The sequence below is a fragment of the Amphiura filiformis genome, unplaced genomic scaffold, assembly GCF_039555335.1.
Source record: "Amphiura filiformis unplaced genomic scaffold, Afil_fr2py scaffold_38, whole genome shotgun sequence".
Classification (NCBI taxonomy): Eukaryota; Metazoa; Echinodermata; class Ophiuroidea; order Amphilepidida; family Amphiuridae; genus Amphiura; species Amphiura filiformis.
This window is the reverse complement of record NW_027305502.1, coordinates 5,962-78,050: the sequence shown is the minus strand read 5'-3', so window position 1 is coordinate 78,050 and position 72,089 is coordinate 5,962. Positions and strand designations below refer to the sequence as shown.

Genomic DNA, 72,089 nt, shown 5'->3' with positions numbered 1-72,089 from the left:
TTATATTGCACTTACAGATAAAATATACATAATATTATAAACATACAAATTTTTACATATTCCATAACATCGTAAATTTCATTGTATGCATTGTTAAGATAACGTTATACATTATACAGGGAGGTCCAAAAACAACTTACTCAATTTCAAAGGTTAATTTCTCAAAATTGAAAAGTCTGTTGCAAGTTGTTGTTGCATATTCTGAAAGACCAACTTTCTAATAGTATTTGGTGAAAGTAAATAGGAATAAATGAATTTAAATAAAAATAAATGGTCGATATTAAGTTTGTCCACGCCCATGCATGTGCGTATTAGTGGATTCTATAATGGCCGGGGGGGCACTCGAGTTAAGAAGTGACGGGGATGTGCGGGCAGCAATTCGAAACTAGGGGTCTTTCAGTGAGAGCCTAGACACCGAAGGAAGGGGGGGTATTTCAGTGCGTCTGGGGTAATACGTTCAACCGCTATAATAGAGGTTATGCACTTCACTCATGTATGACTTCTAACAAAAGGCGCTGGTTCCCGTAGTATTCCTCAATCAAACCAATTCAATGCACGACCTTGGAGTTACATGCATGCCTTTGGTGGGCTATTTTGAAACAGTGATGGTTGCACATGCAGGGACTTCTTTTGAAAGTCCTAAACAAGGTATAGCAGTCGTTGATAGGATATGCAGCTTATAGAACACGGATAACCTCTATATAAGTAAGAAATTTCATGCTCATAATTTTAAAATATTAGACTTACAAAAATGGACGTATCCCCGGGTAAAGTGGCAGGTCAGTTCAATTTGTTTTACTAAAATGAGCAAATTGTGCTGGGACAATTATACATGGAGCCGTTTGGCGCAGCGTTTTACGGCGTCAGTTAAAAAATCTGGAAGGGTATAAGGTTATCTACCTCTCCCCCTTTTCGTTAGACAAGGGTTAATGCCGGAATAAAACATGGCCGATATATAATACCTTTTGAATCTGAAAATTTACCATTTTGTTTATAGACAACATCAACTATTTAGTTCTATTATAGGTTTGGACATCAAAATTCCTGACGGTACAGTTCTTTTAGGGACACCCTGTATTTATGTACTAGTACTTATAACAGCGATTTTTGGTAAACGTTGACTGAGCCATATCTCAAATACGAGTTATACGATCCAGAGTCAAATTAACACACAATGTATATCCAGAAGCATTTTCCCCGGGCATTTTCTTTGAACTTAATGAATATTTCCTCCTTTTTATCATATAATTTTTTTTATCTTAAGATAAATCACAGGCAGGCATGGTTAGACCCAAACGATATAGGTGGACAGATGCTTCATCGTCAAACAGGATGTTTTTGTGTTTTTAAAATATTATAATTATAACGTGGACATGTGGCACGTGTTCAAATTCAAATCGCTATTCACATTGACAGTGAAAAACAGATTTGTTATCTTGATTGAATATTCAATTCAGGTGGTATGTATAAAAGCTATGGTTGGGGTGAATGTCTTCCATTCCTGTCATCTATCAAGGGGAAGCTATACGGACAGATTCATTTGATGGAGCAGCAAAGGGTTTAGTTGGACGCTTTAAAAGGTAAGCGAGTTGTTGTTGTACTTTGTTATTAAAATAATGCTTTGCGCATGATGAGCGCTGGCCATTATGCGCTGGCCATATGTTTCAACATCAAAGTCAAATCTTGAGATAGGGGAAAGCGGTGAGTGTTCGCCCTGGGGGCAGGTACGCCCACCACTTTTGGTGATGGCTAAATTAGGTGACGTAACATAGGTCATCATAAACTTCTCATATTAGCTACGCGACTTATAGGATTATTGTTCATCGAACTACAGCCAAAACAAAATGTCATCATAAACTTCTCATATTAGCTACGCGACTTATCATGTTTATATGAATATGTTCATCGAACTGCACCAAAATAAAAAAAAATATTAGACCAAAACGTCATTTTATTCTTGCATTGATAATGTTGTATTATCATCAATATAGATAAATACAGTTGGTTTTAATGGAAATCTGTATTGGGAACGTACGAGATTTGTCAAAGATATTAAGCTCGGCATTCGATTTGTATTTTGCATACCCTGAGGAAAATACAAGATGTGCACAAGGGGCACATGCGCCCCTATGAGGATGGGGCACATGTTCGCCCCATGTTTTCCCCGGATGGACTTACTTCAAACTGGAGGGCGGACCTGCCCCCAGCGTATTATGCAAAAAAGTGATAATATAATATCATTAAAAAAGTAAGTCATGTGGTATTTTGCTATACAAATTGCAATCATTGATATTTTTTTAGTATATGAAATACGTTAATAAATGCGTATTCTTGCTCGAGAAATTGTACACAATAATGCACTTATATTGAGATGTTGATGCGTCTAATGCACCACGTCACTTTCGGGGCGCGTGCATTAGACGCATCAACATCTCAGTTCACTTGCATTATTTTGTACAATTTCACTTCTAACAAGTGATACACGTTACCTATAACTGGGTGGGGGAGGGGGGGGGTTAAACTGTTCATTTCTGTGGAAGGTTAATACTCATTAACCCTAACACCCATCATACCACAAAATATCACGATGATAGCCATGGCGCATGCATGAATCCCACGCAATCACCCTAAAGTCTGTTCATACTACGCCGCAATTGCGTTGCGATGCGGTGCGATGCCGCACTGCGTCGTACTGAATAAGGTCCGTTCTGTTCATACTACGCCGCAATTGCTTTGCGGTGTGGTGCGTTGCCGCACTGCATCCGAGTGCATCGTACTGCGAACTACTGCATTGCGATATCACAATAAAGTTAAAAGGGCATTTCGTGACCCATAGCCTCATCCCCCCACTTTTCTCCACAAACGTTGAGATTTTTATACCACTGGATACCTCTGGCTACATAATGTTTATGTACCAAAAATTTCTTGCAGATTAATTCGTTTAGCAAACATATCGCCGAATCTGAATTTCGTTCTCAGGCGGCGGATGACATGATCGAGCCGGCAACTTGTGAAACCGCCCGGCCGTCCCGCCGGCCGTATGGCATTTTCCAATATAGTCGGTTAGTTTTGTGGGGTTCATTATCGAACCCCAACGGTTTTAGCTTGTATTTATATTATTTATCAACATAAGTTGCGGTGAGTTACATCGATATATCGGCAACGCAATTGCAATTGCATACCGGTATATCGATTACTTTTTGCCGCAACTTAGCGCAACTCGTCGCATTTCCAAGTTAAAATGTATATTTTATTTAACTTGATTGTGAAACTGCGATGTAGTAGTTTGCCGTATGATGTATAGTGCGGCAACACACCGCATCGCAAAGCAATTGCGGGCTTTTTATCACAGCCACATATACGCTTTAAGTACATATCAGATTTATAAAGTTTACTTCGATATCTGTTATATGTCAAAATATCACAAAAAATTGTCATAAAATTTGTATTATATTGTGAACTATAAAAAAAAATCAAAATTAACATTTGATAGAAAGGGATTCTCCGTAGTCAGAATGCAAATTGGCGTGTCTAATGTGCTCACATGTACAAAAATACTGGGCAAACGTCGCAATCCGAGCCCTTAACATAACAAATATGCCAAAAAAAAAAAAAATCATGTTTGAAAAAAATTGACCAAACTGATTTTAAAAGATCGTACATTATGGCTTTAAACCATTTTTGTGTGTATAGGTGTATTTTATAATCTTCGCACCAATTGTATTGATTAAGAAATTATTTTATACAATATATAAATCATCAATGCAGGAGTCCGATTTTTCTTAGTGTTTAAAAATGCGAGAAGATCCTTAGTCAGGAAAATGCACGTTAGTATCAACTATGTTTTGTTTTTCGAAGCATCTACGGGCTGTAGTAATCTTTCATTTCCGCCAAAAATTAATTGAAAATATTATTCCCCGACGTAGATATGGAAATATGGATTTGGACGAACCGCACCAAACGGCGATTAATGCATTTAGCAAAGAGACGAATTAATTATACTTGGCTATACACAATACGTAGATCTACATAATCAATTTGTAAGCGCTCTTTAGCAAAATTATACGACGTAGATAATTGAATTTACAACCGTATGACATTTGAAAAATATTGTAAGGAACACTTGAGGTTTTGACTTTTAAAACCTACGGTACATTTCGGTCAAAAAATGTGCTTGGATAGGTACTTTTCTGCTTTTTTCTGTGTTTTCTGCTTAAAAGTCAATTATGTCTTGCGGTTCTTTGGTTAAGGCCAATAATATAAAAACGAAAGTTTTGGGCGTTCCCCTTCCCGAGAAAAACCATGCACATGGGGAAAATATGACACCATTATATTAGACGAATCCAATTTCACGCATTCTTACACCTCAATGTGAGCCATAGCTGGGTCCCCCCTTAGGTATATCCCACCTAAAATATGAAATGATGTGGCCTTGGCGGGGATATTAAACTGCATTCCATCACCCGTGTTACACGTAGACAAAAGAATGATGAACGTTTACATCACAATACAACATAACATCGATTTTAAGCGGCTTTAATCCACCCAATTGGGCAGTCACAACACCAGTTGGTGCGCCGGGGACCCAGTTATGGCCGACTAAATTCTGACAATCACTTGGCTCGCTGGATTCGTCTATAGACGAATCCCATTTCACGCATTCCTACACCTCAATGGCAGCCATAGCTGGGTCCCCGAAGTGTACATCCCACCTAAAATATGAAATGATGCGTCCTTGGCGGGGATTTTAAACTGCATTTCATCACCCGTGTTACACGTAGACAATAGAATAATGAACGTTTACAACACAATACAACATAACATCGATTTTTAAGCGACTTTAATCCACCCAATTGGGCAGTCACAACACCAGTTGGTGCGCCGGGGACCCAGTCATGGCCGACTAAATTCTGACAATCACTTGGCTCGCTGGATTCGTCTATACGAATCCCATTCCACGCATTCCTACACCTCAATGGCAGCCATAGCTGGGTCCCCGTAGTGTATATCCCACCTAAAGACAATAGAATAATGAACGTTTACAACACAATACAACATAACATCGATTTTAAGCGGCTTTAATCCACCCAATTGGGCAGTCACAATACCAGTTGGTGCGCCGGGGACCCAGTCATGGCCGACTAAATTCTGACCATTCACTTGGCAGAATTCGTCTATATCAAACCTTTACTTATCCTTTATAACGCACATACAATTCCTTTTTGTCTGCTTTATCTGTATCAATATTTGAGTATTTGAAATGCTATATGCTCACCTCAAACCCACCTTAGAATAATTATAATTATAAAGTCATTCATATAATCGTATGGCGACTGATAATGATAATATTGGTCTTGCATAGGATTTAGTCGTGTTTTCCTGGAGCTCAATGGCCCTATGAAAATAAGTAATCCTACACGAATTTTAGTGAATTTATTCTAAGCTATACGGTGTGTTTCTGAAAGATCGGTATTGAAGTTATAGTTTTCAGCAGAGAACTTCAGCGGTCTGCAAATTTGGCGCAGTTTATAGCGTATACGGAAGTTGGGTTCTGATTGGCTAATAGAGGTTATCCGTGCTCTATAAGCTGCATATCCTATCAGCGACTGCTATACCTTGTCTAGGATTTTCAAAAGAAGTATCTGCATGTGCAAACATGACTGTTTCAAATTAGCAGGTAACTCCGAGGTCGTGCATTGAATTGGTTTGAATGAGGAATACTACGGGAACCAGCGCCTTTTGTTAAAAGTCACACATGAGTAATGTGGATAACCTCTATTGAATCACGTCATCATCACATCGGCACTTCATTCGCTGGTCAAGCTGCGTTGCATCACGTGACCTAATTGTTTTTACGCGATAATGAGATAAAGCAGACGGACACCGCTTAAGGGGGTACTACACAGGTCTGAGGTGCTCTCATGTGCCACAAAAAATACTATCGAAACGCAATAAACGCTCATTTTAGATCCCTTAAGGGGGTACTACACCCCTGGCCAATTTTGTGCCTATTTTTGAATTTTTCTCAAAAATTATAGCGCATTAGTGACAAGTAAGATATGTATATTATAGGGGCAAGGACTACAACTACTGCACTGAAAATTTAGCAATTCAAGGCAAGTAATTATTGATTTATTGATCAAATATTGGTTTTCCTCATTTTTGACTGTAACTCCACAACTGTTGTCTGTGCTGAAATAAAATTTCCAGTGCAGTAGTTGTAGTCCTTGCCCCTATAATATACATATCTTACTTGTCACCAATGCGCTATAATTTTTGAGAAAAATGCAAAAATAGGCACAAAATTGGCCAGGGTGTAGTACCCTTAAGTTCTTTGCTGAATACAATGTAAATCCAATGTTTAGGGTTTCTGTAACACTTTTTAAGTTGGTCAAAGATATTGGACAATTCCAGTGAAAAATGATGTTGACTACTCACATTTTGAACAATTCCAGTGAAAAATGATGTTGACTACTCACATTTTTAGTGACGTTTCACCAATACACTAGTTGTTTCATCAGCTGTTGGTGATAGACCCCTTCGTCCTTGTTCAGAGACACTCGCAGAGGATAATATAAGCTGAACAAGGACGAGGGGGGGGGGTATTCACTCAACAACATCTTAGACCAACTCATCGGGCTAGACTCAACGGTTCCTGTTGCCTATAAAAGGAAGCAGTCAGATGTGACGAGTTGCCTAGTGTAGTGGTGAAACGTCACTAAAATGTGAGTAGTCGACATCATTTTTCACTGGAATTGTTCAAAATAAATGTTTACAAGCTTATTATCTAATCCGTGCAAAAATTAATATCATGAATTTTGGTTAAATGACTGACTATATTTTCTAAGTTACAACATAGTAAATTCAATTATTTAAAAGGATATAATTGGTAGAACCGCCATATACTTCGTGTTTCCGGGTTTTGGATATTGATCCGTATTACAAGTATAAAGCAAAGGAACTAAATACAAATCTTTCAGAAGCACACTGTAGGCTGTATATTTAGTGACATCATACTGAACGATTCTTTTACATACACTCATAGAAATGACTAGTTCGCCTTGTTGGCGCAATTCAAAAGGGGGAAGTTTGGACAACTCAAAAATAGTGTAAAAGTTGCCAAAACAAAATTCATTTTAGTTATCCAAACTTATAAAATGCTGAAAAAGCTCAAAATGTTCCGTCAACTAATCAACTTTGTTGGCATTACTTAAAAAGTTGATGTAAGTCGTTGCGTCAACTTTTTAAGTAATGCCAACTTCTGAATTCAAAATGAACAAGGTTCAAAGAACCAATTAGTTGAGTTATTGTAACTCAACATGTAAGTTGATGTAATTCGTTCATATTAAGTTACTGGTACTTGTTTTGAGTTATTCCAATTTGGTACTTTGTTACTTAATTCACGTAATTGGATCATTTTCTGCACAATTAGCAGTATTCAAATATTTATTTTTGTAATCAGTGCAAAATTTTGTATACTATAGCACACCTCTAGAAAATTATGCTAACCTAGTTTCATTTTCTGAGTTGTAACAACTCAATAAAGTGCAAATGAGTGCGACCAACATAATGATATCGGTAAGCGTTACTCAAAATTGTACGCGTTGATTACTCGGTAAGTTGACGCAACGACTTACATCAACCATGGAAGTAGCTACTACTTCCATGCATCAACTTACTGAGTAATGCCAACGAACAATTTCTATGAGTGTAGCAACTGTAAATGAATAGCAAGCGAAGTATTGAACAGTGTCAGATTACATATTATACATAATTGAAGTTTGCAAAAACAAAATTAATGCAGATAAACATTTTAAATTTTTGAAGTTTGAAAGCCACTTAGTCAAGGTTTTGTAAAACGATATGGTTCTCGACAACAAGCAGTTTGCAACTTGGAATTTATTCAGTTATCACTTTTGATCATTTTAAAATTCGTTTTTAAGTTTCACAGGGGCTATGAATATATATTATTGAAATTGATATCCCAAGAAAATAAAAAACAAGTACTGTCTTTAAAAAAGACAATACGCCGCGAATGGAGATCAAGCTTCATATTTTGCAATTATGAGTGCCTGGAATGCTGGTAATAGTCAAGAACGTTAATTTTGGAGCCGAATTTACTTTAAAATGTGTTCTAAATACATTTAATTCAGAATTGTAAAAAAAAGCTCAAATGGAAGTCACATCTATCTACTTAGTTACACAACAAGTTGAAATGACGTTGAACATTTTTGCGATCACATCCACCAAGTTTCAAGACAACAGTTGACCTTAGATGACCTGACCTTGAACATTTTTGGCGTTTAATTGTGAGATTACATCCACCAAGTTTCATAATGATCCAATAAATATTCTAACTTGACCTCATAATGACCTTGACATGTGATCACATCCAGCAAGTTTCATGACAATCTGATAATCTATACTCACTTGACCTCGTTAAAATTGCCAATGCTTAAAAATTGGCAATTATTTAATCTGGGAGCAAACACGTTATAAAATTTTCGGGCGCTTCGCGCGCACTTGTCCAATTTTCTGGGCTTCCCACAGAAACTTAATCTGGGAGCAAAAGACGCTACTTCAATGTTCGTTATTGATAATTTTGGCTTCAAGGATTTTACACCAACCTCCATCCCCCTAATGTCAAAAAAGAAATTTCCTGTTAACATGCCCACCCCCTTACATGAAGTCCAGCACGTCACCGCTGAGCAGGGTGGGGTGCGTTCCGTTTACCCCGTGCCCGTGATGGCTCTCGGCTGCACTGCTTAGAGCACAAACATTTAAGCCAAGCTTGTCAACTTTAAGCCAGAGTATACACATTTTTGAATTTGTGGAAGTAATATAAAACGCTGATAAAATACTAGTATCAGAAGTACTGTTTACACATGGTGTACGAGGTAGACTCACCGAAGCCAAGCTTGTCAATTAACTCAACTTCATCTGCAATGAATATGCAAATAAAGCAAGTTCCCATGACAACTTGCCAAGGATAACAGTGTGAGCCCAAAATAAAGATATTATAAAACATAAATTCCGCCAACGTTGGGTGTAATCAATAAAGTGATTCGAAGATAATAAACAAAGAAGATACCTAGTTAAAACTTACGAGACACCCACAGAGCACCAAGTGCGCTCAAGTGGCTTATAAATATAAATAAAGAACAATGTCGGTGATTTAACGTGCGCTTCATCTAAGCATGACCTAGTTATCAGCACACTTCAACAACTATAATTCCGCTGCCATTAGGATATTATCAGAATCATTTCCGCTTCACCAAGTCCGCAACTGATGCGTCGGGCTGATGCGCAGGTACTCGCAGCGACTTAGTTGATTATCCCCAGTAGCTCCCCATTTTACACCTGGATGGAGTGAAGCAATTGGCAATTAAGCTATCTTGCCTAAGGACGCAACACATTGGCCGTGGTGGGGCTCGAACCCGCAACCTTTCGATTATGAAGCTCGCGCCCTAACTATTAGAGCCTATCAGGCCACCGTGCTTTTCCCACATAGCAGTATAACACGGAATTTTACACTTAAATTGGGTGCACTGTATCTTGGTTTTAATCTTTGGCATGGAGAATTTGCCCATATCGGTATAGCTTTAACAACGGGTAAAATCCGATGAAAATTAAAGTTTTAGGGTCTAGCTATGACATTTTTTTCCAGTTTTAGCCATTTAACTAAACTGAACATTGGTAAATGGTAAAAGGCAGAAAAGGCAAAAGACAGAACAAATTTGGAGTTATGAATGATGGATGTAAGCGTAAAAATGTTGAAAGTCAGGTCAAGGTCAAGAAGAATTGAGTATGCATTGTCAGATTGTCATGAAACTTGGTGGACTTTTTAAACTCATCTGAGGGCGACTGAGTACATATTGTTGGATTGTCAAAATGTTAAAGTCGTGTCAAGGTCAGTTGAGGTCAACTGAGTATTGATTGTCGGATTGTCAAAAAACGTGGATCATGTAATCACAATTAAGCGTCAAAACCGTCAAGGTCATAGCAAGGTTGACAGTTACTAATAATAGATTGTTGGATTGTCATGAAACTTGGTGGAAATGATCACTCTTGAGCAGCAAAAACTATTAAAATTTTGGGGTCCTTTTCGTATCTCAAAATGCCGAGGAGGCATGGCCCTCAAGGTAGTGTCAAATGAAAGAAAAACATTTTTATTGAGGGTCAACGTTCCACTTTTCAGGTGAGCATGTACTAATGCAATGGAGCAGTAGCGTAACCTAGGGATAATATGGGCGAAGCTGCCCCCAGTGAGAAGTCCACTTTTGACCATTTTCGTCAAATTTTTCTGAAAATTGCCTTGATCAGATCATACCTAACTAACTTTTATTTCGGAATGATACATTTTTATTGTAAAAGCACTCGTTCATGTTAACGAAATACGTCATTATCATGTATCTTTTAAACATGTTTCATTTCGCTGACATTGTTTCAATGAACTTAGCGCAATGGCTGAAATGAAAACACCTCTGTATGTAATGTTATAGTTTCAATTGCACAAACACGACGAAGATGACCGATGTTTAACTTGATGCTTGCTGAAAGCTGCCAACCATAAACCATTAAACGTTTTATACTTATGGCGATCTAAAAAAAGGGGATGGGGATGGGAAAGAGAAATAATCGGTCTCTTTTAACATCACCATTATTTGTTGTATGTAAGGAAATGTCACAATTTCATACTTTTTCACCCACTGAGCTGCTATTATTCTGAATTTATAGATTACTAGATTTCGCGGTTCTCGGGTTGGGCGGTTCTCGTGATAGGCCTATCTCTAATTACCTAACACCGTTACCCATAATACTTGTCCTGACCTTTCAAACTACTACGATATACGTCTCTCACAACTTAATCAACTCTGTTTTGTAGCTGTGGCGCTTTACTTCGGTACCCATAATCTGAAAACACATCGTTCGCCTCTTTCAAGTCCTGTCCTGCTACCACATTGGATGGAGGACCCAAAAACACCCAGAGATTCTAGTAGTATCTGGATGTAGGCCGTCAATTCAGTCGGGAGAAATGTGAACGCAAACGGGTTATATAGGCCTTACCATAACTGATGATTTTATGTTAATCATGTCTTGAAAAAGGCCTAGATTGTTCTGATGAGATGCACCTAAGATATTTTATGTTAATCATGTCTTGAAAAAGGCCTAGATTGGTCTGATGAGATGCACCTGTCACACTGTTATGCTTTCCGATGCGCGATGCGGTACTCTGCGCACACCCCCGTTGATACTCCGCGATAGCACACCGCGAGCACGCGATTTCGCACCGCGCGTACGCGATAACGCACCGCGCGAATAACGCACCGCGCGAACGCGATAGCGCGCGGACAGAGGACGGACGGACGGACGGACACGCCATAATTAGTATTAAGATTTGTGAAATTCTCAACATTTTATGATTAGGATCAGACTATGCATAGAAACCAACAGAACAGTGTACAACAGCTACTTAATTATTCAAGCATCATTTAAAATGCATGGTTTTAACAATCAGTATCGTCTTGCCAAGAAATTGCACAGCGAGCAGCAGTCAGCATTCATTCTATCAGATTAAACCATGCATAGTCTGTTTCGCGGCCAGAGTGATCGCTGATCTCCCCGGCTTCTCTTATACGGCTAGCTGGATCTTCCCAGGCCTGTTTTATACTAGAAGCTAGAACCAACTAATCTCCCAATACATTGACGAAATTGACTTCAGCAAGGCTTTTGATAGAGGAACTCTCTTTTCACTATACCTCTATACCTCCTATACTATAACTTAACTTTGGCTCGGACTTGATCAAAAGGGTGAAGACTATTATTTATAGCAATCCGTTGTATTGGTCAAAATTAAGTCGTATCATGTCTTTCCTCTTTGGAGAAAGGGGTACGTCAAGGATGTCCACTATATGCTCTATTGTTTATATTAACTATTGAAGTTTTGGCTTGCAAAATAAGGCATGATAAGATCAGAAATGTATAAACTTCCCCTTCAAAATAATTGTAAATGTATGAGGATGACATTATTGATTGCTTTCTGCGCCTTGTGGCGGCCATCCTCTTATTTTGCTCTCCACCGTTGCTTGATTTGAATACTGTTTCCTCTGCCTTTATGTTATATGCTACTCAGCGATCAACCCTATCTACATAACTCTTTAAGACATTTGTTTGATTTTTCATAGTTTACGCAAATCATATTTTGCTGTTTTCATCTGGCTGAAATTTCATTTCATTTCACAAGTTTCTACTAATGGGATGCACAAGCACATGGCGGATTTTGAATTGGGAACCAAATTGGGAACCAATTTTGTCACTTTGTTGACCCATCTTGGATTGATCATGGCTCTAATCATTGCCTACCCAAGATTACCGTTACTGGAGTTAATGCCTGCTAAATGTGAACTACTGCTACATACCAAACATTGATAGAGCTACACGTTTGCGGAGTTCAACCTACCTTCAATCCCGGGCCTTCAATATTAAAGAGACTATTACAGGAAAATATTTTACAAGTAATTTCACTTAAGTTAGTAGAATGCCAATGACATATCTCATCCCGGTCTGTGCCACTCCCTCCCCTGTATCACTGAACATCTGGTATGGAAATAGTTTCAAAAAAAACAAAAAACAATCGCAGTTTTTATGTTACAGTTTTTTAGACACCGCGTATATTCACTGTGGTTACGTCATATATACATCACATATAAATATACAGACCAATCACGGACCAGGGATTTGGACGAGTTAGCTGGAGGAATGGCGGCTATATGCAAATTTATATTCGTAACGTAATTTTTTGTCAAAATTGTTTGTGCCGAAAAAAATTTCTTTCCATTACTGTCATATTGTGAAGAACCATATAGCTTTATATTTTAGGAAAATATTTTTCCTGATGACCCCATATTGACATTGGCTAAATATAAAGCTGCATTTTCTCTCGCAAGGGTGACAGTTTTTGTCACAATTTCGCCATTTCATTTTCCCAGACGACTTGACCTTTTGAGGTCAGTTAGTAGACTTTTTACCAGTCGTTTTTGTTATTCCAACAATAGTTCGCCATTTAAAATGTAAACTTCGACGTAGGTGGTGTGAAAATTCTTACCGCCAGCTGCGGTTTGTTGGAGTAGAGAAGAGTTCTCATTTTTTCCCCTAATTGTGTGGTTCGGCGATATCTGAAATTCTGTAGTTAACTGTTATGTTACGTCCCCATTGCAACGACCCCTGCTTATAAATGTTATAATTGCGCAATATTTTGATACCATCAGGTCAATCCAGGCAGATTGCCAGTTCTTTATACGTGTACTCTAAAAACAAATGTTAAATGCAGATTTGGCTCTGACAGATGTTTTGATGGCAATCTGTGGATATATATATTTATGCCTGTCAGTGAGCGATTGTTACATCAATTTGCAATGACAGTTTGTCTTGTGAAATGAAACGCATATTTACATGGATTGGTGTACCAATAGCCTACATAAAATGTTAGGCACATTTAAAACATAGTTATCTTTGCTCTTGTTTAAGGATATAGAATTTACGCGGAACAATAAATGTAATTGATTTATAAAAGGCCTTTGATACCGTTGAACACATGATCTTTCATACACAACTTTGGCGTATTAGAGATATTGAGCACCGCTATCATAAATACCAATATAAATTATTATTTCCTCACCTTAAAGCCATATCATAACATTTGCTGAGGAGAACGCCCTCAATTTTTTTTCAAAATTCTGTTTTTACACGATTGTTATGTACTTTGGTGTAAACTAACATACCCTGCAAAAATCAAGACTGGCGGTGCTGTAATTTTGTCAAAGTCCGAGATTTTGAATAAACAGCAGGAACAGTCGGTTTATTAATAGCATACAATGGAAATATTAGTCGAACGCGTACAAGATGTGCATAACACAGGCATACGTGGCGTGCGGGCAGTCGTGGCATATCAGTAGAACCGACATGACTCACGTTCGAATGAGTGGCTCGCATTGGCGACATATGCGCTGGTATTAAATAGCGATTTTCTTTGTATTGCTTCGTCTGTTTGGGCCCAAATTAAAAGAGGACATATCTGACAGTGAAAACTAACATTTTTATACCAAACAAGAAATGTCTTTAAAAAGACAACGCCATGGATGAAGATCATGTTTCATAATAACTGCATTGCAAGCACTTGGAAAGCTAGTAAATTTGAATGTTTGGCACAACTAACCGGGTGCGAAATATTGGCATTTATTGGTAAATATCACCAATGGTACTAGGAAATCGGGTAGGAAATACTCAAAATTTTCATGTCGAAAGCTGAATTGGAAAATGTGTGCTAAATAGGTCCACATTTAATTCATACTTGTAACAAACGGCTCAATTGAAATCACATCCTCTGAGTTTTACAACAATCCAACAATCTATATTCAGATAACCTTAAGAATGTTTGCTGCTTAATTAAGGGATTTCATATCAACCAAATTGCATGACAATCCAACTATCTATTATCAGTAACTGTTAACCTTGATATGACCTTGATGGTTTTGACCCTTAGGGCCTAATTGTGATTACATGCACCACGTTTTATGAAAATCAGACTATCGATGCTCAATTGACATCAAATGCGCTTGACACCACTTTGAACATTCTGACAATCCAACACAATATTATGCTTAGTTGACCTCAAATGACCTTTAACAATTTTGGGCAGAATTGTTATCCACAATCTGACAATCTATACTCAATTCACCTCGGATGACCTTGACCTGACCTTCAACATTTTCCGCTTACTAACCCACCATGTCAAAACACAATTCTATTTCTTATGGAAATGTTATAATATGACTTTAACATCTCTATTTCATTCTACACAACGCACGACAACATTGTTGTTTCACTTTATAAACCATGGAAATGATATATTCTCTTCGCTACGAGTTTAGAAGAGAAATGTTATCTCAATTTAAGGGTGAGATCATTCGTGATAAGGCGGTTGCGTGTCAAAAAGGATTGAGAAGTGTTGTGTCATATTATTGGTGTCAGTATTACCGTGTGTCTCCCGGGGTGTGTCTACTCCATTCAATGTGTAAAGCAGTTCTGTAATAAAATCGTTCACACTTTGCTTTCGATTGATAAATCTGGCTCAAGCAATGGAACACGGTTGTTTTAAACAGCAAAATACGGTATTATGCTAATGTGTACAGATACTTTTGAATCATTTTCAACTTTAATTTCCCCATATTTACAACATTATTCACTTTCAAAGCTTTTTCGGATATAAAATGTATATATTTATGACAAGATTCAAATAATTCCTATTATTTTTTGATGAAATATGTTTATAAAATTTCTTTGTTGCTTCTTTCACCTATTCGATCTGTTTTAATGGCAGTATTGATTACCTATCCTTTGTAAATTACGAAATATGATTTAGTAAGATTTAGGATAAATAGCGCCACCTATAGTTTGCATTTACTTAATAATTTACTTAACAACCGTGGAAAGTGACACATTCGTAATACAATTATTGTACACACTTGCTGTCTTTCTACGCACCTACACTCTGACTTACATGTAATTTATCTTTAGATGTACGATCTTTTCAAATGAATTTGGTATTAAAATGATGTATATTCATTTGGTATTTAAGTAATTTGGTATTATATTTGTTTGTACATGACCTAACTACTTAAAGCCATATTGAAACATTTGCTGAGGAGGACGCCCTCAATATTGTTCAAAATTATGTTTTTACACGATTGTAGTTCACTTTAGTTAGCTAATATGCCTTGCAAAAATCAAGGCATTTGTCAAAATCCGAGATTTGATAAGCCGTCTAAACAAAACGGTTTATGGAAATATTAGTCGAAGATGTACACAATGTTCATAACACAGTACGTACATGGCGTGCTGGACGGTCATACACACATCAAAGGACCGTACTGTAGCGAGTGACACGCATTAGCGTCGTCGGCGCTGGTAATAAATTCCTTAACTTTGCTTTACCTCAGTTGTTCGGCTCAATATTAAAAGGTAGGGGGAGATATCTGATAGTAAAAGCTAACATTCTACGGAAAAGAATTACTAATCTATTTTTTTATGGAAATGTATTTGGAACAGCTTAATTTGTTATGTTTATAGAGCAATAGACAATTTTGAAATGTTTTAACTAAAACATTAAATCCGCATAGAACACCACAGTTAATCGGCCAGGATAATAAGCGGGGTTATTTCATAATTGTGACAAATAACAAAAATAAACAAAAAACAAAATCGTATAATTATTATGGCTTTGAGTTGAAATTTTAGAATGAGATATTTTACATAAATCGAGCTTTAAGGGATATAAATGGCTTTAGATCCGTGCTTTAGATCTATATACAAGGAACGTATAATCACTCGGGATTACAAATCTTGTTTTCCCACTGCATATTCAGTTGGTACAAATTTATGCCAAATAATTGCATTTTCGTCCTTACGACATATTGAGTCAACATATCGCAAGGACGAAAATGCAATATTTGGCATAAATTTGAACCAAATGCAAAATTGCTGGTGAATTTAAGTTACGAATCGGATAGCAACGTTTGCACAGTATTTTTTGTGGGACCTGAGAGCACATCAGACATATCTAATTGTATTCTACGAGGAATGTCCTTCTGATATCAAATAATTTTGATTTTTGAAATTTGCGATATAATACACATTTTATGGAAAATTATTAAAACCTAATATTTTTGATATTTTTTTTTTATTTAACAGTCCTCGAAGTAAACTTCATAAATCTAATGATATGTACTTTAAGTGTATGTATAGGTATAGCTGGGATGAAAACCCGACCAACAATTGGTGTTAAATTTCAAAAATATCATTTTTAATCATTTCCCATAAAATGTAGATTACATCGCGAATTTCACAAAATCAAAATTATTTGATATCAGAGGAACATTTCTCATATTCAAAATGCAATTCGATATGTCTGATTTGCTCTCAGGTCCCATAAAAATACGTGAAAACGTCACTATCCGAGCCCTGGATATAAATGACTTAAGATCTATATGCAAGGAAAGTTTCGGAACGTATAATCAATCGGGATTCTTTTCCACTGCATATTCAGCACCCCTTCAACATATCGCAAGGATCATAAATGCAATATTTGGCATATATTTGTACCAAATGCAAAATTGCCGGTGCATTTAACATGTTTAACGCCCGGGGGATGGGGGGCACTCCAACTTTGGAGGTGACGCGTATGTAGGGCTGTTAAGACCCCTTTTCAGCATCGCTGTCACCCAAAGACCGCATATTTTTTTACGAACACATGCTCTGTCACCCAAAGACCCCTTATTTTTCAATTTGATCTGTCACCCAAAGACCCTTGCAAGTTCAATTTGAACAGCAACTTTCATTTATCACCGATTTTGTTACTTATTATGAAACAACAACAAAATTGGAAGCCATTTAGAACTAGAAGTTCGATTTTCGAGGTTTCTGTGGCGCTATTTCGGTTCTCACACAAAGATTTCATTTAAAAAAGGTCATGTTCTCACCCAATGACCCCATGTTTTTTACATTTTGCTCTCACCGAATGCCCCTGAGTGTGAAAGTGCCAGCCATACACATATATCCATTTCAAATTGAAGTGCCCCCCCCCCCCGGGGGGTTTAACGACTTAAATAGTAATCTTGTGGGAGAATTTTAAGATTTTGCTGTCTTTCATACATACGTCTGATTCTTACTTAATTCTTACTTAAATAACTTTCACCTTCACATTTTGATATTTTATCGGCTTATCACAAGGATGAAAATGCAATATTTGGCATAAATTTGTACCATATGCAAAATTGCTGGTGAATTTTGCGACTTAAATATGAAAAGCGAAAACATGAAAGATTGTAATCTAAGATATAGTTGTTTACCATGTTTACGATACAGACGTCATATCTACATGTCTTTTCAAATGAAGCATCCTTTTAGTGGAAATTTTAATTCTTACTTAAAATAACCTTCACATTTTGATATTTTATCAGGCTTATCGCACGAATGCAAATTGACGCAATATTTGGCAATAATTTGTGCTTAGTGCAACATTAATGGTGAATTTAACGTATCTAAAACATATTTTTTTTGCTACCGTCACCAATTTTATCTTTCTTTCTTTTTTTTCCTTTTATAATGGATATAGGCCTATATCTTAGAAAGCAGCTGCACGTAAAGAAGTTCTATACCTATAGCTTGAGTGAGACTACCGTGACCAAGTAGTTCTTAAAAAAACAACGCAATGGCGGAGGAAGCATTCACAACAGCTGCAGCAATGGCCAACGATGGCTTGAAGGATGCACCAATGGATCTAACCACTCCTTGGCATCTTCAACCAGCTCCAGGACATGATCATTTGCCTCCTATGCCAGAGCTTCTTAGGTTTGGACTCGCTGTATTTCTCATTACAGTCTTCTTCGTCGGAGCTGCAGGAAATCTTACTGTTATCTATATCTTCTTCAAGTAAGTACTTTAAGGGAACAAACCAAAAGATCGATGACGTCTTATAAACGAAACTAGTTGCGTTTAGAGGGGAGGGGTAAAAATCGTACTCGATTACGTTTATACAAAAATATCGGTTTGAAGAATGTGTCATTATTATTATTATGTCAAAATTTTCAACATTTCATTATTACGTTTCTGGCAGGGAGGAAGGGAGGGGTCGGCTGAAAAACGAAACTAGTTACGTTTATAGGACGTCATCGATCTTTTGGTTTGTTCCCTAAGTTCATTCTACAAATCATATACTTTGAAAACTTGCTTGATTTATTGTTGTGAATGAGTTATGTACGTTTTACAAAAGTGTTGTTGTTTCAGCCCTCTTTACAACATACCTCAAGAACCACAAGACCTACAAAAGTAGGCTATATCTGTGATATTTGAATTTTTCTGCACATTAGCTATGAAATGATTAATGCAATTTTTGCCAAAGCTCACTACCATTCGCAAGATGCTGTGAACTACCTAATCGCAACAGTTTAAAATAGTTGCTGACCTTACCCTTCACTTATCCAACCTGTTGCTTATAGTGCAGGGTTATATTATGATTCAAAATAATAACATCCTACAGGATGTTTACCTACCGTTTATCACCATAGTTTATATATCTAACTATATATATATAGTATCTACTTTTACTAACTGAATAATAATTTACCCGTGTATTTATAGATTTTGCAGAGTGACGAATACGCATAAATCGTTGTCCAGAGTAAACGGCGTTCGAAAATGTTGGTGCCATTCTATCGGCCCTTCTGAAAATTGAGAACATTACAATGATTAATCATTTGAAATATATTATTATAGAAGTAAATATGTAGTATTTATTTACAATACTTTTATGTTCCAAATAAAACGGGTATTTACAGCTATTCGGCTTTATGACGAATCCAAAAAGTCCCAACCGCTGCCCATAAAGTTGTATGCAGTGTCGAATACGCATTCAAATATGTATAAACCATAGGCTATAGCACTCATCAATGATTTAGGGTTTTTATGCAGAAATTGCTGATTTTCCTGAGGGTATACTGTAAACTTGGCATATAAGTAAATAGTCATTTCCTGTTATATTTAGGAAACAAATCCGGTGGAAATCGTACATTTATAAGATTCTAAAGCAGAATACACACTTTTGAATATTTATAGGATTTCCAGTTTCGCGAATGCATACTCACATAAATATGTATAGCGAATCACTGTATAGAAGATATAGTGCATCCAATGTGAGTAGTAGAACATGCAAAATTGCATGGGACACTGTTTAGCATATCATGCTTAGAATCGTGCAAAAGTACCCTCTCTTTCTCTGGAAGACAGCATCCGATGTATATTAACGCCTTCTGTTGCTCATCATTACATTGATGTTACGCATGTTTTTGCTTTATTGCCCTGCGTGGCATTTATATATTGGAACTCCATTAGTTACAATTCCAAACTATGGGAGTTCCGGCCTAAACCCTACCGGGATTGCGGCATTTATGTTTTTCTTGATACGGGGATCTAGCCCTCAAGCCTCGGGCCTCAAATTTGGTAGGGCTCTATCATTTCCTTCATTCTATCGGGGCTAATTTATAGTTTAAGGTTGATCGCTATTGTTTTTTGAGCAACTGTGTTTCTTTGTAGCCCTGCGGGGAAACCTTGAATAATATTGTACCTTTCAGGGCTACTATTGTCCTAACACCTAAATGTTACGTGTCCGCTTTCTTTCATTAACAGGACGCGCTCCCTTCGTACACCACCGAATATGCTGATTATCAATCTCGCATGCAGTGATTTACTCATGGTCTTCTTCGAGTTTCCGATGATGTTTCTCTCTACGGTACATGGAAGGTGGTTATTCGGTGAAGTCGGTAAGATATTTGTTTCACTAGAGCGCCGTTGTTTGGACTGTAGTCATTTTAAAGAAAAGGTGAACAATTATGGCGCTATTTATCTTAAAGGGGTAGACACTTGTATAATGGTATTAGAACATCGGAAAAAGGACAAATGACAGGGACATTTTCAAAAAACGTTTTATTATAAAATGTACAGAATAACTATAATTATTTGGCTAATTTGAATTTAAAATATAGGTAAACAGCGCCCTCAGTTTTCACACAAATGTACTGTTAATAAAAATTACCATAAAAACAGAAAAAGATGAATACTATTATATAGAAACGAAAATACACCTTAAAATAGCTAAAACAAGGCTAGCTGATAATAAAAATCGCAGTAGAAAAAGAAAAAAAATTCTAATTCTAGATGTGTGTTTCCCATTAAATCACCACGTGTGACTGACATGCTGCTGCACAGTCAGGGATGTTGTCCCATATCCCTGGTGCAGCTAATATAGTTTTCCATAATACAGGTGTTAAACGTTGTTCTGGACCAGATAATGGGTAACGGGGGCTCCGGAAGATGTTAAATATAGGGGGGGTCGGGTGGTCTGGGGGAGCAATGGTACCTGGCTCAAATTATTGGGGGCACAATGGTACTTTTCCATATCCACCAAAATTATTGGGGGGCGAGCCCATCGCCCCGGTTCCGGAGCCACTACGTAATACCTACCTCTTGCTTCTGCATTTTTGGGAAGCTTATAATAGTCTTTTTTCTAAATTTATATTGATTAGCTTCTAAAATATTATTATTTTTTATATGAATAGGATGTGATGCTTACGCCTGGGGAGGTGCTATGTTTGGTGTGTTGTCTATAGCTACTCTCACTGCAATCGCCTTTGACAGGTAAGAATTCTTATGATTTGTGACCCACCACGTCGAAACAGACCACTTCGCGGCTGGCTTCATTGGCAGATAACAATGAAAGAAGATGAAAAAAATATAAAGAAAATAAAAAGAATTCTGAGCTGGTTTTGCCTCATACTGTATCTGATTTCAACAGTTAAGGTGTCATTTTAAAGCTAAAAAGCAGCAATTCATCCTATTAATGTTTAAATCTCCATTTTCATTTCTGCCGCAAGGTGGTCTGTTTCGAACATTTGTTTATTTCTTTAATGTAAACATTTTGCTCTCGGTACAACTCATGTGGTTTTTAAACCTAATGATTAATTACTTCAAGAGACATTTACAAGAGTTTTTGCTTCTTCCCCCCCAAAAAAAAATATTGCGATTGTATTTTTTACTTGACAATAAAAATAAACGAAAAAAAAACCCCATTATGATTTTAATGTATTTATTGTTCTGTGATATTTATCTAAACAGTATTGTAAAGTCTTACTTCATGCATTTCATTTAATGATTGACATCGAAATCATTGATGAAAACGTCAACCGATGAAATCTACATTCGACAAGTTAGGATAATTTAGTGCTTTTGTATGAGGGAACAAACTGAAAGATCGATGAAATCTATGTGACCGTAACCACTTTCTTTCAGTAGCGAGGAGTGAAAAGGTCAATTACGTTTCTTAAACCAACGAATACTTCCGGGGTTAGAAACTTGGCATGGACTTCATCATCGATCTTTTGGTTGGTTTCCAAACATTGCCGTGAACTTCATTAATTTTTCAATTCTCATTATTTCAGACAATACGCCATATGTAGTTCCCTTGACAAGCTTCGGAACATCACCTACGGTCGGGCAGGTAGAATGGTCGTCTGCGTGTGGCTGTATTCCGTATTTTGGTCCATCTTCCCATTCTTCGGCATCGGCGACTACGTCCTGGAAGGTTACGGCGTAAGCTGCACGTTCCACTACCTAGACACCTCTCGTAGAAACCGCATATACGTTGGTTTTCTATTCATTGGTGATTTCTTTCTTCCCCTTTGCGCCATCATCTCTTGTTATGTCCATATTGTTGGCACAGTTAGAGCGAATAGGAAGAATCTCGCAGATATATCTAAAGACGAGTCTATTAAAAAGGATAAGAAGGGAAAAAAGAAGTCCAAACGTCAAAATTCTGAGTATGCCATTGCTAAGATCGGTATGACCTTGACAGCTCTTTTCGCGCTATCCTGGACACCTTACGCAACTGTGGCTTTCATAGGGGAGTATATCAACGGTGATTTGCTGGGTCCAATGGTCCAGACTCTACCCGTAGTATTAGCCAAGAGTTCAGCCATCTGGAACCCAATTGTCTACGCAATCAGCCACAAGAAATTCAAGGCAGCCATTCGTGACCATTTTATCAAAAAGTGTTGCGGAGAGTTACCCGAAACGAATTTCCAATCACAAGGCACCAGTCGCGACTCTCTGTCTTCCGCAGACACCCTGCGACAGTCTTCCAAAAAATCATCACACCATAAACATGCACCAGAAGTCGCAGTGATAAGCACCAATCAACAACAACAAACCACCGGGATTCTGAAAGAAGGAAACAATCGGCGTTCACTTCAAGTGCGTTTGTCGACTGATTTACCCGAGGAAGACCCTGCCATCGGTACATCGTCTACTCAACTGTGGGTATCGGGCACCAAGGAAGTCCAAGGTATTTCCAACCCTGCGATGGAGATGCAGAATGTAGATAGAGAAGGGCTTCCCATAAATCCTTCCGATCAGCTCACCAGGATGTAACTATACTGGTGGCATTTCATGAACGCGCGGGTTCACCATGTGGTTGATTAGTCCGTAAACCGGAAGTTTAAATTCGGATTGACTATTGGTGTGTGTGCAACGGACTGTAATACTTGTTATGAGAGTAACAGAATGCCGAATATCGATTAATTTATTTGTTAAATTCATGTTATGCATAATTCTCTTGCATTAGTATTGGAACATGCGACGAGCCGAGCGGCGCTGCACACTGTTAACTAATCATGTATGGCGCCCTCTTTCGCTCACTTATCACGCTGAATCACCATTAAATAAATGATATGCTGCCCTCTATCTCTTTATATCCTGTTCGATAATTCAATAGAATTCGTGTGTAACATGAATTTAACAAAAAGGTCGAATGGATATTGCACATAACGAATAATATTCTCTTTACTTCCCGAATTCGTCGCTGCTGTTACTTGCCAAAATTGTTCGGATGTATTATTTTACTGACACTAATTGCTGCCGATATATTTTCTTAAATGACTTTCACTCATACGAACGATATTTTCTGACTATTTGAAAGGCGAACATGTTCGCGGGAACTTAACAAACTCTAATACGTATTCAAAATTGTACTTAAACAATTATTTTACATACAACCTAACTAACACTACACATTTTCTAAAGATGGAATATATTTAATCGGAAAATTTAAGAGACTACCGAAATAACTTTAATTCTAATCATTTTGTTATATAATTATGTGTATTGAATTTGTACAGTCGTACAGTGGTAAGAACCACATTAATTGCCAAAATTTCATTTGCACGTATACGTAAATTCTACACGTACGAATTAACTCGAGGTTTAGCGTTGTAAACTCAAGGTGTTAGTAGCGCTAAACCCGGTATGGAGATGTAAACTCGAGGTAATTTGTCGCACTGGGCGTGCCATACGTAGCATACATATTATCTTTTTTAGCAGGATGCCACCTCAATCATTTGTATCATTCGATCGTTTATGAACCAATGTTGTAGGTCAAAGGTCACATAACAAATGTCATTTTCCAACTTGATTGCTCAAAATTTCAATGTTAGACTATTTTAGCCCAAATTGAAGCTGAATTTTACTATATAACAGACCAGTGCGCGTGAAGCGCAAAATTTTGCAATTTTCGTAGGTTATTTTGGCCCAGAACATTGTGTTTTTCGGCTAAAATGGAAGATGCATACTGCACATGGCAATTTTGGGCCCATCTGGCCCTATGGTAAATCCGGCCCTGAGAATACGTGATCATCTATATCCGTGGTTCTCTTAACTTAAGGGATCTAAAATGAGCGTTTATTGCGTTTCGACAGTATTTTTTGTGGGACATGAGAGCACCTCGGACCTATCGATTGCATTCTGAATACGAAGCATGTCTTTCTGATATCAAATAATTTTCATTTTTGAAAATCACAATATAATACAAATTTTATGACAAATTATAAAAATTTGATATTTTTCAAATTTTGATATATAACAGTCCTCGAAGTAAATTATATAAATCTAATGATATATTCTAAAGTGTATGTAGCAGGGAGGAAAAGCCGACGGTCAATTGAAAATTTTGACCTTTCATATTGAAGATATGGATTTTTTCCCAAAAGACCTAATTTTTGTTGGTGTTTTGGGGAAAAAATCCATATCTTCAATACGAAAGGTCAAAATTTTCAATTGATCGTCGGCTTTTCATCCCACCTACATACACTTTAAGTATAAATCATCAGATTTATAAAGTTTACTTCAAGTACTGTTAAATATCAAAAATATCAATTTTAATGATTTGCCATAAAATGTGTCTTAAATTGCGAATTTCAAAAAATCAAAATTATTTGATATCAGAATGACATTCTTCGTATTCAGAATGCAATTCGATATGTCTGATGTGCTCTGATGTCCCAAAATAAATACGGTCCAAACGTTCATACCCCAGCCCTTAAGGCAGTCAAGTTAGCTCAATCGATATAAGGCGTTCGACTATAGTGTGAGAGGTTGATTAGTTCGAACCCTTGGTTAGTACGCTCGCGTGTAAAAATTGAGTTAGCTTGAAATTCCCCTGGACATGGAACTCACTGCCAGGGGCGTAGCCAGCTTACTGGGTCAGGGGGGGCAAAATAAAATTTTGGGGGCACAGACGAAAAAATTGCAGTTGCATCATACAATACATAGAGACTGTATGTCTTCGAGCTTCCCGAAAAGGGCCTTATTGGGATGATGTGCGCACGTAGCGCGAAAAAATGGTATTTTACACTATTTTCGCCCATTATCCGGCTAAAAAAGGCTTTATTGTTACAATTTGCGCGCGTAGTGCGAAAATTTTTTGTATTTTACACTATTTTGGCCCTGAATTTTGCTAGAAAAGGGGCTCCTTGCCCTTTTTCTATTCCTTTGCCCTCCTGAGTTTCTCTCTCATTTTTTGTCAGAGGGGCACTTTTTCTTTCATTTTTTGTCAGGGGGGCTCTCTGCCCCACCTGCCCCCCCGCTGGCTACGCTACTGTTCACTGCTAATTGTCTCGTTGTAACCGGTATGAAACTCGGGGAACTGATCCTGGCTGCGAAGGTCACTTGTGGAATGTCTAGGGTGTGCGCTTTTTAGCTGCAAGTCCCTAGTTTGTGGAATGATATGGGCCGTAGTGGTAAGCGACAACCTGTATATAAAGTGTGCTGAGGCTTGTGAATCAACTAGGCGTTGTGCCTGAGCGTAGCGCACTATAAATCACTGCGCTTTTTACTCCTTGCTTGAAGAGGTACTATGACTAATGAGTCAAATGGAGAAGAACAGTGATATTATTATTTATTTGAGATAATGTCTTGCAAGTTGACATCAGTAACTGGGGTAATTTAAATTGATTGATTCTGCAATGGTTATAAATATATCTATATCCCACCTATTAACATAATTAATTAATTTTTAATTATTAATTTATCAATTAATGTCACATTTTAAATGCATTTTTCTTAAAATGGCAATTGTCATCGGTAATTCAATGATTTCTCAAAAACTATCTGCTCAAATAACCTTTTTAGAAATCAAGTTCCATAATAAAAAAAAATTGCAATTTGCATATATAATTAGCCATTTCCCGCCAAAACGTATTTAACTTGATCTAAAACGAAATCTAAAATAAAAGCTTTGTACTGACTTAGTTAATGTATTTAATATGACAGTTCTTTGTATGTAGAATAGATTTTCTTTTTTTTCCACTTGAATAAGTAATTGTACTAAAACCCAATATGGCCGCCGTTACCGTGGCAACCGTGGAAGCAAGGTCGACAAAAACCGATAGTATTTTGAATTTTGTATTCTTTCGGCAACAATTTTTATGTTGGTAATAATTAATTGCTCAAAAAGTTCAAAGCAAGTTTATACAAATCATATACTTTGAAAACTTGCTTGATTTATTGTTGTTAATGAGTTATGTACGTTTTACAAAGGTGATGTGGTTTCATCCCTCTTTATAACATAACTCAAGAACCACAGGACCTACAAAAGTATATCTGTGATATTTGAATCCTTCTACACGTTCGCTATGAAATGAGCAATGAAATTTCTGCTAAAGCTCACTACCATTCGCAGATGCTGTAAACGACCAACTCGCAACAGTTGAAAATGGTCAGTAACCGGCGAACTACCTGCCGATTGGCCAAAAAAAGTTTTCATTATCAATTGGCCCAATCAGCAATTTTGTTAGAATAATTTCACCACGCAAAAATATTGGGGTGAATTATTTGCAAAGCTCCATTATTGGTGATTAAAGTGAAGATACCATGTAATTGACCAATCAGAGGCAATGATAGATCGGCAGGTAGTTCTCATGGGGTTAAAACAATCAAACAACATGACAAGTGCAATATCGCATAACAATCTTAATCCGGTAGAAAAACAATTCAGTATATATTATTACCGGCATTGTTATTGTATAGTGACAATCCTGCAACTAATGTGCACTTACCGTTTTCCGGATACACAAATGTAAATAATATGGGGTATACGTAATTTTATATCTAAGTAATAGCTAGGTTATTCCTCCCACAAAAGTATTATTTTGTAAAACAAGAAAACAATATACAAAGATACAAAGTGCAATATATTAAATACTCGACCAGTCTTGACCCCGATAGAAGATAAAAAAGTTAGTCGAACTAGCACGCGGTGTTCTTAACACAGTACGTACATGGTGTGCGGCCGGTCGTGACATAGGCCCTATCAAGAGAACCGACCCGACTCACGTTCGAAGGAGTGGCTCGCATTGGCTACATATGCGCTGGTACAGGGTGTCCCAATAAAAAAAGAACCCTCATTGCACCATCTTTTTCTCCTATCTCTGAAAAATTGATCAAATGTATTTTGGTATGTAAGGGCACTTAAATCGTTAGCTTTAATAAACCAAAACAATTATTTCAATCGGCTCACAATTTTTGAAGATATGCCCTCTTTAAGAAATGTATCCGTTTTTTACTTTGTCCACGGATGAGGTTTGGCTACATCACATATTAAAACGAAATACACGGTTATTGACATGTGGATAGATAATAGCATTAGGCTTTGGAACGCATTCACTATGAGCGAGGATCACCAGCTAGCCTCCAACATCTTCGCAACCGTATTACTGCTGCATTCGCAAGTATACGGCGCACAAGGTGGTACGCAATGCAATTGATGCAATGAGGACCAGGGCTGAAACCTGTTTTCGTCAAGGAGGCAACCAGGTAGAGGGCAAAGCAGCACAGTAAACTCAATTCAGAAGAACCAAGGACCAAGGACATACCAAACAGCCCTTTTCAGGCTAACCTTTATCCCAAAAAGAGAAAATGACATGTTGTAAATAAAAAGAAAGCAAGGAACAACAAAGTAAGAAAGTAAGAAACATAATAAAACAACAAGCCATAAATAACCAAGAAAAAAAAGTTTAATTGCAAGTACAGCAAAAGAAGACCCATCCGACATCCATTTTTCCGGCAAGTTAATGACACTTAACACTTAAAGGCCCATTCAGTGATTTGCTCATCCGGACGATCATAAAAAATTAGCATGCGAGTGGCTCAACCGAAAGCCGTGTATTTGAGACAAAATAAGACATTTTACACGAATCTGTAATTTAGATACTGACAGTATCTAAATTAGCTACATGTATTTGAATGGATGGGGCTTCAACTTCGTCAGTACTGCTGTTCTCTTCGGTTTTTTTGCCAAATTTGTCATTTCAAAAATACCAGATGACAATTTGAATGACTTGATCCTTCACTTTTAAGCAATTTATAAACAATTTTAATTTTTCACACTTGCGCTGGGGTGGGGTCTTTAACACAATCCATAGCCCATTGGACCACCGGTAAAGCCCATTCCCTAAATAAAGTTCGTTATTTTATAAAGTTATCATTGAGGAATGCTTGATATTCATGCATGGTACGTGTACTCCTTTTCAATCTTAAACCTCCTCCGTGGACAGAGTGAAAAACGGGTACATTTCTTTAAAAGAGCATATCTTCAAAAGTAAAAATATTTCTTTCGGTTTATTAAACATGTTAAAGTTAACGAATATACCAAGATATATTTGATTAATCAGAAATAGGAGAAAAAGAGCGTACAACGAAGGATCCGTTTTTATTGGAACACCCTGTATTATATAGCGATTTTCTTTGTATTACCTCATCTGTTTGGGTCCAAATTAAAAGAGGACGTATCTTTTGAAAACTATCTTTTTTGAAGACAGTGAAAACTAACATTTTGTTGGTAAAAATACAATTCTATTTCTTGTAGAAATGTTACAATATGGCGGTAGAAGATAAAACAAATTCTGTACAATAAACCAACCATTGCATTGTGACAATCCCGTAACTAATGTACATTTTCCATTTTCTGGATTTACGATCGTGATTACTGTGGGCCACGTTATTGCATATTATTCACTACTACGTGATATAGATCCGAGTTGTTTTTGAACATTGTTGAAATCAGTAATCCTTTATGATGAAAGTTCTTGAGCCGTTAACGGATTAGGACAACTGGATCGCGTAATCCTTATATATCTTAAATCTTGTTTTCATTTTTACAAAGGTAAGACACTTGTATAATGACATTAAAACATCCGAAAAATGGTGATAATGAAAGATGATGAAATGATGAAATGAAAGAAATAACTTATATTATTGGGCTAAATTAAACTTTCAATATATGTAAATAGCGCCCTCAATTTTCACACAAATATTTATAGAATAAACATTGCCATAAAAAGGCAGAAAAAGATGACAAATTTGATTTAAAAAAAAAAGAAGGAAAAGCTATGTTAAAAATAGCCTTAAAACATATGTGTATATTAGCACGATAGCTGTAGGTATTGTTCAGGTCTAGAATTGAAAATTATATGTTTTGTTAGAAAAATTAATAAATGATCACATCAAAACAACCGTGATAAATGTCAAACGTCCGACCACGATTGTCCACAGCTGGGGTAAAAATTTAAAAAATGCTCCGATTTGGATCAAAGTGGTCTCAAATTGTTTCGTTTGGAACAACATTTTAAACAATGAATAGTTTGCCATATCTGTCTGTTTACTAAACTGACTAGCCTATAAATTGATTAGGAATTTGTCAGAGTGACGAATTGAGAATTTTGAGCAAATTGAGTTAATGCCTCTGATCAAGGTCGGATTATCACGGATTTTCGAAAACGCTACACATTGATATCCCAGAATGCAACAATAAACCGTCATCGATGACGCTTATGGGAGCACACCACTAAATAATCGCCCATTGAAATACGTGTAAAAATGACGGTTTTCTTTGCTAGTTTTGAGGCCTTTTGAGATATTTTTTGATAACCAGTCGATCACTGTTTTTGACATGCTCTCAAGACTGCAAACCTGTTTCTGCCGGGGTTTTTTTTTTAATTCGCGGACTTATTTTCTCGATGATTATGAAAATGCGACTTTTTTGGCGACTCAAATTCATGTACAGGCTTAACACTTTTATAATTCGCTACGCTCTTTGATATTAGTCTAAAGACCAGCCCAAAATACCTCAAAAAGTGTTTGTATTTTACTGGAACGTTACTTATAGAAATGCCGCATTGACTTATAGTGGTGTGCTCCCTTATACCGTCAATTTCAAGACCGCCGTATTGCAGAATCGTGATGAATAATTTATTTATGGATACAATTTCCACTTCTCCATCGTCAACTGATCGTTTGATTCCAAGTGTTTAAAACGTAATCGTGGTAATAGATTATGTATTTTGTAAAAAGAATAATATACTGCACACAAAAAGTAACCGAACATTTGAACCAAGGCAATATCTATAAACTCTCTTCACGCGGGTGTCGACTGCAGACGACAAGTTTCAATTTTTTTTTAAAAAGTCAAAAATTTCGGAAATGTGAATTTTCATGACCATATTTGGAATCAGCATGAAAAATGCATTAAAATGAGTACAAATAAGCCTACTATTGGTTCAGTGGTTCTTACGATAGCTTTTGATATTTTGAGAAAATACCTGAAAACTTGGACTTTATGTTGAAGCCTATGGCTAGCATGCAGAGCATTAGAGACACTAAACCTAATTTACCAAAAGATGGAGAATTTTGTCTACCTATTTTGATACCCTATTCGACACTATGCAACTTTATTTTCCCAAGTTATACCAATTTGAATAAAAAATAGCATTTTAAAAGTGAAAAAATTGATACAAAGACTTTTTACTCGAGTAGAAATGCTCTCTTTTTCCATTCAATAACTTGGTGAAATAAAGTAGCATCATAAGGTATCAAAATACACAGAACAATTATTATTCATATAATGATTATATGGTAATTTATATTAAATGTCTTCAAGATGTTGCTTTTGTTTTAAGTGTCCGTATACATTTTGTGCACAGTTATATATACAATCACTTCCGTATTAATGAGGTATCAGATGATTTCAAAGCCATCGCTAATAGATAGTGAAGGAGATATTTTGAATAAACACATTGTTATCAAGATGATTGGTCATTGGTATGATGCTTCCGATTTTGTACAGAGTTGAAACTCAACCTATGAAGTGGACGTTGGGTAATTTAGTGGAAGTCATTTTTAAGTCAAATATTTTACTTGTCAATTATTATAAAGAGTCATTTTTAAGTCAAATATTTTACTTGTCAAATATTTTACTTGTCAAATATTTTACAGAGTTGAAACTAAACCCTTACAAGAAGTGGACGTTGGGTATTTTAGTAGAAGTCATTTTAAGTCAAATATTTTACTTGTCAACTAAACCTCTTACAAAAAGTGGGCGTTGGGTATTTTAGAAGAAGTCATTTTAAGTCAAATATCTTACTTGTCAAATATTTTACACAGTTGAAACCAAACCCTTACAAGAAGTGGACGTTGGGTATTTTAGTAGAAGCCATTTTAAGTCAAATATTAAACTTAAATAAAATAATGCGAGTTCGACCTTTACAAACATATGATGGTACCAGCACGTACCGGTACTTAAATCACCATTCAAGCATTGCAGAATGAATGATAAAACAAATTCAACTTCTTTGAAGCCATGTACTGATAAATGCATCCCTATTCCAAACGCAGAAAGCAGTGCCGTATAGCTAGGGGAAGTTGGCGCGGCCCAGGGCAAAGATGCAATTTTTTAAAATTAATTGTTGACCCAATTTTTTTTGCCCAGAGCGCTCAAGAATCTCAAAAGTGGTAAAGTGGGTGGGAGTGGTTACACCATATTAAGACAACGCCCGCGCAACGTGCAATTTATTAATACACTGCAATAACGGCTATTTTATTTTTTTCACCTTGAGTTCTATTTCTTGTAGACCCTTATTTTAACCATATCATCATTTCGGCGCCCCCCCCTAATGTGGCGCCCAGGGCACGTCCCACCCCCTGTCATTTAGCTACGCCACTGGGAACAAGTTAAGTGTGGTTTGCATAAAGAATATATTCCTATTTCTAAATTTAAAAATGTTAGTTTTCACTGATCACATTGTCCCTTTTTAATTTCGAGCCGAAACAAATGACGTACGTAGCTGTGTCGTTAAACAAGACGTAAGACGAATAGCGAAATGCACACAGTTTATACGTCAAGACATAAGACGAATACCGATATATGCGCACAGTTTATACGTCACTGATTTAATGATTCAATGATACACACGCGATGTGTTCAGCCATCACTCGATAAACTCAGAATAAATTTACTGTTATTAGAGCACTCCAGGCTTAGTCTTGCACGTGGTAATTTAGTACACCGTTGGGCAATACAATCATGCAAAAAGTAGAAATTCGAAAAAAATTGAGGGCGTTGCTGTGGAGCAATCACACATGGCAAAATGACTGAGTTTATGAGAATCAATTTTGATTCACTCAAAGTTCGACCCATTGCACAACTGATGACACATCCCATAGGCTATACGTAATTTTGACTCTTTGATTTAAAACTGGCACCACATTTGCAATTTAAATACTATTTTAGTTATTTTCTTCCCCAGGCCAAATACTCTTAGACAGATGCTCTTTCAGAATATGTAACAATTTGAAACAGACTTTTCAAAGTTGAGAAATTTACTTTTGGACAGTTGTTTTGGGGCCACCCTGTACACGAGCAATGTCCTGTTCTGTGCATCATGCTTTATAAAATATTCACCATATTGATTAATATTTTTTTAACATTTCGTTTGTATAACATTGAAGCATTAGAATAACTCGTTTTCAAAATCCATTTTTAGTGTTTTAGTTTTATATTGTTTTTAGTAAAATCAACTGACATTATATTTGATGTAAATGCATTATGTTTTGTTATAATATATTTTGTTAAAAAAAACCAATACGTACATGCGCAGGCTCCTATCTGGCAGATATTTTGCCTTTGAGGTAAATGAAAGTGTACATATATGTTATTTTTCCTAATATTTCTTAAAATCCCACAATACCGGTACGTACAGGCTAATATTTGGCAGATATTTTGTTTAATGTTACGCACCGTCACGTGACTCAACCAGAGAAGTGCAAATTGTGATGTTGAATTAATAAACATGATAAAACAAGTTCCATTTTTATCAAAATAATGATGTTAAGGGTTTATGTCAGGGGTTCTCGTGACCCAACTTTCATGGGAAAAATGGCGCGACCCAGAACATGATTATATTATATACAAATGTTGATACTTATTTAAACTGTGTGTGTACTGTAAACCGAACATCTTAGGTCTAAGCCAGTAGCATGCCTAGACTTCTCCGTAGTCCACTTGTCAATTGTGCAAACTCTGGCTATTACATTTAAGCTTAAAACTTATTTGTGCACAATTGATAGATTTTCACATCTGATCTTTTCAGTCACCGTACTCCCTCTGTTTGTTAGCTTCCCAAGTGGACTACTGACTTTGACTTGCGGATAACATTTTTAACACGGGACTCTATGGAGAGTTAGGCCAATTTCTGGCCTAACTAAAATTGGTCATGATGTAATGCATCTTTAAATAAATCTGGCTAGTGATTGGTCCCCAAGATCTCGTTATTGTTTAAATCCTCCCGACACGTACCATTACCATTAACTATACATGGTACACAACTATCTATGGAATGCGGCGCTTTTGTGCTGGCGCGAACGTTGGTGGATGAACGTACGCATCTAGCGCGTATTGTACCACCATGCTTAGTCTTGTGGTTAGATTTGATTGATAAACAAATATGATTGACAGTGTGTTTTAGGGAACGAAGTCCCGGGGTAAAGTTCTGCTTAAAAGTGAAAGTCCATAGTCGATTTTTAACTCGGATAATAAACTGGCAGATTCTAAAATTAGAATTGTTCAGTATTGAAGTGCCATTGTAGTTATGCCATTATGAAATGTTGCATTCAATAATATAAGCCTACGTATAGGGCCTACTTTACCTTTACTGTCACAAATATAATTATATAAACTTTTTCATAACCATTTTATACTAGTATTTTGATGTAATAAATATCAGTATAATTTCGAGTTCAACTGAATGCGTTCATCATGATTAATAACATATTTTTATTTATCAAAAATCGACTATGGCATAGTCTAGTAGCATGCCTTGCCTAGCAAATACAAAAATGATCTTAAAACGTTTATTATTCAAAACGTTCTAATAACATTTGTCGGGTTATATAAAGGTCATGAAAACGTTTTTAAAAAAAACGTTATTGTAAAATATTTTGGGCAAACATTTTTTGTAAAATATTTTTTCAACACATAAATAACATTTAAATAACATTCTGTTAAGAACGTTTTGCATCAAGATTTCAAAAATGTTTTTTGCATGTTATTAGAACATTTTATAGGATAACCCGGTGTTTTGTGTTTGTTAGGTTATAGCTAACAGAAAACCGGCTTCACATCAATATGACCTGTGGGGGAGATGGGTTCTTCCTGGTTGAAGGTCTTCGGGCTGGATGTGCCATTGTTTGGGGGTACCTTTTCAGTGATTTTGGGTTTTTAGTGGAGAACAATGCGGCCAGTTGGGTGTATTTGTGCAAAATACCCTTGAAAGTGCACAATTAGGGCAAATTTGGGTGTTTTTTTGTGAAAATTGGTATACTGATGGGTCGCAAAAGCAGCAAAAAGTAGCTATAGAGAAAGTCAGCATCCATAAGTCTGTGTGGCACATCCACATACAAAATATTTTGAAGAACCCCCACCCCTGGGTCGATATGAAGATGCAAAAAGGTCAAACAAGTTCAGTGCTTGGGCAGAGAGTTCTTTTTTATTTACTTTGTGGAGTTATTCCCAGGTCCACAAAAAGTGCTGGCGATCCCCATTTGGGTTGCGTCCACTGTGGAACTTGATGTAATCATTTTTTGTAGTTATAAAAATAACATGTACAACAATTTATGCAGTGTTATTCAATTATGTATTTTTTTCTTCATAAAAAGTAAATAAGTAGATACAATTATTCTGAATTATTTATGTAGGGATCACTTACAATGAATGTATGATTGTATGTATTATATTAAAAATGCACAAAGGCTAGTCTCGTACGACGATTGCTGATTTTTATGATAAAAACATTTCACATAAAACAATTTCATTTGTAAGTATCATTAAAAAGAAAGAAAGAATAGCCAGCAATCTTTACTTATTTGATCTCAGATGACCTGAAAGAGACCGGGGGGGCACTCGGCTTTGGAAGTGACGGGGGGGTGCGGACAGCAGTTCAAAACTAGGGGTCTTTCGGTGAAAGCCTAGACACCGTGGTCTTTCAGAAGGGCCAAAAAAGAGGGTCTTTCCGTGAGACTGGAGAAAATCTTACCAAAAAGGGTATCATTCAGTGAGACTGGGAACAATTTCCCAAAATATTATTTTAAAAAAAAGGGATCTTTTGGTGACAGGAAAACAAAAAAAGGGGGTCATTGGATGAGAGGGAGTTCAGTAACACAAAAAAGGGGGTCATTGGGTGAGAGGGAGTTGAAAAATGGTGGTAAATGTGGCCGCACATCCCCGTCACCCATTTGTAGTGAGTGCCCCCCGGATAGAGACCTTGCGAAATTTTGGCACAGAGGGATCTGGAATGAGCGTTTTGAGCATTTCGACAGTATATTTTGTGGGACATGAGAGCACATCAGACATATCGAATTGCATTCTGAATACGAAGAATGTCCTTCTGATATCAAATAATTTTCATTTTTTGAAATTCACGATATAATACAAATTTTATGACAAATAAGTTAAAATTTGATATTTTTCACATTTTTGATAACAGTCCTCAAAGTAAATTTTATAAATCTAATGATATATTCTTAAAGTGTATGTAGCTGGGAGGAAAAGCCGACGATCAATTGAAAATTTTGACTTCATTGAAGATATGGATTTTTTCCCCAAAAGACCTAATTTTTTGTGGTGTTTTGGAAAAAAAATACATATCTTCAATACGAAAGGTCAAAATTTTCAATTGATCCTCGGCTTTTCATCCCACCTACATACACTTTAAGTATAAATCATCAGATTTATAAAGTTTACTTCGAGTTATTGTGAATTTCAAAAAATCAAATTATTTGATATCATCAGGACATTCTTCGTATTCAGAATGCAATTCGATATGTCTGATGTGCTCTAATGTCCCACAAAAAATACTGTCCAAACGTTCATACCCCATCCCTTAAAGGCCCATTCAGTGATTTGCTCACCCGGATGATTGTAAAAATCATCAAAATTCAGATTTTCACACCTTTGTTAGTGTCATCGATTAGCTAACGTAACCTGCTGGTGGTTAAGCCGAACGCGGTGTATAACAGACACAATGAGACATTTTACATGATCTTAATCTTTCACACAGCGAGTATGAATTTCAAATGGGGTTACCGGAATGGGTGATTCCATTTAAAATCTACACCCCCTGTGTGGGAAATTAAGGTAATGTCTTCCACAGGGGGTGTATGGATTTCAAATTGAACAGCCCCGTGAATTCATTTTGATGATGACATGCAGTTTTGGACTGGAACTCAGAAATAGATGAAAATCAAAAGATCTGTGCTTTTGTGGTGTGGTGCAGGAAAAAAAATCCATTTAGCCTAGAGCTAGTAAAAAGTATGCGACACTTGCAGATATATATCAAATTTGATGCATATAATCAGTGATCTGAAATCTTCATGTTTTATTTTAGAAAGTACAAATCAAAAACACACAAAGTCACGGTCATTGACTCATGACTTTACCTTCATAACTGAAGTTTTGTTAATGTATGGAGTTAACAATATCGGATCATAACATCTGCCTTTTTAAAAAAAAAAATGTTGAGTTCAAGAAATTGGAAACTAGATTAACTCCATGGAAAGATGTACATGTTGATAATGTGTATCCAATGGTAATCATGGTAATGGCCCAACACCTGGTTTTACATCTACATGAATAAAACATTATGCTTGCATACAAATGAATGTATGAATACAAAACCCACCCAAGTCCATGGGAACTGATTTTGAGAAAAAAAAAACCTGTGTATCATTTTAATTCCTTCAGTTAGATTTACCTGGTCAATTTGGAAAGTTTTACATACAAATGGGTGAGTTAAACTGTATTAGGTATGACGATTAGCATTTCAGGGACTTCGTGGGGGTTCAATTTAAATGCTGGACTTGGGTGGTTTTTGAATCATATACAAAGACAACAATGTTGGAATGAGATTACCACTTGTAAGATAATACAAAATAAAGCACACAGATATGTATGTTGATAAGCATACTGCCATGTAAAATAAACCACACACTTTCCTTTATTAAACCCATTTTTTGTTTCGAAAGTCACTCTCTAGCAATGGATGTGTTACAAGTTGTTCTTTTATACATACTTCAATCAATGTGTTCCAAGACTCAAATCTTGGACTTGGGTGGTCCTTTCATACATGCTATTTTTCACATGCTCAATAGACACAGAGGATGAATTTGAGTTGTTCTTTCATACATTATGACAGGCCTATGTATAGCAACAATTTCCCTATGCTTAACTCAATTTGGCCAAAGTATGGACTTGGGTGGGTTTTGTATTCATGTATTCAAATGTATAATGTATGGGTTCAAACCAAAGCAACTAGACTTATGAAGCACACAATGGTAAATCCACCAAATTGAATTGTCATGCATGGAGAACAAAATAGTGTACCTGAGTCAGTGGTATTGAAAACCCTGAAATCAAATAATAATGTCTGGTGTGATCAAGCAAAATCAGTATGAAGTTGGACATATTCAATTTTCAGTTTCTTACAAGATTGTAAACTGCATTTGCAAAGCTACATTTTGCAGAAAATGTTTGGTCAACTAGTTCAAAAGATATGAGCAGTTAAAGAGTTTCCAAAACAATAGGAAAAAGTATTTCCTTTGTTTGGCTATATCTCAAAATCATTATTTCCGACTGATTTTGCTTGAATACTAGGGGCATATCCAGCTTTCTTGGTGGTGGGGGGGGGGATACAATTTTGGAGGCACAGATGAAAAAAAATTGCAGTTGCATCATACATACATATACTGGTTTTGTTTTTTAAAGAGACTGTACATGTATTTGAGCTTCCAAAAAAGGCTTTACTAGGACAATATGCGAGCGTAGCATGCAAAAATTGTGTATTTTACACTATTTTCGCCCATGATCAGGATGAAAAGGGCTTTATTGTGACAATGTGTGCGCCCATGATCAGGGTGAACTTAGGTGGAAAAGGGGCTCCTTACCCCTTTTCTTTTCCTTTGCTCTCCAGATTTTCTCTATCATTTTTTGCCAGAGGAGCACTCTGCCCCCTGCCTCCCCCTCCCCACTGGCTACGCTATTGTTGATCACATCACATATGCACCTTTAAGCTTGAGTGTTACAAAGCCAGTGGCGGCGCCAGAAATTTTTTCTTGAGTGGGGGGGCATTGAGGGGCAAAGTGAATTTCAGGGGGCAAAATCAACAAATTTTATGTAAAATTGCCGCAAAAAGTGGAAATTTCCGTTACTTTGGGGGCGGAACTGGGGGGCAAGAGTTCTGACTGGGGGGCATTTGCCCCTCCATGGCACCGCCACTGTACAAAGCTATGGGCCTGTTAGTCCTTTAGGGCATGTTATCATCACAATGTATTGGGCTATTCCAGTTGAAAAACCTCCTATGGAAGATACAACCTTAATCTCCCACACAGACTGTGTATATTTGAAATGTAGTCACAGATTCAGGTAACCCCATTTGAAATTCACACTCCCTATGTGGGAGGTTAAGATCATGTCTTCCATAAGGGTTGTGTGGTTTTCATATGGAATAGCCAGTGGTGTAGCTAGGGGTTGTAGCGACCGGTGGGGGGGGGGGGGAGGATACAGAATGATGTATCTCTCATTTGACTTTCGCTGCTTGGAAGGGGTGCATAATTGATCTAGGGGGTCCTGAAATGGTCAATTTGTCACCCCCCCTTAAGGCAGCGACAAGGGCACATGTCCTGCCTTGTCCCCCTACCTACGCCACTGGGAATAGCCCAGGGAAACAAGCACACATGCACTTTATTCAAAGTTTACCCAGCAAATGGCAAAATAATCCACTACACTATTTTGCTCTTTACAGGCGACATACTATGGTGGAGACTGGACTCTTTTCCAAGTCTTATCTCCTTGGTTAAAACATACAGGCTGTATCAAAATGATTGGTACCCGCCAGAATTATTGTGTATATAATGGAACACATTCTTCTTCCAAAATCAACATTAGATCCCCTTGAAATGACCAGAATTATAGTTTCATGACCTTATATGACATAAATCTACAAATAAGGTGGATGTTATGCTGAATTTTGATGTGGTAGTCTTTAGCCATGCTCACTGGATATTGATGGGTACCAATCATTTTGATACACCCTGTATTTGTCACTCAAACACAACTACTAGGCTGTACATGCACTTTGGGTGTGTAAACAATTAATTCCAGGTTAAAACAATACGTTGATTATCATTAATCAATAAAAATATATTCTTCTTACACTCCTATACAATGAAATCACACAGTTGATTGCAAACACATAAGTCTCCATAGAATTTCAAAATCAAATTTACTTTCATTCCAGCCAAATCTTTTGAAAATTAAAAACTTTAAAAAACATAGTTCTTCAGATAAAGATAAATTAACAACATTGACTTTATTTATCTTTGTTTATCCTTTGTTTGTTACACCTCCGTACTTGTCTGGTTTTGTTGTTATGTGTGTTTTATTTTTGTACGGTGATGCAACACTTTCATAGGCATTTGCCTTTTGTGTTGCATCTCTTCCATCTTAATGTTTTTTTAAACATTTTGGTGTTTAAGTATTCTTTGTAATTTTGATGGAAATAAATTGAATTTAATTGAATTGATACCATATGTGACCTGATCTGATCCACTCAGGCCAAAGTCAGAAATATTGACAATTAAATTACTACCACTACTAACTTGCTCATTACCTACACTTACTGATGTTGAATCCCCAAGTGTCTTGAATATTTGATTGCAAAGTTATCAACCTTTTATTTGTCCATTCTCTGATGTTTTTTGTTGTTTTTTCTCCCCTCTTTTTTGCCTATATCTCAGTTTCATTATTGCTGACTTTAGCCTGATTGGATCAGATCTGGTCACATATGAATACATAGTTAATCAGATTTTGATAAACCCATACACCATTCATGCATGGAAGACACAACCTTAAATTCTCCTCACAGGGAGTGTGAATTTCACTATGGGGTATACCTGAATGGGCGACTCCATTTGAAATTCACACTCCCTGTGTGAAAGATTAAAGATCATTGTCTTCCATAGGGGGGAGGGGGTGTATGGGTTTCAACTAGAATAGCCCATTAATTCCCATTTGTATATGTGATATATGGGGCCAAAGGGATGGTATGGCTGATAGCAGTGTGATTTCTCCTACCCACTTCCCAAAGAGTGGCATTCCAGGGGCCCAACATGGATTTCAAGGGGGGCAAAATCAGCCAATTTTGCACAAAATTATAGCAAAAAGGAGAAATTATTGTAAGTTTTGCCTTAAAACTGGGGGGGGGGGGGCACAAAATAGTTTTTGGGCAATATTAGGACACATTCATATATCATCAAATATTAATATTCAGCATTATTCATTCTTCATCTAAGATTGTGTTCACAAAATATCCATACAACAATTTTTCCATAACATTACACTCAAAATAGTTTCTCATATTTACATAACAGCGTGTGATACAGAGATTAGCAAACTGCCAATATGAATATTCAAATAGGTTTGGAAGTACATAGTAGTTACAGCAAAATCATCTATTCATTTGTACACTGACACTTCTTCACCCCCAGCCGGCAGAACAATTTACGTCAGGTTGAACAGCAATGACTGTATTCAGGGTGGCAACTTAGAATTTCTAGCCTCACAAGCTTGTATCAGAAACAGTTTTGGTACAGCCCTGGCCCGGGAGGCTAGCCCTGGCCAGCATTGCCCGTATCTTCTTCATACTTTGTATTCCTTATTGTAAACACCAGTGATCAAAATGATACTGGACATAGTTCCAGTACATGTATTGAAACTCAACATCATCATCATGATGTCGTTATTGGATGTTGAGCTTGTATTAGCTTGTACAAAATGTATTGAAATCTTCTGTACAAGGAAACATGGGCTATTTTGTTGAGCTCAAAGAATTAAAAGATTCTGGAACTCTTAGCTAGCATGAATGACTCTTATTTAACAATTTAGCGAGTATTTTGTGTGAGGGAATAAAATAGCCAGTGAATTGTGTTGCAGTAATCCATGCATGCAAAAACTTGAGAGAGTACAGCACCATTTGGGTGGGTTCCAAGTTGGTAAAGCCTGCATGTTTCTTGGGAATAATTTACTTAGTGCCCAAATGTGTTCATTATTATGTTTTGATGAGTCCAAGTGTGTGAAAATATTGGATCCAAAACATAATAATGATAAAATTGGATACTTTACGCCCAATATTTATTGGTCTTGCTATGAGTTTTAAAGTATTGGACTCAACTACGTCTCATCCAATATTTAAAACTCATAGCTCAACCAATAAATATGGGCTCAATCGATCCAATTTTATATCAATAAAACATTGAAGTTTCTGTAACTTGAAATACTGTAAAAGTGATGTTTTTTTGTGCGTATAATTTTTCACGCCTTGCCAATTTTGAACTACTTTGCGATTTTGAAGTTTTGTACATAGACCTATCCATAAAATAAACATATTCTGTGCATTTTTATTTTCGTAGGAGTCGTGTTGAGCGTGAAAATTAATGTTCCACAAAAAATTCCACTTTTACAGTATACTGGAAAGGTTCTTTGTCCAATCTGTCTTTCTTCACTCTGATATAATACATCTCTCAATCTAGACACAACTGCCTATTCAAATATAATATACACACTTGGTTTTGTTTTCACTTGGTAGTCCATAATATGGTTTTGTGAGAATTCGATGATCTCTGCCAATAAAAAGTTTTTTTCTCAGAGTTCTATAGTCTGTTCTTTGGTGTTTCATCATAACGCATTTGAATCCCATGTTTTGTCTTTGTTGTTATATAAGCACCACAATGTAGAAACTGCTAGTCCCACTGCACCACCCGCTGCCATAGGTTTGATGCCTTCTGCAAATCAAACAGATACAAGAACAAATCCACTTTTAAATAATTTGCCTTTATAAAGGTTACCTTATCAAGAATATTTATACAATTTTAAACTTAGAAATGGGAAATAAATTAATGTTAGTTCAATATCAAAATGTTCTTTATTGTCAAAGAACATTTTAAGATTAATGTTATGCAGCATGTCAAAAGGGGAGACTTTGCGGCAAAGTGTTTTTTAAGATATAGATTAAAATAGACAGAAAATAATACAGAATTTGGGAAGCTTTTTCACTTATAAAATATGCATGCCTTGATCAATTTTAGCAAATGAGGTGTCATTTTAAGGGAGCGGATAACAACGTTACACAGTATTTTTGTGGGACATGAGAGCACATCATGCATTCTGAATACAAGGAGATGTCCTTCTGATATCGAATCAAATTGGTTTGATCAGGTCTATTGTGGGAAGGAATTTCAGTATAAACTGAATTCTGGTGGAGGAACCCGGATCCAAGTCTACTCATCCATTCATAGCATTTCGGGTGACATATCAACTTACTGGATGATTTATATAGAATTCCTGTGATAGTAGCTGCTCCTATTGTGTTCATTTCATCATCCTCTCCTCGTATTTTTGACAGTGTAAAACCAAATACATTGTACATTAATACTGTAAGGAAAAAAAAACCAAAAACAATCATAACAAAATGGGCAACTTGGATTTGATTTCAATACATGTACAATGGAAAAAAGACACACTATCAAACAGAATGTGTCATCTCGCTCATTTTTCACTAAAATTTTTTAAGCACATGTCGGCGGAATACCAATACTGGAAGTTTTGCGGAGGCGGAGGGGCGCAGGCTTTAAACTGGTGGATCGCATACATAACACACCTGCGGCATATCATTCTTGAGTTATAAGCAAAAACGTCAAATTCGGGGAGGGGTGGTTAGTTAATTTGGTCACTCAGTGGTCAGAAACTTAAAGCGCTCCGATTTTAACGAAAATGCTCTCAAATTGTTTGTGAAATTGTATATAAAATAAAGTCATGAATAAGGAATAATTTGTACTGTCTATAATGCTTTGTTACTCCCAATATTTGACAATAATGGTCAACCCCCAGCTTTTCTAGACTGGGGGAGGGGCACAAAATTGAAATGTACCGACAGCCCAGAGATTTTGCACTTTTAAAATGGAAAATTTCCAAGCTGTTCTGCTGGTCTACTTGCTGAAAATTTGCTATTGTAATGCTAAAGTGAGCCACATTGAAGTAAATTTGACTATAGATCAGAGAATTTTACTGTCTTGTGGAGACTGTACTGACGGATTGCGACTGCACCATCGGGCCATCAGGATTGGGGGCACCACTCCTCTAGACCACGTCACGGTCAGTGCCATAGGCTCTAGTGAACATGACCTAGTTTGCGATGTTTCCTAGGTAATGAAACATAGATGGTGAGAACTATTCTTTATTTGACTTGTTATTCCATAATTGGAGCACTTTTAGTTTCTAACCCTTGTGTGGTCAAAATAACTGAGAAACTCTTTGACCTTCTTGCTTGTAACTCAAGAACAGGGTAATTTAGAATATTTGAGATGGTATGACTAACTGTAATTGATATTATTTAAGGGGGTACTACACCCTTCGATAAATTTGAGACTATTTTTCCACTTTTCTCAAAAACTAATAACACACTGGTAACAAAAGTTATGTATATTATAGGGGCAAGTAATCCAATCACTACACTGGAATTTCGGTGACCCACGACAAGCGGTTCGTTATTTATGATAAGAAATGAGGTACCGCAAGGATGTACCTCATTTCCTATCATATATACTGAACCGCTTTTCTTGAGACACTGGAATTGCAGTGTAATAATTGGATTCCTTGCCCCAATAATATACATAACTTTTGTTACCACTGTGTTATTAGTTTTTGAGAAAAATACAAAAATAGTCACAAATTTACCACAGGGGTGTACTAGTACCCCCTTAACTGCTGAAAGTGAAGGCATTCTCAAAGCTTCAAACCTCACTTTTTAACCTCAACCTCCATAAAGGCGTGTAGAATGCATGCAAAATTCCGATGCAAAACAGCCCATTTTCCTACACACAACCAATTTGTTGAGGATATTGGGCTATTCCTTTTGAAATCCATACACCCCCTATGGAAGGCATGACCCTAATCTCCCACACAGGGGGTGTACATCTCAAACAGAGTCACCCATTCAGATAATCCCCTGTGAAATTCACACTCCCTGTGTGGGAGATTAAGGTCATGTCTTCCATAGGTGGTGTATGACTTTCAATTGGAATAGCACATTCGTTTTGCTTACCTACAACTCCTACTGCATTTGCTGATGTTGCTCCTTGTTTAGTGACTTGTGTAAGTGCTCTGCAAAGTACAAAGATTGAAATGATTTTGATTACATAACAGTACAATGCACTATTGACATAATATTATATTATTATATCTTGTATAATAACATCATGAACGGTAATACCGTAAAACCTTGTCTACAAGCATATAAAGTGCTTCTGTTGAAAGCTAAATTATTCCAGGTGCCATTATGGAGTTTGAGCAAATAAATTACAGATCCAAGCATATAAAAACAAGTATTATTGTAAGACCAATCTATTGTATTGGTATATATACGGCTACGCCTGGTTCATTAAAGTTAAGCTTTCATCAAAAACCCTATATATGCTTGTAGACGAGGTTTTACGGTATTATATATTACATAGATTATGTATTCAAGTTGTATTAACTATTACAAATTATTATCAATATATGACTTTGTTAATGTTATTACAATTTACTTTTATTATTAATTGTTATTATCTTTATTAAACTTTGTTTATTGCATTCAATGTTATTATTATATATGCTATGTATGATATTGACTGATGAATAAATTTGAACTTTGAACTTTTGAACTTTGACACTATTACAAAAGGATGGTCCAATTTTACAAGACGCTTGCTACTCCTGCCTTGGACAGCCGAATATGCATTCAGCTGTCTGCCAAATTCATAACAATAATTATTAAGATTTACAAAGGACATGGAATTTGCTTATTTCAACAAAACTTACTGTGAAAATTTCACTTTGCCGGCTAGATGTTTACTTTCTACTTGTAGGTTTTCTCTCACGGACACTCTTGCTCCATTTAATGCTCCATATAATGCACCTGTAAATACAAAATTAACTCCATGAGAACTACCTGCTGATTGGCCAAAATGAATATTGTGTCCAATTTTGAACCAATCAAGGAGGGTATGAATAAGATCATCTGCAAATGCAAGTTTGATTATAACTAGTTTAAAGCCTAGTCATAATTGGCAATTGAAATGAGCATTTCAAATTATCAACCAATCAGAAATGCTGTTAGATGACCAGTAGTGTCCAGGGGATTAATGCTCTGCTCCTGTCAAAGTATACATTTTTATGTGGGTCATTGCCTCAACAATGCACCAAAGTTTTTTTTCTGATAGGTGCCATGGTTATGATGTTACATATTTGTTGAAAATTGCTACTTTTTAAAGGTAGGTGGTCAGATTTTTTTGTATTATGTTTTGTACCTAAATAACCTCACATTGTATTGAGGCATATGTACCAAAATAATCCAATTGCAAGTCTATTTTTTGCACTAGCCGTTTTGACATTAGAAGTAAAAACGTGTTTCACAACAGCCCATAGAATGGCATGCGTGGTATACCACAATTTGGGATGAGGTTATCACTTTATCGTTCACAACATCCAAACGGAATATATTCTAGGCTGGGATTATGAGAAAAATATGAGCTTAGGATAACTTGGAATTTTGTCAATCAGGGTCAGAAATTTGTTTCGCAGTGCAAGAATCAATCTTGATTCTTGCAAATCTGTTCATGAGAATCTTTGCGAGAAGCGATTCTTGGATTCTCACCAAAATTCTGACCCTGCAATATACAACCTTCCTTCTTACCTGCCATGACTGAGCCTCCAATCTGTGAAAAAGCCAATTCAAACCTTCCTCTTGTCCTGGCCTGTCCAGTGGGGACAATGAACTGAGGACCACCCTATCAATATCAAACAAAAGACACAAGTTTATGCATGTACAATGATTACGGTGGAATGAATGTATGTTGTAAATTAAAGAGAAAGAAATTGTTCCATTATTCTGGGGGAAGAGCAAGGCACAGATTTTGTTCTTTTACTGATACAACAAGACTCGCTGTTCCTCGAACTAAAAAATGAGTTGGAGACAATTCCTTTGTAGTTGCTGCACCTCGGCTTTGGAATAGTCTTCCCGTTGACATCAGGAAATCAGCATCTGTGTCTGTATTCAAAAAATGCCTGTTCCAGGGTTAATTTTTCTGCATTTCTTTTTCCTGTATTATTCATTGTGTATTGCCGTTCTGTGTTTTTGATGATTTTGTAAGGCGCTGTGTGCTCCGTAGAGCACCCTATAAATATTTTGTAATAATAATAATAAATGCATATTTTATGGCAAAATACCCCTAGGCATATGGTAATGAAGGCATGATTTTAATAGCGGGTACTGGTATTGCGAGTAGCACAAAAGTTACAATACAATAATATAAGTTGCCCGTTGGACGATGGCGGCCATCTGGGCTATGTGGGTTACAGGAAAACATGTACTACAATTACATTTCAAATGATAAATGCTCATGAGCAGTCCATCCTAGATGGCCGCCATGGGCTTGTGAAGTTGCGCCGGGTTGCATTATTGCGCTGTGCGCACAGAGTGAAATACTTACGAGATTCAAATAATTGGGATCCACATTTAGAAATGGCGAAATGGAACCACCACCTCCTTTTGTAACTGAAAATAAAGCAAGAGTACATACAGTGTTAAATGTCAAAATTATCTTGTTGAAATCAGTGAATTCTTTGTGACGCCATGTAAAGCAATGGAAATTCATTTTTAAACACGCAGCTGATCTTGATCATCACAATCACAACAGGTGATAGCACCATCATAGCACCAACAAAAAAGTGGCAGAAATAACACTTAAGGTGGTACTACATACATGTACACCCCTTGATAAATTTTACTATTTTAGCATTTCTCTCAAAAAATAATAACACATTGGGAACAAAAGTTATGAATATTATAGAGGCAAGGAATCCAGTTACTGCAGTGACTCAAGACAAGCAGTGCGTTATTTATGATAAGAAAACAGGTACCGCTGGAATGTACCTATTTTTATAATGAACCACTTGTCTTGAATCACTGAAATGCCAGTGAAGAAATTGGATTCCTTGCCCCTATAGAGTGTGATCGGAAATTGGGTAACATTTGGTGAAAAAATAGGATTTATTCAAATTTCCATAAAAAATGGTTTTAATTTGGTGGAAAGGATTATATTTTAATAATCTAAAAGAAAAAAGAAAAATTTGTCGCATATTTTGTGTTTTCCGTGCCGCTAAAGTTGCGTGCATTATTTGTAGCGTGAGGGACGGACACTATGTTGCATTTTTATGAAAATACTTCTCTTAGGAAGAGATTATATGCTATTGTCAATTTTTGTTTACAGATTATTAGTACAACCCTTGCTACAGGAAATATCAATGAGATTTTTAATTGGATGTCTTCCAGAAGATAGGAGGGGTCATGGAAGGTGAACTCTAGAAATTTTGTCCGTCCCTCACAGATAAAAATCCAAAAAAGTTTTTTCTTTGAGAAACATTTCAAGGAATTAAATTAGCATATACCCTATCTATCAATATTAGTGCTCACCTTACTAGAGATAAAGAAACTAAAATTCCCAATCTTTAAATCTAAGAGTTATAAGTCCTTAATTAATGTGAGGGACGGACATGTCCGTCCCTCACACTAACTTATTTTGGATGTACAGGTACCAATGTATGTTGAGTGAAAATATTTTTGTTTACATATCAATAGTGCAACCCCTGCCACATGAAATATCAATGAGATTTTTAATTAGATGTCTTTCAGAAGAGAGTTGGAGGTCATGGAAGGTGAATGCTAGAAATTTTGTCCGTCCCTCACGGATAAAAATCCAAAAAAGTTGTTTCTCTGAGAGATATTCTAAGGAATTAAAATAGCATACACCCCATCTATCAATATTAGTGCTCACCTTACTAGAGATAAAGAAACTAAAATTACCAATCTTTAAATCTAAGAGTTATTAGTCCTTAACTAATTAAGGGACTGACATGTCCGTCCCTCACACCAACTTATTTTGGATGGACAGGTACCAATGTATGTTGAGTGAAAATATTTGGCCACTAAATATTAAACCAAATTCTTCTACCCAGTCAGAGAGTCTGTCTAAAACAAATTCATGCCAATCCCAGAAGGTCATGCTCCCAAACATTTGGAATTGAAGATCCTGTTGCTAAAAAGAGGGTCTGTCCGTCCCTCACACCAACTTATTAAAATTAATATTATTGTTAATTACTGCTTCTTTATCAGTAAAACTACAATTGGATATTGAAAACGAACAGCATGAAGTAAAACTTCTGTGTAATTTGAAATTAAAAGTGAAATACACACTGAATAAGCTATTTAGGCCATTATATGTCCGTCCCTCACAGACAAGCTGTCCGTCCCTCACACAAGTATTTAGCGGGTATAATCATATGATATTTCCACTGAACTTGAATTATTTTGACAACTGCATTTCATTTAGATGTCAAGGATAGCATTAGGGGTGGATTTGGAGAAATCTTGCCAAATTTGAAATTTTGTAACATTTTGTCCGTCCCTCACATAGAAAATGTCCGTCCCTCACATAAACTTTGGACCCGCTTCATAGGCGCCTTGAAAACAAACTGAGTCAAATTTCTTAATTTTTGGAGGGATGGAACATTACTCTTTCATGAAAAGTATATATTGATTAAACATGTGTATAAGTTTCAATAGAAAACTTGAAGATGTAACTAATGGTGGTGATTGCTTATTCTATTGATTTCCGTCCCTCACACGTGAAAATTTTGTATAGCGAAATAATTGATGCACATGTGGCAACATTTTCATGCATGAAATAACTATTGGTTGAAGGGTTATATATTAACCTAACTTAAAGGAATAAATTTTAACAAGGGTTAATTAAACACAGCAATTAATCTATTGATGTCCGTCCCTCACGTGAGGGACGGATTCCGATCACACTCTATACATAACTTTTGTTACCAGTACAATGTAAACTGTACCATAGTTAATTAGTTATTACACTGGAATTTCTGTGACTCAAGACAAGCAGTACATTATTTATGATAAGAAAAGAGGTACCGCTGGAATGTACCTCATTTCTATAACGAACCAATTGTCTTGAATCACTGAAATTTCAGTGAAGTAATTGGATTCCTTGCCCCTATACATAACTTTTGTTACCAGTACAATATATGTACCATTAGTTACCCTCTGAAAAGCAAGGCTTGAAAAAGACGGTATGCAAACTTTGCCCGTAAAATGTTCAGTTATTCTAGGCACCGGAGTTTCGCGCGATTTAAAACGGCAAAATGCGCTGGCCACTTTTCAAAATGCGCGAAAATGCGCCAAAAAATAGGTCAAAATGCGCTAAAATGCGTGATCCCCAGTTATCAATGCAAAACACGAAAAACATCGGTAAAACCATGGCCTGTCAATCAGTTACTAACGACTTCGGTTCATTTCCAGTTTCTGGAAAAAAAAAAATAAAGATGGCGACCATCACAAATCGTCGATCGAAATGTCGAAAGCAAGGGCAAATTTCCCCACATTATGCTTGGTTTAATGATCGTTATTTGTATTTTGATGTACATAAGTGAAGTTAGAACCAATATTGCGTGAATTTTCTTGTAAATGCTGCTGATTTGGGGCATAAAATCGTAAGTTTTAACTTTAAGCTTATCGATGGGTCAAAATCGTGAACATTCTCGATGGAACCCAAAATGCGCTTTGGACACCCAAATGCGCGAAAATGTGCGCTTTTGCGCGAACCGCGCAAAACTCCGGTGCCTAAGTTATTCCATTGAAATTCTTCAACACGCAGAACTGCTGACAAAACATGCAACAAAATTTCCCTGATGTCGACATCAATTTGGACATCGACTGAAGTTGTACTGTGGGAATATATTAAGAGCTTGCTGAGTGTATAGTATGGATACAAAATACAATTTATAGGCCAAGTAAAATAAATAACATGTATATCGTCCCCGTCATCACCAAGGGCTTACATGTAGGCAGCCAGCCGTGTAAGGAGTGTTTAGTTTTACACACCTAAATTTGTAAATACACACCCAGTTTTTGCCCACACGGCCTATACTTTGTACACAAATCTTAAATTTACACACACAGGTTTTTGCATTTACACACCCAAACCTTCAAATTCTGCCTAAGACCCTGGCCTTAATTAACAATGGAAAAACTTTTTAAAAATGATAAGGAACTGGTAGTTTTTAGTCGAAAATGATGGTATTTTTAGGTGTGGAGGAAAATAACAGAAAGCAGAATGTTGCGTACACAGGGTTCATTCATATATTTTCATGACTAAACAACATTGTTTATGCCCTGGGCATAAACAATCGTATGCACGGGGTTGAATATATTTTTATGACTAAATGTTGTTTATGCCCTTGGGCCATAAACAATCGTTAAGTCATATATAAGAAAATATATGAACCCCGTTCAAACATATCATATACAACATTCTGCAATCTGCATGCTGTTATTTTGCTCCACAATTACAACTAATTATCATTTTACAACTAAAACTACCAGTTCCTTATCCTTTTTAATAGTGTTGGCCGATCCAACCCAAGATCGGATCTGCCGATCTCCGATCTGAAAATTAGCAGATCGGGCCGATCCGATCCCGATTCAGATTCCTTAAATGTTATTTTACAACCAGTACAAGTTCATTCAAGTCGGGCTCCAGTAATGTTAACGGTCAAAGTTTAATTCCCCAAACCTGGATGTAACTACAAAATGTATGTAATATGATGACCGTTTTTAGAGGTTTTTCATGTCAATATCAACCCAAATAAAATACCATTTTACACCCCAAGTCCCAGCGTTACTCACTCAGTGCCTCCGATTGTCGGAAGTTTAATCATTAATCCATTAAATGATGTACCATCGCATGCGGTTTCAGTAGTTCTATGCCACTAGTTTTAATATTGACAATGTGGCGACCGTCTATAAATAAATGATCGCTCATGCTCAGTTATGACTTTAAAGTCATAACTGAGCAGAGCTAATGGAATTCCCCGTATGTTACTGGAGGGGGTAGGTATATTCATTATATTGGGCAATTCAGTACTAATTACGGTATTTCCTTTCTCTTGGTTTCTTTCTTTTTCTTTTCTTTCTTTTATGTTTTTTTTTTTCCTTTCTTCTTTTATGTTTCTTGCATTTCTCTTGATTGTTTTATTCTTCTTTCTTCTCCGCGAATCAACTTTGATTTGCGTGTGTACCAAGTTAGGCGAATCACAGCGCGAATTGATTTGATGACCCTGCAGCTAAATCAGCTCCATCGATATTATAATAATTTATGCATATGACGTATTGGGGAATACCGCGGAACTCCCATCCTGATTGGTTGTGCAGAGTTGTTTACAGAAAGAATTCACGTGTTCGGAGATTAAGAGATGAAATCGTCCGTATGAGGAGGAATAGCGAGAATGTGTGCATTTCTAAAAATAACATGCCCTCAAATTCACCTTGGGAAACCCGACATTGAAGGGCGCAGGGACTTCACGTGTCGAGTGTTAAAGTGTTTACAAATTTTTCCCAGGGACGCACTGTACAGTCGGGAGTGTTGTCACTGAGTGGATAATATTTTGTGGTTATTCGGTCTATCAAAGGGTGGATACATACATAAAATACAGACATTACAGTATGAAACGCGACATGATTCTTGCGGTGGTAACAACGCTTTTTGGAAATATATTGGCATTAAATAGTAGTAATGTTACATAAGAAAGTAATGGTAAGCTTAAAGAATTGTTGTGTACTTTTATTACTGTCAAGTTCAGAGATCGGTAAGCTAGATCGGCAGCTGATAGCTCATCTGCCGATTCAGATTCAAGGCCGATGCAGTCCATATCGGCACCGATCTCCGATTCACAGATCGGTATCGGCCAACACTACTTTTTAAGTTTTTCCAGATTGCTTTGTGAGAAAAAGTTTTCTTAATCGGTCCATCGTGTTTTAACACACGCGAACATCGAACATCCTGTACATCACTCGCGCTTTGCGTAAATAGCTCGCGAGCTTTACGTGCGCATGCGTCCATCTACATTCTACAGGATTTTATGGGTAGACAACCTATGTACAGTTGTATTGCGCCCATCTTGTCCTCTTGAACAGAGCAGAGGGTTGAGAGTGCAGTGCAGATATCATCGGTTCTAGCGCGGCTTGTTTACGACCGGAAAGCTGGGCATAAACGTTGTTCATGTTGTTTATGCTCGCCTATCGACCAATCATGCATGCTGTTATATATCGCGTATGTATGAACACATTGGTTATTCAGTTGACTTTTTTTTGGTCCAACTTGTTGAAGCTACAATGATGTCATTGCACATGGAATAACAAAAATATTAGATTATTTTATCATTCCTCCTCATTTTTATGTGTAAATTGACAAAGGTCAGTTACCGTCAGTCAAAGTATTTGCAACTGCAATTTTACACAGAAATTAATAGTACATAAACAAATCTATAAGGGCCTCCCTCACCAAATTTTGTATTTTTTTTGTAAGCTTACTATTTTTAGTCATCATCATGATGTATTGTAGTCGCACATACATATCGGCATACTTACCGGGTATGTTTAAACTCGGATCACTGCCTCCATACGAACCAAATAACCCCGAAGCCCCATAATTTTGTTGATCCATCATATCTGCTTGATTGTTGTTCTCAAATTGTGCTTGTTAAGTTACTGTTTTGACTACAAATGTGTACTAAACAATCTCACGTAATGCATGAACAGCAGCAATTTCTTCGCACATTGCGTAAAGAGGTCAAATAGTGTATTTCGAGGTCAAAACTTAGCCTTCTTCTGTAAAACTACTTTTATTTACAATTAAAAATATAACATTTATTTAGACTCTGATACTAATACTATATAAAAATATATTTTAATTATAAAATATTATTTTTGATTCTCCAAAATGTATTTTGGTAAATAAAACACAATTTATGGTAAAATCTAATAAAATATTAGCTACAAATTTAGCCTCATCCTAGCTCAAAGGTTCGTTGAAGTATCGAAGTTTATGCGTTTTGATGTTGACTTTTGCCGCAAGGTGAGGCAACATTAAAAACCTACGAAAACACATGGGCAAAACACATGTTGACTCGGGACTGATGCGTGCATTTTCATCTGAGGTTTTGCTCTTCAGGTGTTCGTTCATCATTGCGTAAAATTGGTAACTAGTGTTGGTCTAAACTAGTGAGTGACTACTGGTGACAAATATCAATGTCATATTTTATTCATTATCAATATTGAATGATCCTGATGATCAAAATTTTCATGTTTTTTTTTTCATTTGTCATGCATCATGTCATGTTTGTATGTTTGTTTACAATTTTAATACAAAATGTATGTCATGATGTTATTACAGTATCAGTCCAGTTGTAAAGGTTGTTCGGCTTAGGCGGAAAAAACCTTTGTATTGAGAATGACGTGCACGCTGTTGGGCGCATTGTTCCGCACGGAGCGTTGTGCAGTCGGGACCACACGCTCAATGGAGCGGTACGCTCGATTGAGCAAGGTACGCTGCATGTAGCTGCAATTTCCGGCAAATTACACTGAATGCTCCCCCACACACACAAAAATAACTACACACAAAATTTTGAATGCTGTTTACAAGTGTTGCTTCAATATCTAAATTTTGACCAGAGAAAAAAAAAAATTTCACAGTTGTCATCAAGGTCATTTTGAGCCTCGATCGTGCGCCACATAGAGTTCTATTGGAATGCACCACGCTCGATTGAGCGTTCACGCTACATGGAGCTGCAAAATAGTGAAAATCACTCTGAAATATCCACATGTAGACATGGTGAAAATTGGTGTTTTACAGCTTGAGGTAATTCACCAAGTTTGTACCAATCATATACCTGTATATAAACATGAACAACAGGGGTTTTATTGTGTACTGCTGCTTCAGCAGGATTACACAGAGTTGGGTATGCATAATATTGCTTGATCGAGCGTGCACGCTCCATCGAGCAGTGCACTCGACCGCTTGATCGAGCGTACCGCTCAATCGAGAGTACCGCTCCATTGAGCGAGTGGCCCCGACTGTGTGCAGTATCCACACAGAAACAGAAACAGAATGCCTAGCTAAGTTAGACTCGCCGAGTCTCATGGACGCCGTTCCTATGTCCATCAGACTCGTATTTCCCATTTTGGATGTCAATGGGAAATACACACTTAACGACGGCGCCGGTTAGAAACTTGAAAAAAATCTTTAAAATTTCATCAATGTATATAAAAGTGGTACCAACCGTATTGTGCTTGCTAATTTAAGACTCGGTTGAAACAAAATTGAGGATCGAAAGCATTTTAGTGTCCAAAAGGCAAAATTATCGTCAAAGTTCTGCGAAATCGGCACCCTTGCGAAGGGTTCAGAATTGAATCGGGAACGAAAATATCCGAACTATAAAAAAAAAAACACAAAATTACAACTTTAAACATACTATTGGCAAAAGACATTATTACCAAACAATACAGAATAGAAAATTTGACATCATTTTCTCAAAATATTGAAAAAATTTGCTCACTAGACATCGAAAAAGTACGCAATCCAATTCCCGTTCAAACGCGTGGGAAACTGAAAGTGCGATAATCGTGACTAAGCTAAGTGTGCATGGCGCACGCGTAATGTATGACTAGTACTAGACACTATTAGCAGATTAGCGCCCGAATACGGGAGCGTGAATTGGGACTAGTTTATTGATGGCGTGGCGCGCACAGCAGCAGGCCTTGTCTTTTGAGGCGAGCGAGAGCGACCACTTGCCTAAAATGAAGCTACAAGGAGAGCTATCACTCTCCTACATTTGGTGTAATAATACATGTACGGTAATACAAATTACAAATGTGATTAAAATCACTCTTCTACAGCTCACCTCGCCAGCAAGACAAGAGTAACAAAAACCGAATAATGTCCACTTATACATGTAAACTGAACAAGCTTTAGATATTATAAATTTCGAATGTTTGAGGACTTGTTCTCCAGTTTGCGGTTACTCAAGAACTCTAGCTTCGAATTTGCACACGATAGTTACGCATTCGAATTCGATGCTAGAGTACTTTACTATGGTTTTTCGGTCGGACAGCGGTGCAATTTTTTACACCGGAGGTTATTTATTCTGTTAATGTTGAAATTTGGATGAAAGTTATTTCGATGAGTCAACTGTATCTTTTGAGCAAGATTTGCGTATTTTGGATAGTCTAAAATTTTGCTGAAGTGTAATTTTAGCAACATTTTTGATGCAATCGCCTGTCGTGATCGGCTGTGTTTACTTCTGAACTTCCATTGCTTTACACGGTGTCATGCTTCAGCGAATCTGACTACATTTTGAATACAACGGTCTCTAGACTCTAGCCTAGAATGTGAAGCTATCGGTGAGCAAATTCTTGGCTAGAGTTCTCGAGCAAGTTTACGGGTACCGGTACTCAAAGTTGTAGCATGTGCTAGTACTCATGTATACGCTGGCGAAGTTACGTAATAATCGGATTAAATACCATAGCAATAGGTGAATACAATTTTTGAACATACCGCGCTTCACTGATACGTTCACGCGGTACCTCTGCATTGAAGCATATCATGCTGATCAATTGCACCTGTAAGATTAGTATCTTTGAATAGACCGGTATTGTATTCAATCTATGATTGCAGACATACACAGGTGATGAGTATAATCTGCGTGTAGTGCAGCGCGATATGTTCAAAATTGTTTTCACCTATTGCTATGGTAATTAATCCGATTAATTACGTAACTTCGCCAGCGTATTGCCTACTATTGTCTGTCCAATTAACTTAGACACCCAGTTTTTGTTACTTATTTGAAAAAATATCCACTTTCAAAGAAAGTCATGAAAGAAAAGTGTTAACATTCGCTGAGACCTAACGGGATTTTTGTGTTTCCAAAGCATTGAGTGAGAGTTTACCAGAAATTCTATTGAAATTGGAAGGTTTTTTCTCAACACTTTAAAAATAATCCGGTAGAAGTTGGGTACCATTATTTTGGAAGGTCTTATTATACAGATTTGTAGGTATTGTGATTTTGGATAGTGATGAATAGTAAATTAGTTATACTCTGTGAGAGGGTGAGTGAATGAGTGTAATTAAATAAATTAATTAAGTTTAATTAATTATTTATTATTCATACACTCTTAGATAGCGAGAACCAATCAGAGTACAATGTAAGCGTTAGAAAAATCCAAACCATGCATTGATTGTGTCTAATTGCACTCCGCGTGCTACACGCAGTGTTTTCGCGCGTTTGTGTCTCGTAGGCTTGATTCATTTTTCGGGCGGGTTGATGCATTTATATTTGGTTCTATTTTCCAATATTTTTAGTGATAATTTTGTTATAAAAACAGCAATTATCACATGTTTTTTTCTCGTGTATGAATTAAAATAGGTTAATGAACTTGTATTACTTGTTGCTCGAGAAATTAGACAAAATAAAGCACTTGCGCTGATGGTGATGCGTCTAATGCACTCCCCCTTTGGGGCTCGTGCTCGTGCATTAGACGCATCAACATCAGCGCGCATGAAATTTCTCTTCCAACAAGTAATATACGTTCATTAACCTATAATTCTTAATCATCTTGTTAAATTTGTTAACTCATCTTGTTAAAATTTGTATAATTTCTTTATTGTCTTCATTTACAGAGTATAAGAAACGAAAATCAGTAAACGCTATCACTATGAGTTCCTCGGACACAGTCAAACCAGAAGCGACAATAAACGGCCCTACAAATCAATTTATCACAGATTCAATTTGTAATGATGCTGAATCTCTGCTAGTGAAAAAAGAACTGTTTTTAAATTATACCTTGGATGGAAATGTTGACAAGCTAAATAAGTCAAATAAATCATCCAGTGAAGGAGCAGAAACCCCAATAATAGATTCATCAAGGTCATCAGATGATGTTGACAATAGGGTAAGCATTATTGAATCAAATCCGAATGGATCACCAACTTTGGCGATTAACGCCAAACAAACCGTTAGTAGTGAACATGCGACTTGCACCGCAACTGTAATAAAAACAGAACCAATAGATCAGGATGGATCAAATAGTAAAGACTGCTTACATGTAAGAGCAGGTAATAAGCCCTCTATCAAACTTGTAGCCGGGTACCAATCGCAGGACGATACAGATGAGGATGAATCGATGGACACTAACTCGACAGCTGAGAAGAAAAAGGATGTGGAGTTTATAAAAGAAGTGAAGAAAGAGGCATCCCAGGTTATAGACGTGAAGAGCTCTAGTGAGACGTCAGACTCGAGCAGCGATTCATCGGACTCGGAGAGCTCATCGAGTGACAGTTCAAGTTTGTCTTCATCAAGTGGAGAGGACTCTGAAGCAGAAGAGCAAACTCAGCAAAGGTAAAATTTAAGAAAATATTAAAAGTAACCTTCTTATCAATATTTACATTTGATTAGTTTTCAGCCATTTTATGCAATTCTGTGAACCCTGTCAAAGCTTGACAACACTCGGAACATATGTGACTTCTCTGTAGTCCTCTTGCCCATTTTACAATCCATATATATACTCCACGGTGTGTAAAAATCAGCGAAAAAAGCAACTAGTCCGTCGGACAGGCTGCTCCTAAAAGTAACCTGTCGGTGTGTCCATACATGTTATAATGTCTAATTCTGAGGTCTAATTTTGGAGAACATTGATGTACTGGTGCTTGGGCACTGTTGTAGTGTCTTGTATGTAGTTATCAGCGGTGTGCCGGAAAAAATTGAAAAAATGTTCCAGCTGACCCGCTGACATATGTGCGCGAAAATGGTTAATGAGCCAAAATAATGATGATTGTGGCCCAAAAAAGGTTGAATTAAAGATAAATATCACAATATTGCCATTACCCGTAATTCATTAATGACGGTCCCATGAATATATACACCTGCATTTCGCTAACTGCAGCGCACACAACTATCTGTGGACTTAGCGGTACAGTAAAAAAACCCCATATTTGATATGAAGCATTGTTTGAATTTTGTTCCTTACAGGGGCAAATCAGATGGGAAGAAAGGGCCACAGGACAGAAAAGAGGCTACAGCTATGCCAGAGCAGGTAGGGACAAAGGAATTTTACAAATAATTTTGGATTTTGTATCTTTAAAAAAATGGATTGCACTTGATTCCAGGGTCAGATATTCGGCAAGAATCCATTCTCACAAAGATTCTTGTCAACAAAATTGCAAGAATCTAAATGGATTCTCGTTAATATTTGAGCTTATCATACAAAGTTATATGGCGAGGGGTCTCGACCACTTGATCCCCACAAATTGAGATGCTCCGCTTAAATAGGAATGTATTTTGGTTCACAAAACATTAACATGATCATGATTGGTGGTTCACAATATCAAATTATTGAGAATGTCTGGCCTACTGTTGACTATTTTCAGCTGCCTACTGTAGTGTATCGTGAGCTGGTTCTCCCTGAAGATGTAGTGCTTACTGAATTGGGTTATGTGAACAGCATCATTGGACAACTTGGTAAGTGTTTACAAAGAGGACTATGTCATGTATTTAGCCAATCAGAGATTTTGGTAAGAATAGTCAGTAGGGCTGACAGGGGATAAGGCATAAATCTAAAAGCTCTGATTTGATTGGTAAACCAATCAGAGGCTATGTAAGAAAATCAGTAGTACCCACAGTGTTAAAAAATATTTCTGAAAAAATTATGAAGAATGATGTCAAGAACCTCAATTATTAGAAAGAAAAAAAGGACGGAAGGAAGAAAGGAGAAAGTAGACAGGAAAAGAAAGAATGAACACAATAATCCACCTTTTCGAATTGTTTTGACCAGAGGAATAATTTGATGTTGTTTTGAACAAAATCTGACCCCTGTATAGTGTATTACATGTACCTTTTAGGGGCATAACTCTTGTAGCATAATGCAAGTTTTTTTGGTATATCAAGGTCTTCAGCAGGGTTATAACATGGGAAAAAATGAACGACATATGAAAATTGTACACTTTGCAACTGGACTAAAAAGCAGATAAAAAGCAAAGGATTTACCATTCTACATTCTCTGTGTGTTATGCCACCTATATAGACTTTTCAAAAGGAGCTAGCCCATGGTGTCCTCTAGGCTTGTTATGGGTCTACACGGTCCTGATGGTTATTATTCATGTTGTATGCTGTATAGGCTGAAGATTTCATGGTGTTATTTTGTGTGTTTATGTTTTTGTCAACAGTTGTGATTCAATCACATCAAAAGATACCAGCTCTGAACATGGACAGTGTTCTATTCAAAGGAAATAGAGAAGCCATAGGAGCGGTAAGTATTGCAAACCTGACATAGACTGCTGTGAAGGTGGACATTTTTGTGGAGCTGTAATTTTTGTGCTTTTCGCGCTCAACACAAATATGTTTATTTTATGGATAGGTCTATTTACAAAATCGCAAATTTTATATAAAAACAAGTAAAATAGTTCAAAATCGGCAAAGTGTGAAAAATTACGCTCGCGAAAATGACTACTTCTACCGTATTTCTCCAAATATACCTACAGGACTTCATACCAACTTGCCTGGTATCCAGGTCTTGAAATAACAGCATGTGGATTGTGGCCCAGGAGACTTAAATTATTTCAAATGTCGTCTGGTCCCTTCATTTGCTGCTGAACCAGGAGACGCTTTTGAATGACCAGAAGATCCCCCCCCCAAAAAAAATAGTGCCAATTAAGTTACCTACCATGATTATAAAACATCAAAATATGAGACTTGCTCTCACATACATACATGTTAAATATCAGATTAGGTTGCACAAGTTCAGATTTGCTCATGTTTTAGACGTTTCATCTTCTGTTCAGAAGATTTCATCAGTAATCCACCGATACAGCCTCTGCATCCACCACCTCTGGTCCTCCTACTCTCATCCCCAGTGTGTGCAGATGTTTGCAGTAGCTGATTGTACACATGATTCAAAGAATTTTTATGAATGTTTCTTGCACATACTAGGAAACATTAATGAAGCATCCATATTTTGTACCGACGCACACACAATTTCTTAACTCTTGTTTGTGTCGACTGCAGACGGCAAGTTTAAAAAAAATTTTAGAATTGTAAATTTTCATGACCATATTTGGAATCAGGATGAAAAATCCATAAAAATGAGTACAAACAAGCCTAGTATTGGTTCAGTGGTTCTTAAGTTAGCTCTTGATATTTTGAGAAAATATTTCAAAACTTTATGTTGACGCCTATGGCTAGCATGTAGAGTATTTAACATTCTTGTAACTTGCTCATCTTCTCTCATAGGTGTACGATGTGTTTGGTCCTGTGGTGTCGCCTTTGTATTCCGTTGTTTTCAACAGTGCTGCAGACATCACAACACAAAACATTACCCTCAAGATGCCAGTATTCTTTGCCCCAAACATCAAGGACATCACAGCCTATGTATTCACAGATAAACTCAGACAGTAAGTTTGATATCTGTGTTTGCAGAATATCTTGTTTTGTTTAAACTCGACAAATGGGAACGTCTACCCATTCCTGAATGTTACTACTACATAAAGACAATTGAATACATGAATACAAAACCCACCCAAGTCCATACTTTGGCCAAATTGAGTTATGGTACTACACCCCTGGCCAATTTTGTGCCTATGTTTTAATTTTTCTCAGAAATTATATCGCATTGCTGACAAGTACAATATGTATATTATAGGGGCAAGGACTACAACTACTGCACTGGAAATTTTATTTCAACACAGACAACAGTTGTGAAGTTACAGTCAAAAATGAGGGAAAACCAATATTTGATCAATTAATCAATAACTACTTGTCTTGAGTCACTGCAATTCCAGTGTAGTAAATGGATTCCCTGCCCATATAATATACATAACTTTTGTTACCATTGTTTTATTAGTTTTTGAAAAAAATGCAAAAATATTCACAAATTTATCAATTGGTGTAGTACCACCTTAAGCATGGAAAATTGTTGCTTATACCTAGGCGTAACATATGTATAAAAGTTGAACCAAAACCCACACTCTATGTGCATCTATTGGGCATGTGAAATCCAGCATGTATGTACATACCCAGTATGTATGATACACATATGTTTTTTAGTTTTCTCAAATTACTTCCCATGGACATGGGTGGGGTTTCTATTCAGGTATTCAAATTCCTATATAAATTGGCACCTTTCTGCTATTGGTTGGGTGAATATCGATATCACATCAATATCACATACTTGTACTAAACATATCAAAAAACTAATTATCCACCTTTATTATGAGATAATAACTCAAAATCTGTGCATTCAAATTCAAAATAAAATAGCATAAAGAAAAACATTTTAGGTTATGCAAATTTTGATACCGGTACCTCATTTATCTGGATATTTCAAAATTAAATTTGTAGCCATGGTGACTCCTTGAATGAAAAAAGATGCAGACTGCAGAGTCAAAAGGTTTTGTTTTTATCATTCAAATTTAATTTTCCATCCTTTTTCCACATCAGTCAATCGGCACATACAATTGCACATCCGACTCATTGCCCTTGATCATGTCGCATATTTCTTTTTAAGAAGTTCAATGTCTTACATCATTGTTTGTGTTCTGGAAGTTAAAATGGAGAATACAATGTCTTTTTTTATCTTTATGTATCAGTGAAAGAGGCTCTGATGCATCATGGAAAAACGATGAAGAACCTCCACCAGAATGTCTGGAATACAGCGATGATGAGAAAGAAAAAGAAGCTAAACACAAGAAACAGGAGGGTAAGGATGGACGGAGACGGAAGAAACCACAAAGACGGTAAGCGTGATGGAACAATTGAATGAGCTACAGTAAATGTCACAAATAGCATGAGAATATTGGTATTAATTATCAAAAGCCAAGAAGAACAGGGTACAATGGCCTGGTGCTAGTGTTTCTTTTAGTTTTTTTGTGATCAAGTTACAGACCTGAAACTTTTCCTCTTTTTAGCTGATTTACTCTTTTTTTATTCCTGAAATTTACGCATTACTTTTTATTTTCGGCCCAATTTAAGCTTTTTTTTCCTCCTTTTTTTTAAAAAGCATTTTCCACTTTTTTCACAAATGGTCAGTTTCAGGTCTGAAGTTAACAAAACACCATTTGCCAGACAAAAATACCAGTGCTGATTAATACAGCTATAAATTATCCGGTAATTAAATGAAACTGAACAATATGAAATTATATTATTTGGATGGTTTGGGACATGTTTGTTGCCTGCACAGCAGATTTTGACTTGTATGTTAACCGAGCATGCCAACATAACTGGCACATTTTAAAATCACGAGTCCTACAATTGATATTAGTTCAGAGTAATCCATTAAAGAAAAAAGGATCTATTATCTTTTTTTTAAATTCAATATTTAACAAAAATAGTATCTTTTGGTGTTATAACACCTTATTCAGTACTTTTCTGATGTCCAAATTTTTAAACTTTGAACAATCAATGCAGATCACATAATACTGTTATCCATAGTTATCACCTTTCAAAGAAGCCCGTTCTTGGATTCCAGCATGGTGGATACAATTTGTTTTCTTGATTATTCTGTAGAAAGTTTATGTTGCTGTCTTTATTTTTTCATGGAATTAATTACCGTAATATATTTCTTGTTTGCTTTTAAATGACAGAGGCAATCAAGAATCCAGAGGTGAAAACGAAAGTGAGAGGGGCCATCATCATCAAAGGGGTAAGTATTCTAGGGATAACTTTGGTCAGAGAATATATCTTGCCCTTTCCAGAATCCTTTGCAACATGATGCATCACCTCATTACAGCAAATGATACTCCTATTCACCAGCGAAGTGGTTACATAACTCCCTAGTAACTGGATCACGCACCTTTTGGAATTGGGAGTACATGCCATAGACTTTGTGTTGTGAACATTTTGATCGTGGTGCAGAACTCTCAAAGCGTGATCCAGTTGACATGGTGATAATCGGATTACACGTAACACTTCGCTGGCAAATTACTTTGTACATGTTCCGTTTGTTTTCATGTTGAGGATAGACTGGCTAAAACGTGGGTCAATAGTTGAGAAATAAACATCTGGATATGCTCTGTTCATTACGGTACTTTTTGTCACTATCGACCCATGTTGCAAATCTGTACAGAAAAATGAAATGGAAGAAATGCATTGTGGGAAGTGTAAGATATCTTCTGTGAACTTTGGTGTGGGGGTGTGATAGCATCAGATGGAGGCATACCAAACTGTAGAAAACATCAGGGCCTGGTTCGTGAAACTCAACGACAGACGTATGTCCTACGCAATGGACGTATCACGCGATGTACGCATTAAAATCGGATTAATAGTCTATATATGCATGACATACGACTGTCGTAAGTTTATGACAGAGTTTCGCAAACCGGGCCCAGGTGAAGATGGACCAGTGTTATAATAAATACTGAACTTATAACGCGCACAAATTTCCAAGGGATGCGAGGCGCGAGAAGAAGACAGAAAGAAGGGAAACATCATATTTGGGGGAAGAGATGAGTTTTAAGGAGACTTTTAAAAGTCCCAGTGCTATGGGCCATTCTGATGACTATTGGCAGCTTATTCCAAAGACTGGGGCCAGCCACAGAAAAGGCAGTATCCCCAGCCAGTTTGAAGGTTCTGGGGATAACAAGCGAGTTACCAGCCGATCGGAGATAGTATGAGGACTGGCGGATATGGAGCAATGAAGAGAGGTATTCAGGAGAATCCAGATTGACACATTAGTAAGTGTGGACAAGCGTACGAAATTTAATTCGTTCAGCCACAGGAAGCCAGTGAAGCTGGGCAAGTAATGGGGATGTGGAAGTGAATCTGGGCTTCTGGAAGATGAGGCGGCAGATTTGTTCTGGATACCCTGCAGGCGTTGAATGTTTTTCTGAGGGATGCCATTAAGGAGGGAGGAACAGTAATCTATCCTAGACAATATAAGGGCACGCACAATGTTATTACACGTGTTGAAGTCAATGAAACGTCTTATCCTGCCAAGATTCCGTAGTTGCCAATTAAGGGACCGACAAAGCTGAGTGACATGGTCGGACATCTTCAAGTCACCATCAAATACAACGCCAAGATTTTTTATTGAGGCGGAGGGTTTGATAACATGCTCATCGAGGTGAAGAGTGTAAAACTTCACCAATTCATAATGAGTAGCAGAGGCGGCAATGAAATATTCAGTTTTTGCCATATTGAGCTTGAGCTTGTTACTCTGAAGCCACACCCTCAACTCATTGATGCAATTAATGAGTTTAAAGAGGGCACAAGCCGCATCACCAGGTATAGCAGGATCAAAGACGCCAAACAACTGAACATCATCCGCATAACAATGGAATTGAACATCATGGTGACGAATGATCTGACCCATAGGAATAGTGTAATAACAGAAAGCCTGTGGCCCGAGAACAGACCCTTGGGGTACACCATGTTTGAGAAGAGCAGTCTCGGAAAGCGTGCCCTTAACAAAAACCTGACTAGTTCTGTTGGTCAGGTAGGTCTTGAAAAAATTCAAGGCAGTGTCAGTGAGACCAAATTCTTGACTCAACCGCCGCAATAGAATACCATGATCAACTGTATCAAATGCGGCGGTCAAGTCAAGTAACACAACAAAGACAGCTTTACGGCCATCAACAGCTCTCATTATTTGATCGTGAACATGTAGGAGGGCTGTCTCAGTGCTATGACCTGTCCGGTAGGCCGATTGGAGTGGCTCGGACAGGTCATGGCTGTTGATACCTGAGCAGAGACAGCTTTCTCTATGAGTTTCCCCAAAAAGGGCAAGTTAGAGACGGGACGGTAATTAGATAACTGTTGATTGTCAAGGGATGGTTTCTTTAACACAGGCGTGATAACAGCTTTTCTTAGGTGAGAAGGAAAAATACCAGTGGTTAAGGATGAATTAACGATCTTCACGAGCACAGGTAGGAGCAAAGTAAGATGTTGTTTTAATAGCCAAGTAGGCATAGGATCAGAGACACTAGTTTTGGATGGACATTTCATTATTAATTGATGAAGATCATCATCAGACAGTGCACGGAAAGTAGAGAGAGAAGGAACAGAGACACTTTGATCTGATCTAACAACAAGATCTTGGCAGCTGCTACAACTGTCAAGATCAACCTTACAAGAACATGAACTCTTACTGTCAACATCTTTACGTATTTTGTCAACTTTGTTCACAAAGAAATTTCTAAAACTATTTGCCAACCTAACAGGATCACTACAATCAGGTAGAGAGCACTGGCTCTTATTAAACAAAGTATTGACTGTTTTGAACATGTCCTTATAGTATTACAGTTCAACAGAGTCTCATTAAAATATAATTTCTTCTCAGTGGCAATGACATCAGCAACCTTCCGCTGAGATGAGATGTACGCCTGGCGGTCAGTGTCACTGTGCGACTTTCTCCAACGCCTTTCACAACGCCGTTTGTACTGCCTGGCATCTTGGACAGACTTGTTGAACCATCTAGGTTGACTACTGAACAGAGCGTGTCCTACATGTAATTGGTGCATGAGAGTTAAGGACATCTTGGCAACCAGTATTATAGGCATAAACCAGAGAGTCTAAATCATCATACTCCGAAGCAATGATAGAATCCATCTTAGCTGAAAGATCATCAGAGAACAACTTTATGTCCATATCGCGAAAGTTCCTGAATGAATATGATATTTTGTGAGCGGTGAGTTTTGGAAGGTCAACAGTAGCAGCGATCAAATAATGGTCAGAAACATGAAGAGGGTAGTTGGTGCACGCCTCAACAGTGATATCCTCTTTGAGGGCATGTGTGCTGTCTACTGTAGATAGCATAAGATGAAGGCATGGATGCTGTCTACTGTAGATAGCATCAGATGAAGGCATGGATGCTGTCTACTGTAGATAGCATCAGATGAAGGCATGACATGCTGTCTACTGTAGATAGCATCAGATGAAGGCATGTGTGCTGTCTATTGTAGATAGCATAAGATGAAGGCATGGATGCTGTCTACTGTAGATAGCATCAGATGAAGGCATGTATGTTGTCTGTGGATAGCATCAGATGAAGGCATGTATGCTGTCTACTGTAGATTGCAGCAGATGAAGGCACATATGCTGTCTACTGTAGATAGCATCAGATGAAGGCATGGATGCTGTCTACTGTAGATAGCATCAGATGAAGGCACATATGCTGTCTGCTGTAGATATCATCAGATGAAGGCTCATGCTGTCTACTGTAGATGGCATCAGATGAAGGCATGTATGCTGTCTACTGTAGATAGCATCAGATGAAGGCATGTATGCTGTCTACTGTAGATAGCATTAGATGAAGGCATGTATGCTGTCTACTGTAGATAGCCTCAGGTGAAGGCATATATGTATGCTGTCTACTGTAGATAGCATTAGATGAAGGCATGGATGCTGTCTACTATAGATAACATCAGATGAAGGCATGTATGCTGTCTACTGTAGATAGCATCAGATGAAGGCATGTATGCTGTCTACTGTAGATATCATCAGATGAAGGCATGTTTGTTGTCTACTGTAGATAGCAGCAGATGAAGGCATATATGCTGTCTACTATAGATATCATCAGATGAAGGCATGTATGCTGTCTACTGTAGATATCATCAGATGAAGGCATGTATGCTGTCTACTGTAGATATCATCAGATGAAGGCATGTATGTTGTCTGTAGATAGCATCAGATGAAGGCATGTATGTTGTCCAGCATAGCATCAGATGAAGGCATGTAATATATATGGTAATATATACTTAATTTTTTTTTTGTCTGTAGGTCATCGGCGTCAATGGTCCAGGAATGGCCTACCACACAGTGACATTCAAAATCAAGGAAGACAGCAATTTGAAAGTAACAATGGACAATTTGGTGACAATGCATTTCACAACAACCAAGGACATCAACCAATGCCGATGCCACCATTTGGTCAAATGGGCTATCAATTCCCACCAAGAACGCCACCACCAGGACACCAACATCCTCCTCCCCTCCTCACCCACCCCCTCCTCCACCCCAAGGACATATATTTCCACCCAGACCACCTGGATATATGGGAGACGGCCCACCATTAAGACCCTTTCCTAATTCAGGATTTGGAAACCAAGGCCCTCCACCAGCAGGTGGCAACCATGGACCGGCACAATGGAAGGAGGAACCCCCTTTTGGTTCACCAGGCCACTACAAGCAGGAACCATCTTTTGGACCACCTCCACACCCACAAGGTCCACCATTTTCAAATGGGGATTTTGGTCCAAGACCAATGAATCCGATGCAAGACTCTTCAGGGGGTATGTTTGGAAACTGTGGTGGCATGTTTCGACCACCACCCCCACCACCACCTCCTCCACCACCCCCACCACCAAATATGAACTTTGGACTCCCAGTACCACATGGACCTCCAGGTCAGAATATGCCTCCCCACATGAGAGGACCACCACCAGGGTTTCCTCCCTTTCCACCACCGCCTCCACCTCCATCTGAGGGGGATGTGAAGCCACCATTTGGTTGGTAAAATCAGAGCCACCATGACTGAACTGTCACAATGACAACAAATTAAGGTACTTACTGCTGCATTATTGGTGTAAGGTCACAGAAAGTTTTTTTTTTTCCTTTTCAACATAGACAATCTTGATTTAATAGTTTGTCTCAAAGCCCTTCGGAAGTTGAAAATCTAATGCAGAATGCATTTTTTAGGGGTTTTTTTTACTTTGATTTTTTTATCAAACTTTGACAAACTTTTTGACAGGAATATGTCGGGGAATATGCATATAGATTCATGTGTTCAAGATGAAGAATTTCACTGAGATTTACGACTATACACTATTTTTTACGTCTGAAGATTTTTGTATGGTGAATTTTGGGAAAATAAATCAAATAAAAAAAGATAAAATTTACTCAATCCAGCAGGAATAACACGCAAAATGCGGACAATTTTACTAATGCCCAGGGTGCTTTGAGACAAACTATTAAATTAAGATGGCCTTATATCTTTGTAATTCATCAACAGGAAAGACTCTATTACTTCTATAAATTAACCACATGATATAGGCATATTATATAGATAGCTTAACCATTGCTTATACCAGCTTCTCACTAGTCAGTGGTCAAATCACATGTGCTGACAACTTATGGTGGTTTCATGGATGTTTTTCACTGTGTATAAATGGCTAGTCTATAATGGATCCCATATTGTACCTAGCGCCACTTTCCATGTAGCTTCCTAGGTGACAAAAAAACACCCTGTTTTACAGGCCCAACCGACCCAGATTTTGCATTTTGGGAGAATGTTTTTTACTTTCTGCTAAATCATGTAAAATCAGCCATTTTTGGGCCGAAACGTATTGATTTTGACTTAAAATTTCTGAAAAAAAAACCATTAAAAAAATTTATTTGTGAAAAAAACTATCAAAATTTTGCCAGATTTTTCAAGCTTCCAGTCATTCCTTGATATTTTAGGGTCATTATAGCTTCCAGAAAAAAAAGACAGACCGATCGTACTTGAAAAGTCCATCCACCCGTAAAACCTGGTGGATGTTTTCTTTTGTCGCCTTAGCTGCAACCAATCAAACTCAAATATCCTACAGAATTACTGATCATGGAGGTAGGGTCTATGCTGTTATGGTTAATATGATATGGTCAACAACTGTCATAAATGCAATGCAGCCATTGATGATCCATGGAGTTGCATGCTTTCATGTATGATTAAGACCAAGTATATAGTGCCCTCACAAGTTACTATAATTTGGTTCACCTCAATGTCGGTAGTGACGTCAATGCTTTTTCGCGGTTGCGCCGCAAGCGTGCTAACAAACCGCCCCTGTACGCGTGTGTGTATACTCATGTTTAACAAGTGTGATTTGATACTGTGGCGAGTGAAAGGGAGTAGTGTGACACACTGGTTAAGGTCTTTGCCTTTGGTGCTAGAGGTCCCAGGTTCAATTCCCCGCAGGACCAAAAAAAATCTTATCCGCTCTCCCCGTGGCTCATCTGGTAAAGGCAGGGTAGATGACCCATGATGAAAGACCTCGTTAGTCGGTTACGATCAGGGTAATAAGCCCGATTGTTGGCTACACTGTAAAACTTGCCCCGACCAGCTATCTACGGCAACCCCCTTCGTTCACCAGGACACTTGTGCCTGGCTGAAGTTTTGTCAGCGTTATCTCCTACATTTCAGCTGTTAATGCCTAGATATTCTCGACTTAAAAAAAAATCAATGTACGTCACTCACTACTGAACTTGAGGTGAACCAAATTATATAGTTTGTATGCCTTCCTTAAAGCCTTAATGTACGATTTCCGTCAAATTTTAATTTTGTTATTCTTTATTCAAAATGTTGAAATAATATTAGTAATAACTACTGGGAAGGGTTGCTGTCCATTTTAAGTTGAAATGACAGGGTACAGTGAAAGAAACCCCATTGGTTATTTTGGCCATTTAACATGCAGTTCTATGGGAGGACATATCATAATTTTTAAATTATAATAATATGTCGAACTTTACTCTGTTGACCTACAAGGACAACAAATTTGGCCGATTCCATTTATAGGTGCAAGTTGGGACATGTGTAAACATTAAAAAAATGCAAAAAAATCAGGTTTGAAAAAATTAACCAATTTCATATTATAAGATCGTACATTATGGCTTTAAGGCAGTAAATTGAAATCAAATTTTGTGATTTTCTCAAAAACTGCTTATCTTTACATGAATCTGTTATGCTAGTTGATTACTTTCATCATTTCCTTTTTGAAAATGTATATTTATATCTTCATTATTACATTTTTTTATAATAATAAACAATATTTAACCTTGATCTTGTTTGTAAGACTTTTTTTCTCTGATAATATAGGGTCCACAACTTCCCCCTAAATACTTTTTAATGTAAATCGAAAAATATTTGGTGAAATGCAAACATTTAAAAATATATGGGTAGCCTTATTTGTTGTACACATATGAACCAAATTATAGTGTCACACGTCATTGCGTTCAGTCACAATGGTTCATTATGTAAAAAAAAGAGACCATTTTATGAGTCCATAGGAGTTGACTCTCAAACAATACAGTCGGTCTGGGGTCTATTCATATGTTTGTTAAAGAAAACCTGACTGCTATGGACTCAGGTGCAACTTTTAAAACGGCCTCTTTTCTTACATAATTATCCATTGGGACTGAATGCAATGATGTGCTATACATACCTTTTTACATTTTTACATTTCATAAAATATTTTTGGACTTTTTTATTTACAAAGTATTAGGGGTGATGGACCCTATATTAACTTAATCCTATAAAGAATGTTAAAAAGACTTGATCTTCAACCAAGAGCTGTAGGCATTCTTGTATTGTTTGTGATATTTGTACAATGTGTGAAATAAAATACGTTTTTAACAAATATTATGTGTGAATCTGTCTGATTTTTTTACTCTTTCTGATGTTTTAATAAATTTATAATTAAAAGACACAACAAAATATTGTTAATTCCACCGTAAATGATCGTTTTAAAATGGTATTCATTTACTTGCCCCTCTCCCCTGAGAAAAAATATCCTTCAAACGCCACCACTTTTCTGATTTTCGCGACACTATATACACGTAGTAAACGCCCAAAACACGATACGATTCAATCGGATCATGATAACATGCATATTCATGATCGATAAATGATATATTATTCATAAGTAGTGTTTATTTCCGCATATTAAATAGAGATCAAGCGTTACACCGAAGTATTCTGATTGGTCCGCAATGTGAATATGAATCTCGAAATGTCAATATGAATATTAAGTAGATTCGGCCGTCTTTCATCTTGATCATGTCAAGTATATAGTGATTTATGAAAGGTTCGATCGGGAAAAGTGGTGGCGCTATATTAATAATTAATCAAACCAGCAGGGACACGATACGATGATTCGATATTTATTGAATATTTTTTTATGATATTTTCTGATTACTTGTAACAAACAGAAAGAGACAAAAATAAGATAAATGAACACATAATATTTTAAAGATGTATTTTATTTGACAAAACATTTTACAAACAATACAAGAATGCCTACAGCTCTTGCTTCAACACTGACTTTCAGGGTCACTAGATTGTGGCTGTGCCAAATCAAGCTATTCCATTTTGAATCCATACACCCCTTATGGAAGACCTGACCTTAATCTCCCATACAGGGAATGTCAATTTGAAATAGGTTTACCTGAATGTGTGACTATTTGAAATCTATACTCCCTGTGTGGGAGGTAAAGGTCGTGTCTTCAGTTCCATAGAAGGTGTGAGGATTTCAGCTGGAATAGCCTATTCTATGCCTTGATGCCAGTAGCTTATTTCTGTCAAGAAATTTATTGACCTTAAAGCCATATTATAACATTTCTGTAAAAATAGATTAGTTTTTATTTTCCATAAAATGTTAGCTTTCACTGTCAGATATGTCCCCTTTTAATTTTGAGCCGAACAAGTGAGGTAGAGCATAGAAAATAGGAATTTACTACTAGCGCCCATGCATGTTACTCCTGCGGTTGTAATACAGTACGATCCTCTGCGTGTGTGTGTATGTGTATCCCGCACACCGTGTACGTACTGTGCATACGTGTTTGACTAACATTTCCATCGTAATAATAAAACGCCGGTTCCGTCGTTTTATTCAAAATCTCGGATTTTGACAAAACTACAGCACCTAACAGAATTTATTCTCAACACGGACTCAAAAATGTCCAGATTTGAAATCGAAACAAAAAATTACCTAAAAATTGCAATTTATTTTGATCATATAAAAATGAAAAAAAGTTTATATTTTTAAAGGACAGACATGTAATCAGCCTAAAACAGGCTTGTTGC

General features: G+C 37.0%; 3 protein-coding genes across 4 annotated transcripts; 2 read left to right on the top strand and 1 right to left on the bottom strand.

Annotated features, from left to right (window-relative positions):
- The first annotated feature begins 19,706 nt into the window (after positions 1–19,706).
- On the top strand, positions 19,707–23,595 carry LOC140144051 (rhodopsin, GQ-coupled-like). Its single transcript, XM_072165878.1, has 4 exons — positions 19,707–19,723; positions 20,242–20,375; positions 21,171–21,249; positions 22,050–23,595. The coding sequence occupies exons 1-4, from the start codon at positions 19,707–19,709 to the stop codon at positions 23,035–23,037; spliced, it is 1,218 nt and encodes a 405-aa protein (XP_072021979.1). The 3' UTR covers positions 23,038–23,595.
- Positions 23,596–38,497: 14,902 nt separating this feature from the next.
- LOC140144067 (mitochondrial import inner membrane translocase subunit Tim23-like) lies at positions 38,498–53,057 on the bottom strand. Its single transcript, XM_072165903.1, has 7 exons — positions 52,863–53,057; positions 46,849–46,913; positions 46,053–46,146; positions 45,179–45,275; positions 44,421–44,479; positions 42,641–42,751; positions 38,498–42,102 (listed from the first exon to the last, which is right to left on the bottom strand). Exons 1-7 carry the CDS (start codon positions 52,939–52,941, stop codon positions 41,996–41,998), a joined length of 612 nt encoding a protein of 203 aa, XP_072022004.1. The 5' UTR covers positions 52,942–53,057; the 3' UTR covers positions 38,498–41,995.
- A 297-nt stretch (positions 53,058–53,354) lies between these two features.
- Positions 53,355–67,329, top strand: LOC140144069 (uncharacterized). 2 transcript variants are annotated; one of them, XM_072165906.1, is made up of 9 exons: positions 53,355–53,472; positions 56,950–57,667; positions 58,298–58,361; positions 58,696–58,786; positions 59,491–59,573; positions 60,554–60,714; positions 61,909–62,055; positions 62,902–62,960; positions 67,034–67,329. In XM_072165906.1, the coding sequence occupies exons 2-9, from the start codon at positions 56,985–56,987 to the stop codon at positions 67,327–67,329; spliced, it is 1,584 nt and encodes a 527-aa protein (XP_072022007.1). In that variant the 5' UTR covers positions 53,355–53,472; positions 56,950–56,984. The 2 variants fall into 2 exon arrangements, with proteins under 2 accessions (XP_072022007.1, XP_072022006.1); XM_072165905.1 differs by having other exon boundaries at positions 53,357–53,495.
- The last annotated feature ends 4,760 nt before the right edge of the window (positions 67,330–72,089 follow it).

Coding starts and splice junctions, on each gene's coding strand:
- LOC140144069 (XM_072165906.1), top strand. CDS start 56,985: ATGAGTTCCTCGGACACAGTCAAACCAGAAGCGACAATAAACGGCCCT. Junction 58,362..58,695: donor CTACAGCTATGCCAGAGCAG/GTAGGGACAAAG, acceptor GACTATTTTCAG/CTGCCTACTGTAGTGTATCG. Junction 58,787..59,490: donor CAGCATCATTGGACAACTTG/GTAAGTGTTTAC, acceptor TTTTGTCAACAG/TTGTGATTCAATCACATCAA.
- LOC140144051 (XM_072165878.1), top strand. Junction 20,376..21,170: donor GTGGTTATTCGGTGAAGTCG/GTAAGATATTTG, acceptor TTATATGAATAG/GATGTGATGCTTACGCCTGG. Junction 21,250..22,049: donor ACTGCAATCGCCTTTGACAG/GTAAGAATTCTT, acceptor TCATTATTTCAG/ACAATACGCCATATGTAGTT.
- LOC140144067 (XM_072165903.1), bottom strand. CDS start 52,941: ATGATGGATCAACAAAATTATGGGGCTTCGGGGTTATTTGGTTCGTAT. Junction 42,752..44,420: donor AAATGCAGTAGGAGTTGTAG/GTAAGCAAAACG, acceptor TTTTCCTTACAG/TATTAATGTACAATGTATTT. Junction 42,103..42,640: donor AATTCTATATAAATCATCCA/GTAAGTTGATAT, acceptor TTTGATTTGCAG/AAGGCATCAAACCTATGGCA.